Source organism: Dreissena polymorpha, chromosome 11, assembly GCF_020536995.1.
Source record: "Dreissena polymorpha isolate Duluth1 chromosome 11, UMN_Dpol_1.0, whole genome shotgun sequence".
NCBI lineage: Eukaryota > Metazoa > Mollusca > Bivalvia > Myida > Dreissenidae > Dreissena > Dreissena polymorpha.
This window is the reverse complement of record NC_068365.1, coordinates 80,439,311-80,511,399: the sequence shown is the minus strand read 5'-3', so window position 1 is coordinate 80,511,399 and position 72,089 is coordinate 80,439,311. Positions and strand designations below refer to the sequence as shown.

Genomic DNA, 72,089 nt, shown 5'->3' with positions numbered 1-72,089 from the left:
GGGCGTAAATTAAAATATATTTATTGTATGCTTCACTGGCGAAAATCGTGTGGTATTTATTTATGGGATTTGTATTTAATTAGTTGGTTTTTATTAAATATCAAACAGAAGATAATACAACGGACAAATAAATAAGAACATGTAGGTAATCTCGTTAAGCAGTATTTAAGAATGAAAATAAAACGCAACGAAAACAAAATCAACATCATTTTACTATATCAAAATTGTAATTAAACCAATGTAAAGCTCTGAACCTATGTTCTTTGGTCGCGTCATTTCTCTAGTGTTAAGTGCTTGAAACATACCTATTTTACCCATCTCGCAAGCTATGGTAATACAAAACCGCTCGCTGTGACGAATCAATGCATTTATGGGACGCTACATCCCAAGCTACGTATTGTTATATTTTCCACGCTCGATGGCCATTCGAACTTCGAGCGAAATGGTTTCTTATAAAATGCATGTACTTGCAATGGTCTGCAAACGAGTATAATCATCAGTGGGAGAGTATTTAAAGTGCCATTAACACCATCCTAGTTTATACGCATGAATTACAATGAACCAAATATATATATTACAATTTTTTATTCATAAATATTTTAGAAAAAAAATCTACGAAGATCAAATCAAATCAGAACGATGATATAAAGTACCTTAGACACTTTAAATATAATTACAAACCCCAATTTTAGACATGTATATAAAATTAAACAAACGTGTTAACACCATAGAAATATTATTCAACACTATTTATTTATTCGTCAGGGTTTTTTTTTACTTCAGGAATTTTATGATGTCAATTTGTGTAGTATTGATGAATTACTTTAAAAGCATTTATTTGTTACATAGCGTTTTATCACAAAATGTGAGAATGCTTTTTTTTTACAAAAGCTTTTTTTAACAAAGTGTCTAATATATTGTTTACTCAAACCAATTTAAGATTGAGTCAATGACAAATTCGCAACTACCGTAAAATCGATTAACGCTTGACACCAATCAAGCGCGTCTGATCGATTAAAGACGCTATGCGACTTAGAGCGACTAAAAGCAAAACAAACAGAAGGGTTGTTAAAATTGTGACCGGGACTGGGCAATCAATTGGAACCTGCAGAAAATCGCCTCTAAAATATTCGAGACTAACGAAAAAATATACGAGAATATTGCAATACAAAAATCAAAATTCAAATTTCAAAGAACAGAACGGAACAGAATTATGTTGCCTGAAGATAAGCTCAAATATTCACAATTCGCTATTCGCGCGCTCACTCGAGTAGAAATGGAGTAACCAGCTATCGATCAAATTTAGTTAAATGTCATGCCTGTATTTATTATACAACGATAATTTAAATATAAACCTTTTAAAAGCAACCTTTTCACACAGTTCGATATTTATTTATACAACTGTATGTAAAAACTTTTAAAAAGAAACCTTTTCACGCTGTTCGGTATTTATTTTTACATCTACAGGTATATGCTTTACAATGTAAATAAAACAATCTAAGCATACTGTTGGGTGGGTATGGTGCAGTTGTGACATTAAATGACATATTCCTTTAAATGAACTTAAATAACAAAACTTTGACATTTGGCAATGTTGAAAAAAACTTGAGCGTTGCTCGTTTATAACCTCTCGTGCAATCAATAACTTATTGACGAACCATAATCCCTTTAGCGGTTTTCGACGTATCTTCCAAAATATCGAAGCAAATCTTTACACACGCTTCGTTTTATTAACCGTATTCGAATGATGATTAGCCATTAATAAACAAATACCATTGACAAATTGTGAGTCAAGGGTGATTTTTCGCTTATGTAAAAATAAAGCACACATTCGTTTGAGAAGTTCTTATTGAAAATCGTTATTTAATGAACATGTGAACAAGTCCTTTCAATGTAACGACATTATTTATGCGCCAAACTTCTCATGCGACGAAATTGATATTCAAATGTCAAAGCATGGATTTACGTTTTAAAGCCACAAGTAATAGCGGACCCAGTCTTTAACCATCGTCAAATGAATGTCTACTTGTTATGTCTACTTACTATGTTTACTTGTTACGTCTACTTGTTCTGGTTCTCTGCACCTATCTGGAGACGAATATGTGGCTTGATGTAGTCACAAACAGCGCAGTGTCATGATCATGTAATACAATAAGACCAACATACAAACTGTGTTTTATAGCAGCCTGACTGCTTTGTAACCGTTTAAGCGACACTCTTGATTAATATCTGACGTAGAATTCAGGATATTAACGATGTATCACGTCTCGTTTAAGCGAGAATTTTCTTTCGAATTACAACCGACAACCGCTTACGCAAGAACTAATAATGGTTTGACGACGGACAACCTCTGAGAAATTATATAATTTATAAAATTAAAACCACCTCCTCGTTGAAAGGATTGTTAAAAAGAAAATTTACTTCAGTGTGCCCAAATTTGTTTAAGTGTAATCGCGAAACTCTATGAGTATCATATAACAACGAAACTCTATGAGTATCATATAACAACGAAACTCTATGAGTATCATATAACAACGAAACTCTATGAGTATCATATAACAACGAAACTCTATGAGTATCATATAACGACGAAACTCTATGCGTATCATATAACAACGAAACTCTATGAGTATAATATAACAACGAAACTCTATGATTATCATATAACAACGAAACTCTATGAGTATCATATAACAACGAAACTCTATGAGTATCATATAACAACGAAACTCTATGAGTATCATATAACAACGAAACTCAATGAGTATCATTTAACAACGAAACTCTTCGAGTATCATTATAACGAAGTATAATTCGTAAAGGCAATCTCGCAATCGGTAGTTTTTGCGCTTTGGTAATTTGAATATGAAATTCTCATATGTAATATGGAAACGAGGGTTAACTTGACATTTTATAAAATTTTATATAACACCAGAATAAAAATTATTGCGAAATTTTTATTTAGTAAAATCGTCTATCACTAAAAATATGGTTATTTTAATGTTTGTGTGTTCTATTTTATTAATGGTATTACTTACGTAAGTCAACAATACGCTTAAACCGGATCTCTGTACTACATATCGCCATGCTATCGATTACAGTCACGAGTTTTTAAATTGAAAAGATTTAATGTCAGTTATTGACGATGCTGGAACAGCAGCGTCCAAGGTTTGATAACCAGTAAAAAAATCTTCACAATGGCGACCCATGTAAAAGACCGAGCCAGTCCGATTGAGATAACTCGATAATTCAGTTACTTCCCTTGGCATTCGCCACTGCGTAGGAGATTGCTCGTTGATTTTCATTGATAACATTCTCCTAGCAGAGTTGTCGTTCGTGTTGATAAAGGTTAATATTAATAGAACAGCATATCCTGGGGAAACAGATTCAATAAGTGTATCAGAACGTTAATTTCAAATTTGTAATTTTACATCCATTTTATTTTTATGGACCAATGAAACAACTATATATTTTCTCTATTTTGTTTGATATTTGTTCTCGATTTAGTAAATAAATTGCGAATAAAAACATGTAAAATTAACTTTTTACGTGATCACAAAACTAAAGAATGCGAACGATTTCGAACCTGCAAATTGTAAACGCTGCACTGCTATGATATATATAGATAAAACAACATTTTTTTTGCGTAATTGTCCGTCCCGCTAGCGCAGTGGTAAGGGCGTTCGCTTTTTCACCTTTACGACACCGGTTCGATTACCGCTCCCGGCGCAATGTTATATTTTGTAGGTTTTGTGGTCACCATTCCGGACAGGTGTTTTTTTCCGGATAATCTCATCCCCCCCCCCCCCCCGCAGCATTTGACCATATAAAAAATTAAAAAGTATTTCAGTACAGAACACATAGCTGGAAATTGCAGCTATCATTCAAAATTCGTCCCAACTGTCGTCAATCTAATCTTATTAGGTAGGAGTGCTGGACACACTCCGGGTCCCAACATTATGCAGCCTCAGCGCGGAGGTAACTCATTACCTTGGAAAAACACAAATACACACACTGGGTGCAGCCTAGGCGCGTATAGACTTAAACAAGGCAACAAACTCAAGTGCGGGCACAATCATTTAAAATTTACATATTGAATACGATATTCTAACAGAAATTACACAACCACCTAAGTGTACATACCATGTTTGATATTTCGTTCGATTGTTAGATTTCAGCATATACATGTATAAGGTCATTTCGCTATTAGTTAACCTATCCATATGTTCGTGGGCGAACTCGGATAGTCAAGTGCTCATACGATTGAGCTCACATGGTCCGGCTATGTGCTCATACCTACTTTCGAGAATCACCATGAAGGTATTGCCATACTTAATGAACAAGAATGTGACCCGCCTCCCAGTTTCGCTCAATGGGTCAAGTTACCTACGGGTACTACTTCCCCGTACCCCTAAACTTTTTTTCGTACCAAAAATGTTTCGTACGCAAATTTTTTTCGTACCAATTTTTTTTTCGTACCCAAAATTTTCGTACCCAAATTTTTTATCGTACCCAAATGTTCAACATACACAATTGTGGTGATATAGATAAACTTAAATTGATGTTTTATATCCATCCTCTTCAAAAGCATCGTCACACCAGTACTGCCAGTACTTTGATTTTTAAATCTTGGCCCAATCTTAACCCATCGCTAATACGGTCGGATGTGTGCGTTTTGAATTGCGTGATTGAATATCTCACAGTTATTTTTAAATCAAAGTTCCGAATTTTAACCTCTCGCTTATTAATACGTCCAGATTTAAGCGTTTTGATTTGGTCACTGCATTCCTTTATCATCGAGTTTCTATTTAAACTTTCAAATTACATTTTTTAAATAATAGATTATACTTTTTTAACGATGTCATTCGATACAAGTATATTGCCCCTTTCTATAGGTTAAAGCTACTTCAATTTCAAAGTTTGTTTTTACAATTTTATCGATGGCTTAAATTCTCGTAGAATGAAATTTTCTGTATCGTATTACAGGTATTACAATTCGAATTCCGCAACGTATAGTACACATGTACTTATAGTAAAAAAATATATTCAGAAAAACCCTTGTTGTTTTTTGTATTGTTTTTTTTTTTTCTAAGATTTAGTTGAAAAAGCTAAAACGCTATTAATTCGATAGCTTGCTAGTATTAATTTGCAGGGCATATCAGGATAACACGATTAAACATTTGGAAACTGATAACTTGACCACTAGTTGCAAGAATTTACAAGCACAATTAACGTAATTTTGATTTCACATTGCGAAGCAATCAAAACAGATATAGTAGGACATTTAAGTCAATTTTAAGTTGCTTAACTTAAAACATGTTATGATGTTCAAATTAACCTACTATAAAGTACACGATTTATAAGAACACGAATAAACAATATGAAATGAGAAACCTATGATATTTAATAATGCCATCATTAATGTTAAGTTGTGTGTGTGTGAAGAGAAACAACTAAGACTATATACCTACTATTAAGGATCTTCTACATTTTTGCTATTATATATATTTATCCAAAGGGAGGGAGGGGAGGGAGGGAGGAGGGAGGGAGGAGGAGGAGGGAGGGAGTGGAGGGAAATTGCGGCCTCGCTTCTCTTCCAGCTCGCTCTCGCTGATCTCGCTCTCTCTGTCTTCTACTCTTCTATCTCTCGCCGCTCCTAGCTCATCTCTCTCTCTCTCTCTCGCTCTCTATATTATCTCGAGCTTCTCGAGAGATAGACCGAACGTCTTCATGTCCTGAATTATAGGCGGAATTATTATAGACAATTCTTATAAGAACCTGTATTTAGAAGCTAGTATTGTACTTCTATCAACCATAAGACGGAAACAAACAGAATGCATTTTAAACGATATTAAATTAAAACTGATCTAACTATTAAACACATATGGGTGTTTTAAGATTTATTTTCTTTTAGTATGCATCACGTATTTCTTTCGTTTACATATGTACGTATTTAAACTATCACGTTTTGTCACATATGTTTAAATGATGCATACTCTAATAAATTCAATCATTATGGTTAGTACAACTAGATTACTTTTTTACTATACGAAGTATTGCCAAGAAACAGGCTTTTGCTATAGATATGAGAATGCCACTATGGGGAGAGTATTCCAGTGTGTGCTTCATATCAATTTATGAAAACTTTAAATGCTCGAACACATTGTCAAGATTAACTCAAATATTTGCCATTTGCTTTTGGGATTGCGTGCTAAACTCATATAGAAATGAATTTACCAGTCATAGATCAATTTTTTGTAATGGCATGCCATTATTTAATGTTAAAAATATAGGTAAATATGCTGAAATTATAATATGTGCATTCTGTTTGGTGGCCATGGTGAGGTTGTTATCCTTTTTAAAGGGACTTGCCCATATATTTCGTATTTTGAACGAATCTCATTGAATGACCTAAACAAATACAAGTGTTTCATTTGGAATCCGTTTAATGAACTTTACTAACACAACTGTGGCATTTGACACAGTTATAATAACATTGAGCGTTCCTTGTTTATAACCTCCCGTACGGTTATTAGCGCAAAACAAAGCGGTTACAAAACAAAACATGTTAAATACGATAAATGTTTACTCACTTATTCAACAATTAGTACATGGTACAAATGTAGTTGATACGCACTAAAACGTTCACGTATTTGTAGGTATATATATTCAAAAGGCAATATATTAGCTTTTTCTTGCTTGTGCATCAATGAATGTGTAAATAAAATGCATACTACATGACATCAATATCTGTATGTGAAAAGGCGTATACGGTGAACATGAAGTATAATGAGCAGTATAAAAAGCAGTTCAACTTGAAATATAACTAGTGGTATAACGAGTATAATAATAGCTGTATAACAGCCAGTGTAACTTTCAGCATAGCTAGCTGTATAACAAGCTAAATAACAAGGAATATAATTAGCAGTGTAACTAGCTGTATGACTAGTAGTATAACTTGCAGTATTACTAGCAGTATAACTGGCAGCAAAACAAGTAGTTCAACAAGCAGTATAACTAGCCGCATGACGAGCAAAATAACTAGCTGTATAATTAACAGCATGAATAGCTGCATAAGTTTCAATATAACCACCAGCAAAACATGGCGTTCGTATACTAGTAGTTTATTTCGAAAAATATTAATTTTTAATCCCATAAGAATTCATTTAGTACAATCCAATATATTTATAAATACATACTTGCAATAAAACAACAACACATGAATTATTTTCACTAATATAATGCAAATAACGTGTGAATGCGTCTCACGTAAGAAAACAAGCTACGTACCCTAGCGGACAGATTTCTTGTTCCAATACGGTACTACTTATGTCAAGGTATTATTACATGCTACAATTTTCATTAACATACTTAACGTCAACACCGCACTTAATCCGTTTTATGTCATTATGTCAAATAAATCGGAAAGCTTTGGTAATACAAAATCGCTCACTGTGACGGATCATTGACTCTATGGGACGCTACTACCCAACCTACTTAAGAGATCAAATGGACACGCTAGTTATATCTGAGCGTTCAGAAAGTGAATGGACATGCAAGTTCTACCAGAGCGTAGAGAGAGTTAAAGGGACATGCTAGTACGACCGGAGTGTTGAGAGGATGAGAGGGACATGCTTGTACTACTTACGCGTTGAGAGAGTTAAAGGGTTATGCTAGTACTACCCGAGTGTTGAGAGAGTTAAAGGGACATGCTAGTACTACCCGAGTGTTGAGAGAATTAAAGGGACATTCTAGTTCGAGCAGCATTTTTTCTGCCGCAGCAGAAGTTAAATGTTCGACCCAGTTGGTGCGCCAAATGTTTAATCCCATGCAAGCTTGGAAAAGCAGCGGTGATTTGAACCGCATTCTGTAATAACTTGGCTTAATGCATGTGCGTGGAGTGTTTATCAGATAAGCCTGTGCTGTCTGTACAGGCGGATAAATGACGACACTTTCCACTATGATTGAATATTTCGTTTTTAAGAGGTCTACTCCAAAACAAAATCCATGTTGAAAGTGGTGTCCCTTATTATGCTGTGCGAACTGCACAGGCTAATCTGGGACGAAATTATACGCACTTGCATTAAGGCCAGTTTTCTCAGAGCTCTCTCTAATGATCTCAAACTCTTGTTTTGTAGCCGAAATACCATTTATAGTCTAATCAAACAGTAAGGGCGAAAGGATAAAATGGCATTAAAAGTGATCTGTTTTCTTTAACGGTATCGTGTTCCTTCTTGTACTCTCAACTGGAATACTATTGATCTCTAATTATTTATCATCTATGCAATTTTCAATAATTTAAATACTTATTCAAGTTTTCCCAGTCGTGACGGATAAGGACTCGGTCAATAACGACAGAAGTTAAACAGCGTTTACTTTCCAATGTTTATTGTAAATATTTACAAGGTGATGACTATTTCGTCATGGAAGCGTTTTGTTTATCTTCGTTAATGGACTATACACTCCGAGTGAAACGCGATTGCGTTTATTGCAAATCTTCAAAAGATTACTTTAATATGTTATCGAATGTATGTTTGCGAAAATCAACTCAATTGGAAGTGAAGTTATCACGTTTAAATGAATTTTCTATTGATCATTATACATTTAAAAATACAAGTTAATTATAATTCTGTTCATATGAACCGGCAGTCAAAGGTACGTTCAACCATGCATTACAAAGTATATAAAAGAACGCACATGATAATTGTATTGATTGGTACCGTATTTTGTAAAAGGTAAGGGATAATCAATATGTGGCTCGCTCTGTGAAAACCGTGCTTAATACATGTGCGTAGTGTCGTCCAAGATTTTCCCGTGCAGTCCACACGTGCTATGCAGGTACCAAACATTCCGCTTGTATGATGTCCGTGCAGTCCACACGTGCTATGCAGGTACCAAACACTCCGCTTGTATGATGTCCGTGCAGTCCACACGTGCTATGCAGGTACCAAACATTCCGCTTGTATGATGTCCGTGCAGTCCACACGTGCTATGCAGGTACCAAACATTCCACTTGTATGATGTCCGTGCAGTCCACACGTGCTATGCAGGTACCAAACATTCCGCCTGTATGATGTCCGTGCAGTCCACACGTGCTATGCAGGTACCAAACATTCCACTTGTATGATGTCCGTGCAGTCCACACGTGCTATGCAGGTACCAAACATTCCACTTGTATGATGTCCGTGCAGTCCACACGTGCTATGCAGGTACCAAACATTCCGCCTGTATGATGTCCGTGCAGTCCACACGTGCTATGCAGGTACCAAACATTCCACCTGTATGATGTCCGTGCAGTCCACACGTGCTATGCAGGTACCAAACATTCCACTTGTATGATGTCCGTGCAGTCCACACGTGCTATGCAGGTACCAAACATTCCGCCTGTATGATGTCCGTGCAGTCCACACGTGCTATGCAGGTACCAAACATTCCACCTGTATGATGTCCGTGCAGTCCACACGTGCTATGCAGGTACCAAACATTCCGCCTGTATGATGTCCGTGCAGTCCACACGTGCTATGCAGGTACCAAACATTCCGCCTGTATGATGTCCGTGCAGTCCACACGTGCTATGCAGGTACCAAACATTCCGCTTGTATGATGTCCGTGCAGTCCACACGTGCTATGCAGGTACCAAACATTCCGCCTGTATGATGTCCGTGCAGTCCACACGTGCTATGCAGGTACCAAACATTCCGCCTGTATGATGTCCGTGCAGTCCACACGTGCTATGCAGGTACCAAACATTCCGCCTGTATGATGTCCGTGCAGTCCACACGTGCTATGCAGGTACCAAACATTCCGCCTGTATGATGTCCGTGCAGTCCACACGTGCTATGCAGGTACCAAACATTCCACTTGTATGATGTCCGTGCAGTCCACACGTGCTATGCAGGTACCAAACATTCCGCTTGTATGATGTCCGTGCAGTCCACACGTGCTATGCAGGTACCAAACATTCCGCTTGTATGATGTCCGTGCAGTCCACACGTGCTATGCAGGTACCAAACATTCCGCCTGTATGATGTCCGTGCAGTCCACACGTGCTATGCAGGTACCAAACATTCCGCCTGTATGATGTCCGTGCAGTCCACACGTGCTATGCAGGTACCAAACATTCCACTTGTATGATGTCCGTGCAGTCCACACGTGCTATGCAGGTACCAAACATTCCGCTTGTATGATGTCCGTGCAGTCCACACGTGCTATGCAGGTACCAAACATTCCGCCTGTATGATGTCCGTGCAGTCCACACGTGCTATGCAGGTACCATACATTCCACTTGTATGATGTCCGTGCAGTCCACACGTGCTATGCAGGTACCAAACATTCCACTTGTATGATGTCCGTGCAGTCCACACGTGCTATGCAGGTACCAAACATTCCACTTGTATGATGTCCGTGCAGTCCACACGTGCTATGCAGGTACCATACATTCCACTTGTATGATGTCCGTGCAGTCCACACGTGCTATGCAGGTACCAAACATTCCACTTGTATGATGTCCGTGCAGTCCACACGTGCTATGCAGGTACCAAACATTCCACTTGTATGATGTCCGTGCAGTCCACACGTGCTATGCAGGTACCAAACATTCCGCCTGTATGATGTCCGTGCAGTCCACACGTGCTATGCAGGTACCAAACATTCCGCTTGTATGATGTCCGTGCAGTCCACACGTGCTATGCAGGTACCAAACACTCCACTTGTATGATGTCCGTGCAGTCCACACGTGCTATGCAGGTACCAAACATTCCGCCTGTATGATGTCCGTGCAGTCCACACGTGCTATGCAGGTACCAAACATTCCGCTTGTATGATGTCCGTGCAGTCCACACGTGCTATGCAGGTACCAAACATTCCGCCTGTATGATGTCCGTGCAGTCCACACGTGCTATGCAGGTACCAAACACTCCGCTTGTATGATGTCCGTGCAGTCCACACGTGCTATGCAGGTACCAAACACTCCACTTGTATGATGTCCGTGCAGTCCACACGTGCTATGCAGGTACCAAACATTCCGCCTGTATGATGTCCGTGCAGTCCACACGTGCTATGCAGGTACCAAACATTCCGCTTGTATGATGTCCGTGCAGTCCACACGTGCTATGCAGGTACCAAACATTCCGCCTGTATGATGTTTAGTCCACACGTGCTATGCAGGTACCAAACATTCCGCCTGTATGATGTCCGTGCAGTCCACACGTGCTATGCAGGTACCAAACATTCCGCCTGTATGATGTTTAGTCCACACGTGCTATGCAGGTACCAAACATTCCACTTGTATGATGTCCGTGCAGTCCACACGTGCTATGCAGGTACCAAACATTCCACTTGTATGATGTCCGTGCAGTCCACACGTGCTATGCAGGTACCAAACATTCCGCCTGTATGATGTTTAGTCCACACGTGCTATGCAGGTACCAAACATTCCGCCTGTATGATGTCCGTGCAGTCCACACGTGCTATGCAGGTACCAAACATTCCGCCTGTATGATGTTTAGTCCACACGTGCTATGCAGGTACCAAACATTCCACTTGTATGATGTCCGTGCAGTCCACACGTGCTATGCAGGTACCAAACATTCCACTTGTATGATGTCCGTGCAGTCCACACGTGCTATGCAGGTACCAAACATTCCGCCTGTATGATGTCCGTGCAGTCCACACGTGCTATGCAGGTACCAAACATTCCGCCTGTATGATGTCCGTGCAGTCCACACGTGCTATGCAGGTACCAAACATTCCGCCTGTATGATGTCCGTGCAGTCCACACGTGCTATGCAGGTACCAAACATTCCGCTTGTATGATGTCCGTGCAGTCCACACGTGCTATGCAGGTACCAAACATTCCGCTTGTATGATGTCCGTGCAGTCCACACGTGCTATGCAGGTACCAAACATTCCGCCTGTATGATGTCCGTGCAGTCCACACGTGCTATGCAGGTACCAAACATTCCGCCTGTATGATGTCCGTGCAGTCCACACGTGCTATGCAGGTACCATTCCGCCTGTATGATGTCCGTGCAGTCCACACGTGCTATGCAGGTACCAAACATTCCGCCTGTATGATGTCCGTGCAGTCCACACGTGCTATGCAGGTACCATTCCGCCTGTATGATGTCCGTGCAGTCCACACGTGCTATGCAGGTACCAAACATTCCGCCTGTATGATGTCCGTGCAGTCCACACGTGCTATGCAGGTACCAAACATTCCGCCTGTATGATGTCCGTGCAGTCCACACGTGCTATGCAGGTACCAAACATTCCGCCTGTATGATGTCCGTGCAGTCCACACGTGCTATGCAGGTACCATTCCACCTGTATGATATTTTTCACAAAAATGAAGTCTCTTCTCGGCGCAAATCCAGTTTAGGCGGAAAGTGGTGTCCCTGATAAGCCTGTGAAGACTACACAGGCTACTCTGGCACGACACTTTACGCGCGTGGATTAAACCCGTTTACCTAAAACGAGGCTCACAAACCTTAAATATAAATACCTTTGCCGACATATGTAATATAAAACACTTGTGACATACCTTTGCCCAAATATGTAAAATAAAACACTTGTGACATACCTTTGCCGACATATTTAATATAAAACACTTGTGACATAACTTTGTCGAAATATTTTGTATTAAGAGCGAAGGGTGGGGTCTCATCATAAACATAGTGTTGTATATCACACGTACTCTTTACCAGACTACGCGCCGTATGTGGTAGTTTCGTTGTAATAATTCTGCTCAGCTAACCTGACATATTTAACATATTTTGAGATTTTATCACAATCCAAACAGTGAGGTTATGGTGTATGATCTCATAAACAATAATACATGTAATAGAGTTGCAATATACGTATTTAATTATTTATATACTAGTATACCGATGTATTACTGTTGATGATGAACTCTTAATCACCGTCGAAGGACATTGTCAACATTTCATTTAGCCTCATGTTTATTGATTTCGAATACTTAAAGATACATTATTCTATAGATTTAATATGTGTGCTTAAAAGTAAGTATAACGTACGTAGCTCAAATAAACGAGACTTTAAACTACGCAAAAAACTAGATAGAAAGATATATAGATTGATAGATTGTGGAGCACGTTCTTTAGCAATATGATTTCGAGAGTAAGTGGCATCTGTATTTTCTTCAGAATTGTAAGAATGCTTCGTGGCATGCTAAATTTTTTTCTAATAGATTGCACGATATACTATTTTGCTGTTTTAAAATGTGAAATAATTACCACATTAAAAAAGTTTTATCACTTAAATCCCCTACAGGTAAGACAGAGATTTATATAGATGGAAAATACATATTTGTTTCCGAAAACTCAATTGGCATTATACAATTAAGAACGCTAAGGAATCATTTTCCCCCTAGGCAATGGATCAATTTAAAGCGAGACACAACACGTGTCCGCCGATCAGCGGTCTAACTATGCTGTCAACTAGCGAGACACAACACGTGTCCTCCAATCAGCGGTCTAAATATGCTGTCATCTAGCGGGACACAACACGTGTCCGCAAAGAAGCGGTCTAACTATGCTGTCAACTAGCGAGACACAACACGCGTCCGCGAATCAGCGGTCTAACGATGCTGTCGAAAAGCGGGGCACAACACGTGTCCGCCAAGAAGCGGTCTAACTATGCTGTCAACTAGCGAGACACAACACGTGTCCGCCATTCAGCGGTCGAACTATGCTGTGGACAAGGGGGACAAAACACGTGTCCGCCAATCAGCGGTCTAACTTTGCTGTGGACAAGCGAGAAACAACACGGTTCCGCAAATCAGCGCTCTAACGATGCTGTGGGCAAGCGAGACACAACACGTGTCCGCCAATCAGCGGTCTAACTATGCTATCAACTAGCGAGACACAACACGTGTCCGCCAATCAGCGGTCTAACTTTGCTGTCAACTAGCGAGACACAACACGTGTCCGCCAATCAGCGGCTTAACTTTGCTGTGGACAAGCGAGACACAACACGTGTCTGCCAATCAGCGGTCTAACTATGCTGTCAACTAGAGAGACACGATACGTGTCCGCCAATCAGCGATCTAACTATGCTGTCGACAAGCGAGACACAACACGTGTTCGCCAATCAGCGGTCTAACTATGCTGTCAACTAGCGAGACACAACACGTGTCCGCCAATCAGCGGCCTAACTATGCTGTGGACAAGCGAGACACAACACGTGTCCGCCAATCAGCGGTCTAACTATGCTGTCAACCAGCGAGACACAACAAGTGTCCTTCAATCAGCGGTCTAACAATGCATTCGACAAGCGAGCCACAACACGCGTCCGCCAATCAGCGGTCTAACTATGCTGTCAACTACAAAGACACAACACGCGTCCGCCAATCAGCGCTCTAACTATGCTGTCAACTAGCGAGACAAAACACGGGTCCACCAATCAGCGGTCTAGCCATGCTGTCGACAAGCGAGACACAACACTTGTCCGCCAATCAGCGGTCTAACTATGCTGTCGACAAGCGAGACACAACACGTGTCCTCCAATCAGCGGTCTAACTATGCTGTCAACTAGCGAGACACAACACGTGTCCGCCAATCAGCGGTCTAACTATGCTGTTAACAAGTGAGACACAAAACGTGTCCGCAAATCAGCGGTCTAATTATGTTGTAAACCAGCGAGACACAACTCGTGTCCGCCAATCAGCGATCTATGTTGTCAACTAGCGTGACACAAAAAGTGTCCGCCAATCAGCGGTCTAACTATGCTGTCGACAAGCGAGAAACAACACGTGTCTGCCAATCAGCGGTCTAACTACGCTGTCAACAAGCGAGACACAACAAGTGTCCGCCAATCAGCGGTCTAACTATGCTGTCGACAAGCGAGACACAAAACGGGTCCGCAAATCAGCGATCTAAATATGCTGTCAACTAGCGAGACACAATACGTGTCCTCCAATCAGCGGTCTAACTATGCTGTCGACAAGCGAGACACAACACGTGTCCGCCAATCAGCGGCCTAACTATGATGTGGACAAGCGAGACACAACACAAGTCCTCCAATCAGCGGTCTAACTATGCTGTCAACTAGCGAGACACAACACGTGTCCGCCAATCAGCGGTCTAACTATGCTGTTAACAAGTGAGACTAAACACGTGTCCGCAAATCAACGGTCTAATTATGTTGTAAACTAGCGAGACACAACTCGTGTCCGCCAATCAGCGATCTATGTTGTCAACTAGCGTGACACAAAAAGTGTCCGCCAATCAGCGATCTAACTATGCTGTCGACAAGCGAGAAACAACACGTGTCTGGCAATCAGCGGTCTTACAATGCTGTCGACAAGCGAGACACAACACGAGTCCGCCAATCAGCGGTCTAACTATGTTGTCGGCAAGCGAGAAACAACACGGGTCCGCCAATCAGCGGTCTTACTATGCTGTCGACAAGCGAGACACAACACGTGTCCGCCAATCAGCGGTCTAACTATGCTGTCAACTAGCGAGACACAACACGTATCCGCCAATCAGCGGTCCAACTATGCTGTCAACTAGCGAGGCACAACACGGGTCCGCCAATCAGTGGTCTAAATATGCTGTGAACTAGCGAGACACAACACGTGTCCGCCAATCAGCGGTCTAACTATGCTGTCATCTAGCGAGACACAACACGGGTCCGCCAATCAGCGGTCTAACTATGCTGTCGACAAGCGAGAGACAACACGTGTCCGCCAATCAGTGGTCTATGTTGTGGACAAGCGAGACACAACACATGTCCGCCAAGAAGCGCTCTAACTATGCTGTCAACTAGCGAGATACAACACGTTTCCGCCAATCAGCGGTCTAACTATGCTGTCAACTAGTTCGAGACACAACACGTGTCCTCCAATCAGCGGTCTATGTTGTGGACAAGCGAGACACAACACATGTCCGCCAAGAAGTGGTCTAACTATGCTGTCAACTAGCGAGACACAACACGTGTTCGCTAATCAGCGGTCTAACTATGCTGTCGACCAGCGAGACACAACGCGTGTCCGCCAATCAGCGGTCTAACTATGCTGAAAACTAACTCTCCGATATATAACGTTTCCAAACAGAAAAATGTTTAAAACTATAAATTAAAATATCAGTTAATGCCGCTAAGTGAGTCGTGTTGTGTTGTTTTTAGTTGTGAGCGTTAGCTCACGAGTAATGTAGATTGGTAGATTTGCAAGTCAGTCTGCTTTAGCTACGCTAGGAACGATAACTGCAGTTAACTACGCTAGGAACGGTAACCACTGCCTGTTTATACTTCACTGGTACACTGCAGCAGACAGCCTGTATGTAAACAGCAGGTTTAAGAGCTTGTGCGACGATATTGGCCAGTCTAGTGTTTATAACAGCGTGTTCGACGACATTGGCAAGTTTATCATTGAATCTATACATATTGTCTGCTTTCGGGGAAACGGGGCTCAAAGCTGCATTAACAGTCTGTCATGTTGGCAAAATTGTTGCTCAATAATAAAAAGAAAATAGATAAAGTATTAAATACACATAACGCAACATGTACATGATTATATGCTTGTTATTCTTTAGCAAGGCAACCAAAAGTCTAAAGATGGTTGCCAGTGCAGCAACCAATTGTGAAAAAAGAGACATATTGTTGTAATTTTGTCTAAGTTATCTCTATAACATAAATATAAGTTTAAACAGTGCACACACATCTCGACATGTGCTTTAAGACACACTCTATAACTTTGAATTGGTTATGTTCATTTCGACGTGCGATATATAAAGCTATAACATAATTTTGAAAACTGAGTTGTGTCTAAGATTATGCAGTAGCGAACAATGTCAGTGCCTTCAGCGCTTTGATTCTAAATGATATTGAAAAATTATCCAAGGGAAATCATTCTGTTGGATATATTCTGGGCGGGGGGGGGGGGGGGGGGGGGGGCGGGGATATTAACATCAGCATTTCATAAACAACATCGGCAGTCAGGACAATTAATGATTTAAATTTAGGTATTAAGAAATGAATAACATACTATTTTATATTTAGTAATGTTATCACTGGGTTTATGTTATTTATAGGATTAAATAAGGCAAAATGCATTATAAACGGACAAAATCATGTGCTATTTGAAGGGCGATGTCTTCCGATTATTTTGTCCAAAGGAAAATGTTTTTTCATTTCATTAATTCGCAGTACCTGTAATTGTCTCATTTCACTTTTCCCGCTTCTGTATATTAATTTGTTGTAGTTGTTTTTTCAATGACCACCCGCCCGCCGATGGTAAATATAAGAATGCCATTCATCGGGTATTTTTCGCTTTTCGCTCCATGTCTCATACAACAATTTTGCAAATTTTAAAGAAACAATGTACTCAAGTGTTATGGTCATAGACATTGTGTTAAATGTATTAACGTTTTTCTGGTGAGTTTTTGGACAGATTTGTGTTTAATATTCTAACGACCCTGTATAACGGGGTAATTACCACCTTTAATATCAATTGCGTGATATTGATTAAAGGTTCAAACTATCATACAAGATATTTGCCTGGGATACCAACAAAGTAACGTATAGGCAAAACAAATAAGGGTTGTTCGAGTCTATTATTGTTTAATATGCTGTTTGATTTCATTAACACTTGGTTTTATACTGCAATATTACATTATTGAAATTGCTATGTTTTATACTATAATATGAGTCGCGTTCTGAGAAAACTGGGCATAATGCATGTGCGTAAAGTGTCGTTCCAGATTAGCCTATGCAGTCCGCACAGGCTAATCAGGGACGACACTTTCCGCCTAAATTGGATTTTTGCTAAGAAGAGACTTCATTTAAACGAAAAATGTCATAAAAGTGGAAAGTGTCGTTCCTGATTAGCCTGTGCGGACTGCACAGGCTAATCTGGGACGATACTTTACGCACATGCATTATGCCCAGTTTTCTCAGAACGCGACTAATATATGAATGAAGAATGTCGGTCGCACAATTTACAGAATCCGTATCCCAAAACTCACTATGAAATTTTTCTTGTTATAGCGGAAGCCTTTGCCAACAACTGCACGTCTCGATGACGTGGACAGCTTGCCAACTGTTCCCCACAGCTACCATTTGTATAGAATGAAGCTTACGCTTCCACGTGAATGACATCATATAACGTAAGGTGGCTCAGATTTGTATCAGTATAACGCGATAAAAAAAACATGCCGTCGGCGAAAACTTCGTCGGCACTATTATATATATAACAAGAGATTGCCAAGCAATATGGTCCCCTACCGGTGAATCTCCACCATTGTCAGTATTTTGTATATATGTGTTGCCATAGCAACCAGAATTTCTGACGTAGGAACAAAATGAAATGATGTGTATAATCTCCATACTGCCATCTATCCATGTTTCAAGTTTCATGAAAAAATATGAAGAACTTTTAAAGTTATCGCAGGATCTAGAAAAGTGTGACGGACTGACTGACTGACAGACAGACTGACAGACAGACTGACAGACAGAGTGCAAACATTAAGTCCCCTCCGGTTTCACGGGCAGGGGAAAATAATGATATAATAATGTAATTATATAATGCTCGTGTGCGTGCGTTGGAGGTGCGTGTGAGTGTGGGTAGGTGGGTGGGTGGATGGGTGGGTGGGTGGTTGGGTTGGTAGGTGGGTGGATTGGTGGGTGGCTAGGTGGGTGGATGGGTAGGTGGGTAGGTGGGTAGGTGAGTAGGTGGGTGGATGGGTGGATGATAAAGCATATACATAAAATATGATCTCATACATAATATAATTTTTCCTAAAATGAGTTCTCCATAGAAGTTTTCACAACAGGTCAATAGCTTTTTACAAACTCAATTTAACGAAACATAACGTGTTTTTTATGGATTGCCTATATCCCGATTAATTTCGGATATATTTACATAAATCTTTAATGAAGTTGATACACTTAAACTATAGTATTGTTGTATATGTATAAAACTTTTAATTACAGAAGATCTTGTAAAATATATGAAACTTTATTAAAGCGCAAAAAAACACGAAAAATTCTTACTTGAATGATTGTCTTTTTTAGGAGCCAGCCAACCGTAATGAACACATGCAGATGTATTGTCGAGCTTTTTATAGTACTCGAGTGTGAAAGCTTCATTTAAATTGTCAAAATCAATGAAATGTATAACGAAATCATTGAAGTGCGTAATGTTTGTTTACGTTTATTAGTAAAGCTCTATATAACTTAATAGGATCTTTTAAAAATACGTTTTTAATATTTTTTGAATAAAGTTGCATGAAGAGACAGAAAAGTTTGTTTGAAAAGGTTTATTTCCAATGTGCTTAAAATGGATACATACGAGTAAAGATAGACGAAACATTGTAGAACTTGTATATATAACTTACGAACAAAGAAAATCAATACACATAAAATGCAGATGAAACAAGTATCCTATATCATTGGCAACATTCATGTATCTGTTTATATTAGAATATATAATATTAAGAATATTATACTTACAACCGACAAAAATTCACTGTTTTGATAATAACTACACAACGAATAAATATATTATTTAAACTGACACACGTCTAGTTATACGTCTATAATACATCGAATAAATACACGAGAACACAAAACAGGGTAATATTTAAACGTGGACACAGACGGCAAGGCAAACACACATTGAAGGCCGAGTTCCCCGTAATGACGGACGCCACAGTATGCTTCAATGTACCCAATGTACGGAACATACGCTTAAAGTATTTATGTATTATACAAGTAATTGATTAACAGTGCTTTATACCTCTAACAAGGAACCTCACTGTGAAAGTATTCAGAAATAATTTTAGCAGAGTTATCGTATAGCTGTGGCAAAATCCAAATCCCCCCCCCCCCCCCGAAAAAAACCCGTTGCCAGATAATATTGCTACGTCTTTCACAACCTCTATACAACCTTTATTATAATGACTTGTTATTGTATAGCAAATAAGTTTGTTTTAAATATAAATAACATAATGGTTATTACAAGTGTCCTAGGCTACCAAGTAATAAAAACAATCTTCACATAAACACTCTGTATTAGCAACTTTAAAATCTCCGTAAGAGAGTCTGGCGAATATTTATATTTTTATTGAAGCGTATGAATTAAATGAAAGCAGTGAATTAACGCTGAGATTTGTTTGACACCAAAAGATAGTGTACTTAACTGCACAAAACAGTGGAAATGTATATCAAAATTTACCCTGACACCTCGTAAACTCAATATAAAAATAAAGACATAAATCAGTAGGACACAGATGCCCCCCCCCCATTCCAATGTGTTTTCAAACATTGAACTCAATATGTGACCTTGACCTTTGTTTAAGAGAGAAGGTTTTAACATGTGTCAAGTCGCCTCATGGTGGTTTGCATTTGTTACTAAACAAACCATCAATGAATGGCAAAATTATGTCTGAGGCTAGAATTATCAAGTTTTACTTTTGAACTTGTAACGTTGACCTTTCAGGTAGAAAGGCGTGTTATCCGCGAAACGTCTTAATATGATGGTGTAAATTTGTGCCATTTTTAAATAACTCATTTATGCAATTGCAACATTATGACTGAGGCAGGAATTGCGAAGCTGTTTTATTACCGAATTTGACATGGCTTTTAACCGTGACCTTGACTTTTGCGACAGAGAGACGGAAGTTTAATGAGACCACGGCGTCTTGGAATCTTTTTTCGTGTGCCTAGTTATTTTTAAAGTCATAAATATATTTCAAAGTTTTTGATTCGACAGTAATTTTCATGTTTTTACCGCATTTGACCTTTAAGTTTTACATTGATCTTTGAAGTAGGGAAACGGGGGTCGAAAGGAACACCGGACACACGCACAGACCAATAGATGAAAAGTGCAATTGCTATATATATATATGACGCCTTCTTCGAAGGGGACATAAAGACAAAATATATTAAAACAGTGGTTAATTCAATGTTAATCGAAGGTTTTATAGGGGAAAAACTATATAAAAATTAAGACTGGTGAGTATACACACATACATGATAATGTAATGAGTTTCTGTGGAATGCATTTATGATTTTAAATAATTTCCTGGTTATTTTAATTTCATATAAACCTGCTAATCAGCGCCATTCAAACACTTATACGGAAATTTGGGCTTTTAATAAAAGACACATATCTTTGTGACAGCAAACATTACTGAAACAGTATGAAATATCTAGCTGCAATTGTGACCACAAGAACAACAATCAGGTACCAAAGTGACGTTATGAGGTGGCACCCACTGGTGGCTGAAATGAAAACGAAACGAAACAGGTTTTAAAACATATTGATATAATTGTTTAGGAAAGTTAAAACGATCATATTGAAATAAGCTGTATATTTGTGTACGTTAGCGATAAAGACGCGCTCTGAGAAAAGGGACGGAATACATGTGCGTCAAGTGTCGTCCATAATAGCCCGTGCAGTCCACAAAAGGTAATCAGGGACGACTCTTTCCTCATACGCTGGATTTTTGCTACGAAAAGTCTTTCTTTAAACAAAAAATATCATAACATCGGAAAGTGTCGTCCCAGATTAGCCTGTGCAGTCCGCATGCGCTAATCAGGACGACACTTTCCGGCTAAACTGGATGTTTGCTAAGAAGAAACCAGATTTTAACAAAAAATATCATAACATGAAGAAGTATTGTCCCTAATTAGCAAGTGTTGACTTCACAGGTGTATCTGGGACGACACTTTACACACATGCATTTAACCCCGTTTACTTGGAGCGCGATTCTTTTTATTTTGATCTTAACAAATCAATGCGCGAAATACAATACAAGACTGCCGAGCGAGTATTGGAATCGAAATGAAAAACAACAAGCGCCGATTTTCACTTTTAATCAATGGAGTTCGCAAAAAGGGTTTACGAACATTACCCTCACCCCTACCTGGCTCGGAGGGTTCGGAAAGGCTGTTTATGGTTTGATAAATGGCGTCCGTTGTCTTGGAGAGAAACATCAGGTTGTCCTCGGTCAGCATGGTTTCGACATTGTCACACTGACTGTGGTAGCATACCTGCATAGCGCCGCGGTAGTCCGCTGAAATAACGCGACCGACAATAAGGAATACATGTGCGTGAAACAGACCAACTTTCATAGAGACAAAGGCGTAACTATGATATTAAGATACAATATGTTATGCAAAATTAGCTCAAAATGTAGTTCGGGGCAGCACGGAATAAAAAGATATAATAAATGGCATCATCAAATTTGTCGTGCGTTATTCCGTAAAATGAAATTAAACTGGTGCGTTACGTATCAAAAAATATCTGAGAAGAACATATTACTTTTTCAAAGTGCATTTGAGTATGTGATAAACTTGTTCCTACCCGAATCTGTGAGGAAAATAGCCGGAATGTTATCGAGCCAGAGATTCCTATGATCACTGCGCAGGAAGGGTTGGTAGAAGGTCAGATAGGGCTCCATCAGCTGCGTCAGACTAGAAATAGGCAGTGGGAACACTTCGAGTTCAAACCTCGGATGGCTCAGCGCTTGCCATGCCCTGGTAAAGGCTTCACCGAGCGCTCTATCCGCATCTTTTCTGTAGATATTTAGAAGGAAATCGCCACGTCTATTATCGGACTGAACATTGCGGTAGACCGTTTGGAACGTCGATTCGATCTGTAATTATAGTTATCAAATGTTGTCAACTTCAACAACCAAAACTAGGCTTATACCGACACATGTTCTTGTATTTGTTGCAGAACTACAACTTGTGTAGTTGCTAAAGTTATAGTTGCTAGTTGTACAATAGTTGCAGATTTTGTATTTGTGAAAAATCACAAAAAAGTTGTACGGTATGTATGTTAATATCTACGCGACCAATATAATGCTGAGCTTTGAGAACTAGCATTTACTACGTTGACATTATAAGATACAGATATATGTTAAACTATTTGTTAATAACACAACAAAGTAAAGTTTACGTCAATAAAACAAACTTGCTGCCTATCAGTTTGTCCGTCTGGTGAACCATTTGCGACGCGTTCTGGGAAAACGTGGATTAACCCTTTCAGTGCGGGAACCGAATTTTGAAGGCCTTTGCAAACAGTTTGGATCCAGATGAGACGCCACAGAACGTGGCGTCTCATCAGGATCCAAACTGTTTACTATTCTGATAATATTCTTTGAAAAAAATCGAAGAAAATGCTAATTTTAGAAATTCAGCGGACGACATTTAAGCAGACGACAAATTTCCCAGCATGCAAAGGGTTAAAGCATATGCGTAAAGTGATGTCCCAGATTAGCCTGCGCAGTTCATTGCGCAGTCCAGTTGCGCTTTTATTGTATTTATCATTTAAGTGAAGTCTGTTCTAAACGAAAATCCAGTGAAGGGGAAAGTGTCGTCCCTGATTTACCCGTGCGGACTCCACAGGCTTATTTGGGAAGACACTTAAGGCACATGCACTTACGGCCTGCGGTGATGGTATACTCTGTGAGTTGGCGGTCAGGTTGTAGCCCATGATCGTGTCCAAGACGATCATGCCGTACGGTACAAGTTGTCGTGCCGCCGTTCCGTACGTCCGTGCCAGCCACGGGTTCAGCCAACCGCTTATAATCTGCTTGCTTCCGATGAGGCCTGCGTATTTCGGGTACATTTATTTTGTAGAGCAATATTGAAAGGGACTTGCTCATATACGAAAGTTATTTAAAACGAATTTTTTTTAATGTATTGCCGTCACCGAGTTTCGAACCACCGAGTTCCTATTTTTTCAAAGTCTAACATTAGGACATTAAAGGCTCATAAATTCAACAGCGTAATTAAACGTTCTTAAAGTAATACTAATACTTGTCAGCTGAATAATTTAAGGCCTTACACAAGCTTGCTGGAATATGATGTATTTATTATTTTTAAAAATTTGAAATCAATTTTAGGCCCTCAATGCATACCAAATGTGCCACTATAGCGTAAATAGAAAATGTTTTGCAGCTGTTGTGTATCAAATTGGGGTGATATTGTTGCTGATGATGACACTTATGTAAAACACTGATGGAAAGACGATGGTTAGTAAAATAATTATTGATAATGATACACAACATACCAGCTTCTTCATGATCGAAGGCTATAAATAGCACCGTGTTGTTGCGTTTCACGCCTCGTTTATTCTCGTCTGTAAGTTGCTTAGCAACATACAGCATGGCCGCCATGCCCGAGCCATTGTCGTCGACACCTATAAGCAACACAACATTTGCTGTCACCTCGAGGTTCAAGACAAACTGATGTGTATGCTGCATATTGTAATAAACAATTTAAATACAACAAAGGACTTTAAATAACAAAAAAACACAAAGAGAGTCTTTATTTTTAAGCACACTATTTATAATTATGTCAGTTTCACCTATAATTACACAATTTCTGGATGAATCTTTGGTTTCACTAAAGCGAAACGAAATTACGAAGTAAGTCACTGCAATGACGTATGCATAATCACAAACATGTGAGCCTCGCTCTGGGAAACCGGTGCTTAATGCTTTTGCAAATAGTGTCGTCCAGATAAGCATATGCAGTCCGCACACAAGGGACGACGCTTTCTTCCTAAGTTGGATTTTCGCTAAGATGAGACTCCCTTAAAACAAAACAATACATCATAACAGCTGAACGAGTCGTCACTGATTAGCCTGTGCAGATGTTAAAGACTAATCAGGGATGACACTTTACGCACAAACATAAAGCCCCGTGTACCCACAGCGCAGCTCATATAAATGAAAACTGCGTTATCGATACATAACCTTTTGTGTCGGCAACTGTGTCATAATGGGTGCCTACTCCGACCAGTTTGTCATCGACCGTCCCGACTCGAGTCCCGTTAAGGATCCCAATAATGTTGTAGAACTCGTACTGATATAGGTATGATAATAGAAGTAATTTCAACAGAAAGACTTGTGTAAAAAAGCATATGAGCAGCATTCTGTACAAATCTTGGCTTTATGCATGTGTATTAAGTGTTATGCAGGATCGGCTTGTGTATTCCCAAAATCTAATCAGGAACGACACTTTCCGCTTTAATGGATTTTGTTATATGTAAGTCTCTTCGACATAAAAAATCTAGTCGTGGCGAAAAGTGTCGTCCCTGTAAAGCCTGTGCGTGAGCACAAGCTAATCTGGGGCGATATTTGAAGCTCATGAATGAAGCCCAGTTTTCCCAGACCGCGGATCTTTTTGTGCGTAATGATTAGCCGGATGATGGCGGTGGTAGATGCATACGTGAGGCTCTGGTATGCAGTTATTCAAGCCTTAGATCAAGATTTAAGTTAGGGATGTGATGTTCATGGCTGTATTTCTACGTCTCTATGTTCGCAGAATTTGATAGTGGTATTGGATGTATTATAAAGAACTTAGTGGGAGCTGTACATCGATTGTGGCTACGTTGTTACGAATGTGTAATTACTTTGTATCAGTGGCATTTACATAATATGCTCGCTGTGAAAATTTGGTTTGCAACGCATTTTGTCTATTTTCTTAAAAATATACCGTTACGTACTTGATTAACAACAAACTTGTGCTCCTGTGGTTGCAGACCGAACTCCTGGAACTGGCTAACGATGAAGTCTCTTGCTCTCTTCTTGTAGGTGGAGTTTGTCACGTGATGTCGAGTGTCACTGAAATAGCCGCGGAGGGTGGCGTTCAAAGCCTTGGCTGTCTGCACCATGGATACTGCCCGCTGAAATGTGTGTGAGCCACGCTCTATGAAAAGGGGGTTTAATGCATGTGCTTAAAGTATCGTCACAGATTAGCATGTGCAGTCCGCACAGGCAAATCAGGGACAATACTTTTCGCCTAAATTGATTATTTGTCAAGAAGAGTCTGGGTTTAAGTGCGGAAAAAAAGGAAAGTGTCGTCCCTGATCTGGACTTCACAGCTGAAATGTGTGAAATGTGCAACAACTATGTGGTATGTGATGTATGTGCGATACAAGTGGCCACGCTGCATGGCTTGTCAACGAAAAGTAACCACAAAACGCGCACCAGACTTATATTAAAAGACGATAATATATATATTTATACAATCATGTACAAACTCTTAAGCATGTCAGTGCGATTAAGACGAAAAATTAAATCAATTATGATATCAAAAGCGTTTTTCAGTTGTTCGTGTAGCGAACAGCTAATGTTGTTTTCTGAAAATTTCAAGTCAGTTCGGCTTATCTACGGTAAGCCTACTACCCGCCACACCTGCCGTATCCGCGCGAGAAATAGTTGTTTAATTTATGCAAGAGGTTTGGGTTCTCCAACTATATTCATTCTTAATTTGGAAACATTATGTGAATATCGTGTTAAATAGAATATTTTTGAACGGAGCTTATATAGCAAAGAATCAAAAATAAAAGTTTGTATTATGCGTTTCGCGGATGAAATTATTTATAAATGATTAAACTAGTCCACTTTCTGCTGCGTCTTAATGACGTAGTACAGGTCATTTAAAATCCGAGGCTATTGATAGATTCGGGAAAACAACGCAATAGTATAAGGTTACGCTTGTTTATATTCTCAATTTATAAAACGTTGAACATGAGTTCAACAATAACTTCAGGGATACGATAGACAACAACAAAAATGCTTCATAATCGCTTAAACCGAATATAAAAAACAATTAAATACAACAATAATTATCTATTTTCGTAATCTCGTTTATGCTTCTACAGCGGCGTTGGAAAACGTTCTTTTGTTCTCAACAGACAGCGGCGATCTTTTGTACTTACGGCTGTTAACAGCGCAATAGTAGAAGGTTAAATTTGTTTATATTCACAGTTCTCAATTTATAAAACGTTGAACATGAGTTTACCAATTCAGAGCTCCAGATTAGGGCCGTACAGCCGTAAATACGCCTTTTTCATGAAGATTTACGCATTTATTTTGATAAACTGGACGTACAATAACGACTTTTATATCCATTTTACGCATTTACGAAAAAAATCTGGCCGTATCGATACGTCTGCATCAGCGCGGCGTGATTTGTTGGTCTCTAACCTTACGGCGCTTTTCGTTAATTTAAATTACCGAAAAGTTGTAGACTGGGTTCATATCGTATTGTCTATTCTGTCACGTGAATTTCTGTTACTTTTAAATCCGTAAAAAACAATATGTCTGCGCGCAATGCAATGCCGGCTTAACTGAAAGCGGTTCAAAACAACACTTTGTTGTCATATAATGACTACATACGGTGTCGTCTAACCATCCTGACATTAAATCGGTACACCCAGAAAAAGACATTATCGCCCCGATATTCAACGATTTGATTGCATCGGTGGCTTAAAACGTTAGAAAACACGATGGAAAACGGATGAGACAGTGTAATAAGTGTTCATTTACTTAGCTTACTAGTTTGCTTGTGTTTTCTTGTCAAGAAAAATGAAGAAAAAGTATTAGTCATGAGTTTAAATGTGTAGTTGTATTTGCATCATAATTCAGAATGGAAAACCTAATACAATAACTGTTTAAGAAGCTACATATATTTATTATAATTGCTGCAAATGTTTCTGTAAAGTCAGTTATACACCATTCAATATCCAAGAACACGGGTAGTACAGTACTACCTGTATTTTTGGATATGGTAGTACAGGTACCTATTGATTTTAAGCGTTACTCCTTTCTTTCTGTAAGTGGTAGTACCGTTACTAATTTTACAAATCCTGATCTGGAGCTCTGCCAATTACTACATGTATACTATAGACAACCTCAAAATGCTTTACAATCGCTAAAACCGAACATTAAAAAAACAACTAAATATAACAAGAAATATCTTTTAAAAAGGTAGTCGGCGTAAATGCTGACTTTTGAATAAAGTTTCCAATTTACATGTCTAAATAAATAAACTGAAAACAAAAGTTTAACTATTGTAGCTTTTTTTCACTTGCAAGTCGCATATTCACTGCATGAAATGTGTGTTATCATTGTCAAACCACACATTAGTGTAATTAGATAAAATAATACTACGGGAGTGCACATCATATGTGTCCTCACATGCCTTATTATGAGTATTTTTTTCAATATCGTAACATATCGTATGTTAATATTTGATTTAAACGCAGTTTTCTTTCGACATATTACAATTACACTTTCATAGTCGCGTCATGCGAAAACGGGTCTTATGCGTTTCGGCCAGCGTATCTTAAACCAAACATGTGCATTTGCGTAGTCTGGTCAAAGGCGATGCTGTTCGCTATAAAATCACTCAATGTGTTATGGTCTCATTATGTATCTCCTGACCAGACTGGGAGATGCGCAGGCTGAATGGGCTATATATATGATGGGCGCATATGGAATAAACCCCATTTTCGCATGACGAGGTTCATTACAAATCTCATTCCGAATTGTAAATGGCACATTTTAGAACAATGCTTTTTGAAACAGAATTGAATTCAAAATAGCAAACTTGTTAATAAGGGCAGCCTATCAAGGCGTTCAGGAACGATTTCCAGAGGTGCTGACCGAGTACGGCAAACATTGTGGTTGGATAACTAAACGATTTTCCTCTTATCGTGACACAATACAATTTCGGTAATGTTTGTTTTCTCATCTTGAAAGCAAAACTGTGTTTATCGATAGTCAATTATATATTCCCCGGACGATTTAGTGAACGAGTACTGACCCTGAAATTCTGCGAGATGGGTTTTAACGCGTAATTGTAACTGGGCCACAATTTGTGTCGTTTGAACATACAGAGAGTAGTCCGGAATTTCTTACACTGAACAGTGCTACATCCTTTGCGCTGAGCACAGACACGGTGATGTAGCCAACGTTCAGAGGTTTTATCTCGAATCAGCCCATAAAATATTCGAAAATATTCACGCGTGTCTGCTGGCGTTATGTAAAAGTCATTTAAGTCGAAAAGCTAGGTAAAACAGCTATGCCGAAAAAGCGCATTAGTGCTCTATATCTATGTTAAGGTCAGAGTTGTTGACACCGTGTGAACTGCTAGGGTAACAAATAATGCATAAACAACAAAGCACTGGTCAACATTGCTGTCTTTATGACTACCTAATTATGACGACCTAAGTATTGCTCGCAGATTTTTTTTTTCATCAATTATCTTATTGGATATTTTGAATTTGTATATGGTGTCACAAATCAAAAGTTTTGTACAGAGAATTTTCATCATGAAATTATATTCTAAGTGAGATAGGTATTCGATATTTCAACAATATTCATTTAATATGATAGTGATTACAAATTGTCTTTATATTAAGTTCTCATTACCATTTTCATCATACCTTCTATGCTTTCAGAACGTCCAAAAAGGGCCATGTTGTTGTTATTTTGTCTAAGTAATCTCTACAAAATAAATAAGATGATAAAAAGTGCACACACATCTCGACCCGTGCGTTATGACACACTCTTTATAAATTTGAATGGCGTGTGTTCATTTCAAACTTGCGATTAATTTTGAAAAATGATTTGCGTCTTAAATTATGCAATAGCGAACAGCTTCAGTGCCTTCAGCGCTTTGATTGTTAAATTGATCGATTTAACAGCTTCGTAATTGATATTCGTGTATTATTCATAAAGGTCAAACAAAATACTTATTTCATTATATGAACGCCATTACATTCAGATTATAATACAACGTGATGGAAACTTTATAACTGTAAATTAAGTTCTATATTGGCGGCTGTAGATATTATCATTCTTAATTTAACCCGATTAATCTTAACAATTGTGAAAATTTACATACTAAAATATGCACCAGCTATTTTTCTATGTTGTACAATTACTGTATGTTTTATTAATATTTTAAAATGGCCTAAAAGGCATTTAACAATATTAACAACAACAACAATAACACTATATATAAACCAGATGAACGTTCAAACGTTACACAGAGGCGTATTTAGGTGGGGGCTAGGGGACTAAAGCCCCCCAGTTGGCTGGGAAGATACGATTCTTGTTTTTTAAATGAGCCCCTTATAGTTTCAATCCACTTGTGTATTTCCTGTCATATGCCCCTAATTAAGTCATAAACAGCATTCAATTTGTGTGATCAGCCCCCAGGCTTGTGTACAGACGATCTAACCTTCGCCAGCTAAACTGCACGTTTCAAGAACTGTAAGTGATAAGCTACTCTATTTGATTAGCTATAGGTAAATGTTTATAAATGGCTCATTAATTTTTCGGTAAGTTTCTTTGATGAATTTAAAGGGGCCTTTTCACAGATGTTGGCATGTATTGAAGTTTGTCATTAAATGCTTTATATTGATAAATGTTGACATTGGGTCTAAAAATCTCCATTAAAAAACAAGAGTACAATTAAAGACTTAAAAAAAATTAAACCTCAATGGGACTCGAACCACTGACCCCTGGAGCCATGGAGCAAAAGTCTACCGCTCTATCATCATTCGACCATCCGCATTAATAGAACTTGAAATAAAGAGTGTTGCTAAAATGTTATTTTTATAATTTGTAAAAAAGGTTTATCAATGACTTTGCCTTATTTGACAGTTTTTGAACCACAAGACTCAACAAGATAATACATAATATGATTACAACCAAGTTTGATAAATATCTACCCATACAAGAGGGTGACTTAGTAGGATATCCAACATGGTTAATTAGGAGGTCCACCCATCTAACACTGTTAACAATTTCTGGATAAAGATTATGACTCACACCACTTTAGTGGTGTGAGAGACATTTGATTTACCCCTGTGTGTCTGTTTGTCTGTCACACTTGATGTCTGAACTTAAGTTCTTGTTTGTTTTACATGCACTTTTAGCATGCAAAATGCTGATAAGATAGCATGAAATTGCGTCATTTCAAGGTGCCATTAAAAAAAAAAATCAACGACAGGAGGGGACACCCCTCCCGCACCCTCCCCAGTTCACTCCCCCCCCCCCTCTAAACATTTTCTGGATACGCCTCTAAACGTATATTGCTTGAAACATTAATTTCATTAATGTAAGCATACTGAGTATGAAGTACATGACATTCTTGGATAGGAGTGGTAATCATTTTAGCACATATCACAAAATTAAAGAAAAGCATGAGCTTTGCTCGAGAAATAGACATGTAACCATATTTTTATCGAGAAAACTGAGTCCTTTGATAAATTCTTTTCGAAAATCCGTGGTTATTGTTTCAACATTATACTTTCAAAATATACCCGGTCTGACGCTTCTATAACATCCGGCTAACAGCGAAAAAAATTTGAGTGGATTTTATTTTAATGAGCTTGGGACTTAACGTGCGTGGTAACGGAAATTTAAGTGCATTAAGAGTAAACGAATATATTTATGCTTCAATAAAATAGCATGTAGAATATTAAATTTGTTTTTTATGATAGTCATCACATTAAATTTACATGCTTTTGATGTTTGGTAATGACGCTCTGATGTGCATAATAGTTGTTCTCATGTTAACGACTCATCTGAAACGTATGGGGAATGTGCGCATCACACGTTTCAGTCTGGTGAAATATTTTTTCTGTTTATGGTTAAAACTATTCAAGCATTTAAAAAAGCAGAGTATTATAAATTAATGATATTGCATACAATACACAATGAACAGTAGGAGCTTGGGCAAGACATTTGTGTTGACGAGTAGGTCACGCGAGTAGTGTATCGTGTAATTTTTGATCGGGATATAGGCGTGGGATAAAACTGTAAAGGAATTTGAATAACATCCGTTTGTACAGTTGTTTTTACGTTTTAATATATCAAGCTAGTTAAAAGTGAGTTTTTTTGTTTGAACGGTTAAAACGAAAAATAAGGTGTTGTTGATTGTTTCTGTTGGTTAACGACATTAACATATTTAAATCAATGAAATCAATAAGAATTGCGGTGACTTATGTTGCGAATGGTTTTCTTTTCATAAATGTAAATTGAATCCCACCCATATCTGTACGAGCTGTTTAGCCAGATTAAAATATTTATTTATAAATGTTATATATTGGTGATAATTTATCCATAGCTTAAACGCACAAATTCTATCTGTAAAATTCAATAAAAGCATTGGGTTACCGCACTATCATGAATCACCCATACATATTTTAAATATGTATACGCGCGCGTTCTTTACACTAATGTTTGAGTTGTTTGCCATACTATTTGACTGGTCTATATATTATTTACAGTATCGTAAATCAATTTAATTATGATAACTACATTCGTTAAGTATATAGAATATATTTTATTCAATAAACCAAAAATGATGTCATGTTAATGGTCTAAACACATTCAGAATCTATTAATGTGCATATGTCTTATTTAAATGATGTAACCTATTGTGCATGATATGTTAACATACGCCGAACGGTGTTTTTTGTATCGCTATATGCCAAAGCTGTGTAAGGACGATATCCTGACACACTGACCGCGCACTGGCCTTGATAACCTGCGATATGGAATGTATTGCATTTTAAGAGACTGTATGATTAAGTGAGAGGCTGTGAAAGCATGTACGTTTGGTTTGTTGATACCATACTGGACTGGTAGGGTTTCTAGCTGCGGGTACTTAACATTCAAAATCGTTAAGTAATAGCTAAATAGCTCTCAATTACAGCTATTATAAAAATTCAGTAATATTTTCGTTAGTCTAGTAAATATACTTGTAATTTTTCTCCCTTGAGGTGTTTGCTCAATCCCAACACCGAAGAAGCAAAACCTAGCCCCTGTAGTAGCAAAATCTCGCTCCTGTATACAATATAAGTGAAATTATATTTATGTTTGTATTTTTCAAAATATAAAAAGGTCGAACTATATTTCCTGTGAATGCTATTGCATACTCTCAAAAAGCGAACAACTTCAGTGCCTTCAGCGCTTTGATTATAATGCATGCATATGGCATATTTCAGTCGCGCTGTGGGAAAACCGAGCGTAATGCATGTTCGTGAAATGTTGTCTCGAATGGGCCAACACTTTCCATTGAAACGGATTTTTCGTTTAAAAGAAATCCAGGCGGATTGAACATGTGCGCACTGCACGAGCTTATCTGAGACGACTCATTACACACAAGCATTACAACATTGTTCCCAGAACGAGGCTTAATTTAACACGGACTATCATATCAGGAATTTACAAACATACTAGCTCGTATGGGCGAAAACAAATAAACAAAGTTATCATTTACCAACAGCGGACTGCACTGCGGAAAACACTTTTCGCACATGCATAAATCTCGGTTTTCCGGAGCGAATGCTAATTTCGTATTGTAAATCCTTTTAAAATGTGTTTAGAATATTGAAAAGTCCAACCACCGTAAATGCACTTTAAGATAGTAGTCAATGTCTAACGTAACTGTGCTTGTGTTTCATCTACTAATTCATTATAAAATGAACACGATCGGAGACCAACACGCAGACTTGTGCACGACCCCATGTACATAACGAATTAACATGATCGGAGACCAACACGCAGACTTGTGCAAGACCCCATTTACATAATGTCCGCAGTGATCGTTGAGCTTAAGAGAAAAAAAACAATTTTTTTTACTACGAATAAGGTTGATATAAATTCATTTAAGTAAATTAAGTTAACAACATATACCGGTATTCAATTTAAAAAGAAAACAATTCAGAACAACTAATTGTTTACGAACGCGCAACAGCCCTTTGTAGTACGAACGTTTATTCATCCGTTAAACTTTGACCTACGAAAACTAAAATTAATTTACATGTTTAATGATTTTTTTGGTTTGTTTGATCCGTCTAGATGCTATGTACCGCGCGTATAATACAGTTCAACGATAAAAAACATCGAATATTCAGTTTCGTACATTATAATTTGTTCACACGGCTTTACAACTATGGACGTAGTTAGAATTCTGTTTACATAAATAATAAAAAAGTTAGCGTATTGCTATCGCCAAAACCAAAACAGGCTGGTACGGGTCACTCGCGATATTTCCGTTTCAAATGAATGCGGATATACATTCCAATCGCAAAGTCATTATCTAAAGCACGTACACAAGTTTTTTATTTAATAAAATTGGTTAATGTCGTGTAGGGCATTTTATTTATTATAAACCTCACATACAAGTCAAAAGATATGTCTCCATTTCTGCTACATTTCCGTTGTTACGTGAACTCAATGCAAATCGAAATGGATAAATTATAACAAGATTTGATAAAATGCCTAATTCAAGCATATAACGAAGTCCATTAAAATGAAGGAAGACGAATATTGAAAGGAACATGTCGAATATGCAATAAATGTACATGAACTGAAATAAATTCTGTTAAACTCGCGTATACAAATACAAGCACTCTGACTCAACAACAGCAGCGTGAAACCAACGTTTAAATATTCATGCTTACTTTATTGACCGTTATACTGCCATGTTAACTTAATTTTGTCCCAGGGAACATACTGTCGAAACTTTATATAATTTTAAAATGTAGACAAATCATTTTTACTTGTTTCACCCTACCAGGATACATTTCCTTAGTGTTTTGAAAGTCTATACAAAATTATCTGACATCTCAATTTTTGACTCCAGGGGTATTATTTAAGAACAGTTTGAAGGAACTAACGAACTCATTTACTGTCAAGAGAAAGATCAACACTAGCACTGTATGCAAGGAGAAAAGTAACACATTACTAATGCCGTATATACTCAGTCTTAAGTCGAGATTTTAAGAAACACGTTCCCTAAGATTATTTCAATATATTAGTATTAGAAACCGTTGAATCAGTATGAGGCACAAACATTGATATTTTTGACGTATTAGATTTTCTATCATTCTAACGATGGTCTTTAGTAGAAGATTGGTATGTACTGGTAAAAACGAATGTTAATCCGCATCATTATCGTGTTATTATGAAATAGTTATTGCATTTATTGCAACTGCAACAACAGTCAACTCGTCTACGAAATGCGTATGTAGCTGCAGTATTGAAACTGCAACAACAGTCAACTCGTCTACGAAATGCGTATGTAGCTGCAGTATTGCAACTGCAACAACAGTCAACTCGTCTACGAAATGCGTATGTAGCTGCAGTATTGAAAAAAGAGCGCTAATCATACTGAACTTTTTAATGTCAGTGAAGTAAAAAAAATCCTTTCAACAATACATAAGCTACAACCATTCGTATTTCATTTACATGTAAACTGGTTAACATTCCTAGAACATAACTATACCCTCATATTCATAATGTAATATTTCATGACGCAAAGTAATGTGATGGCTTATGGTACAATGCAGACAATACATTTCATAACTAATTGAATTTCACCTTTTAAAACTCTTATATACAAATGTGAACGAGACGCCATATAAAAATGAATATTGAAGTATCTTGAAAACTGATGTAAAAATGTCCCGAATAAGCACACTTTCCCAAATCGTGAAGAATGGATATTGGAGAGTGCATTCATACTTACATTAATACAATCAGTAATATAACCGGGCTTGTCCCAGATGAATACAGTACTTATCGAAGCCCAGTTAAAATGTAGGATATGAAGCTATTTCTTACGTTTAAAACATGAAGGTATCTTCATGTCACACATCTGCTACATTCTCGGATCAAAGATATCTTCATGGCACACATCTGGTACATTCTCGGATCAAAGGTATCTTCATGTCACACATCTGGTACATTCTCGGATCAAAGGTATCTTCATGTCACACATCTGGTACATTCTTCATGTCACACATCTGGTACATTCTTCATGTCACACATCTGGTACATTCTTCATGTCACACATCTGGTACATTCTTCATGTCACACATCTGGTACATTCTTCAAGTCACACATCTGGTACATTTTTCATGTCACACATCTGGTACATTCTTCATGTCAAACATCTGGAACATTCTTCATAACACACATCTGGTACATTCTTCATGTCACACATCTGGTACATTCTTCGTGTCACACATCTGGTACATTCTTCGTGTCACACATCTGGTACATTCTTCGTGTCACACATCTGGTACATTCTTCATGTCACACATCTGGTACATTCTTCATGTCGCACATCTGGTACATTCTTTATGTCACACATCTGGTACATTCTCGGATCAATATGATGATCATTGTTACATATTTCTGACAAATCAATGGCTTATATATAATCTGCCAGTATTTTTGGATCTCGCACCAACAGTTGATTTTCGACCGAGAATGTTTTCTTTCAGTATAATTCTTATCTAAGTAACAAATAATTCGTAGTAGCTCGTTTATTTGCCTAATCTTCACAATACCCCCCCCTGTCCTTTAGACAAAGTATCATGCTTTATACATTTACCAAAAAGTGTATAAAATAATAGACAATGCGACCAAACTATCAACAATCATGTATGCTATAAATGTCGTACATTGAATCTACAAATATAAATGCTGTAATATAACTCACGTATGAATGAAATCCATACCACTATCAACCGAAAAGCTATAAAGGCCAAACAATCCATGCTAACTGTCTCGACCGTAATGCGGCTGTTATGGCTTATATCGTGTACATGCTGCTAGTAGTATCTGAAGACAGATAATCTTTGTTATTTATAGGTCTTTGTTATCTGTAGTAGTATCCAATTCATATATATATAAATACCATTCAGATGTCTCTGATACTCTCGTAGCAGGAGGGTTTTGGTAACTGTGTTTCACTAATACATACAGACAGCTAATATAAACATCAAATATAACATCAGATAGAGCGGTAAAATGGTTATTATTGCAAATAACATTTTCCTGTAAAATTGTGCGCTTTTGAATTACAAAACAAAAGGTAGTCGGCGTAAATGCTGACTTTTGAATAAAGTTTCAAATTAACTTGTCTAAATGAATAAATTGAAAACAAAAGTTTTACTATTGTAGCTTTTTTTCACTTGTAAATCGCATATTCACTGCATGAAATGTGTGTTATCATTGTCAAACCACACATTAGTGTAATTAGATAAAAATTATACTACGGGAGTGCACATCATATGTGTCCTCACATGCCTTATTATGAGTATATTTTTTCACTATCGTAATATATCGTATGTTAATATTTGATTTAAACGCAGTTTTCTTTCGACATATTACAATCACACTTTTATAGTCGCGTCATGCGAAAACGGGTCTTATGCGTTTCGGCCAGCGTATCTTAAACCAAACATGTGCATTTGCGTAGTCTGGTCAAAGGCGATGCTGTTCGCTATAAAATCACTCAATGTGTTATGGTCTCATTATGTATCTCCTGACCAGACTGGGAGATGCGCAGGCTGAATGGGCTATATATATGATGTGCGCATATGGAATAAACCCCATTTTCGCATGACGAGGTTCATTACAAATCTCATTGCGAATTGTAAATGGCACATTTTAGAACAATGCTTTTTGAAACAAAATTGAATTCAAAATAGCAAACTTGTTAATAAGGGCAGCCTATCAAGGCGGTCAGGAACGATTTCCAGACGTGCTGACCGAGTACGGCAAACATTGTGGTTGGATAACTACACGATTTTCCTCTTATCGTGACACAATACAATTTCGGTAATGTTTGTTTTCTCATCTTGAAAGCAAAACTGTGTTTATCGATAGTCAATTATATATTCCCCAGACGATTTAGTGAACGAGTACTGACCCTGAAATTTTGCGAGATGGGTTTTAACGCGTAATTGTAACTGGGCCACAATTTGTGTCGTTTGAACATACAGAGAGTAGTCCGGAATTTCTTACACTGAACAGTGCTACATCCTTTGCGCTGAGCACAGACACGGTGATGTAGCCAACGTTCAGAGGTTTTATCTCGAATCAGCCCATAAAATATTCGAAAATATTCACGCGTGTCTGCTGGCGTTATGTAAAAGTCATTTAAGGCGAAAAGCTAGGTAAAACAGCTATGCCGAAAAAGCGCATTAGTGCTCTATATCTATGTTAAGGTCAGAGTTGTTGACACCGTGTGAACTGCTAGGGTAACAAATAATGCATAAACAACAAAGCACTGGTCAACAGGGCTGTCTTTATGACTACCTAATTATGACGACCTAAGTATTGCTCGCAGATTTTTTTTTTCATCAATTATCTTATTGGATATTTTGAATTTGTATATGGTGTCACAAATCAAAAGTTTTGTACAGAGAATTTTCATCATGAAATTATATTCTAAGTGAGATAGGTATTCGATATTTCAACAATATTCATTTAATATGATAGTGATTACAAATTGTCTTTATATTAAGTTCTCATTACCATTTTCATCATACCTTCTATGCTTTCAGAACGTCCAAAAAGGGCCATGTTGTTGTTATTTTGTCTAAGTTATCTCTGCAAAATAAATAGGATGATAAAAAGTGCACACACATCTCAACTCGTGCGTTATGACACACTCTTTATTAATTTGAATGGCGTGTGTTCATTTCAAACATGCGATTAATTTTGAAAAAACGAGTTGCGTCTTAAATTATGCAATAGCGAACAGCTTCAGTGACTTCAGCGCTTTGATTGTTAAATTGATCGATCTAACAGCTTCGTAATTGATTATCATGTATTATTCATAAAGGTCAAACTAAATACTTATTTCATTACATGAACGCCATTACATTCAGATTGTAATAAAACGTGATGAAAACTTTATAACTGTAAATTAAGTTCTAGATTGGCGGCTGTAGATATTATCATTCTTAATTTAACGCGATTAATCTAAACAATTGTAAAAATTTACATACCAAAATATGCACCAGCTATTTTTCTATGGTATACATTTACTGTATGTTTTATTAATATTTTAAAATGGCCTAAAAGGCATTTAACAATATTAACAACAACAACAATAACACTATATATAAACCTGTTGAACGTTCAAACGTATATTGCTTGAAACATTAAATTCATTAATGTAAGCATACTGAGTATGAAGTATATGACATTCTTGGATAGGAGTGGTAATCATTTTAGCACATATCACAAAATTAAAGTAAAGCATGAGCTTTGCTCGAGAAATAGACATGTAACCATATTTTACTCGAGAAAACTGAGTTCTTTGATAAATTCTTTTCGAAAATCCGTGGTTAGTGTTTCAAAATTATACTTTCAAATTATACCCGGTCTGACGCTTCTATAACATCCGGCTAACAACGAAAAAATTTTGAGTGGATTTTATTTTAATGAGCTTGGGACTTAACGTGCGTGGTAACGGAAATTTAAGTGCATTAAGAGTAAACGAATATATTTATGCTTCAATAAAATAGCATGTAAAATATTAAATTTGTTTTTTATGATAGTCATCACATTAAATTTACATGCTTTTGATGTTTGGTAATGACACTCTGATGTGCATAATAGTTGTTCTCATGTTAACGACTCATCTGAAACGTATGGGGAATGTGCGCATCCACACGTTTTAGTCTGGTGAAATATTTTTTTCTATTTATGGTTAAAACTATTCAAGCATTTAAAAAAGCAGAGTATTATAAATTAATGATATTGCATACAAAACACAATGAACAATAAGAGCTTGGGCAAGACATTTGTGTTGACGAGTAGGTCACGCGAGTAGTGTATCGTGTAATTTTTGATCGGGACATAGGCGTGGGATAAAACTGTTAAGGAATTTGAATAACATCCGTTTGAACAGTTGTTTTTACGTTTTAATATATCAAGCGTGTTAAAAGTGAGTTTGTTTGTTTAAACGGTTAAAACAAAAATATGGTGTTGTTGATTGTTTCTGTTGGTTAACGACATTAACATATTTTAATCAATGAAATCAATAAGAATTGCGGTGACTTATGTTGCGGATGTTGTTCTTTTTTTCATAAATGTAAATTGAATCCCACCCATATCTGTACGAGCTGTTTAGCCAGATTATAATATTTATTTATAAATATTATATATTGGTGATAATTTATCTATAGCTTAAACGCACACATTTTATGTGTAAAATTCAATAAAAACATTGGGTTACCGCACTATCATTAATCACCCATACATATTTTAAATATATATACGCGCGCGTTCTTTACATTAATGTTTGAGTTGTTTTCCATACTATTTGACTGGTCTATATATTATTTACAGTATCATAAATCAATTTAATTATGATAACTACATTCAAATTGTTAAGAAATGACTAAATAGCTCTAAATTACAGCTATTATAAAAATTCAGTAATATTTTCGTGAGTCTAGTAAATATACATGTAATTTTTCTCCCTTGAGGTGTTTGCTAAATCCCAACACCGAAGAAGCAAAACCTAGCCCCTGTAGTAGCAAAATCTTGCTCCTGTATACAATATAAGTGAAATTATATTTATGTTTGTATTTTTCAAAATATAAAAAGGTCGAACTTCATTTCCTGTGAATGCTATTGCATACTCTCAAAAAGCGAACAACTTCAGTGCCTTCAGCGCTTTGATTATAATGCATGCATATGGCATATTTCAGTCGCGCTGTGGGCAAACCGAGCGTAATGCATGTCCGTGAAATGTTGTCTCGAATGGGCCAACACTTTCCATTGAAGCGGATTTTTCGTTTAAAAGAAGTCCAGGCGGATTGAACATGTGCTTATCTGTGAAGACTCATTACACACAAGCATTACGCCATTGTTCCCAGAACGAGGCTTAATTTAACACGGATTATCATATCAGGAATTTACAAACATACTAGCTCGTATGGGCGAAAACAAATAAACAAAGTTATCATTTACCAACAGCGGAGTGCACTGCGGAAAACACTTTTCGCACATGCATAAATCTCGGTTTCCCGGAGCGAATGCTAATTTAGTATTGTAAATCCTTTAAAAAAATGTGTTTAGAATATTGAAAAGGCCAACCACCGTAAATGCACTTTAAGATAGTAGTCAATGTCTAACGTAACTGTGCTTGTGTTTCATCTACTTTAATTGAAGTAAATTATTTTTTAAAGGAAACATTGCTCTCATTGTTCAATGGTTGGACAGAGTAGATTTTAACTGTAAATAGGATTAGTAGCGTTCTTTTGTAGTAGTTGATTAGTTTTCAGTATGTAGAGACTGGGTAGAAAGTTGAACTGTTTTTACTAACATTTTAATACGTTAATTGGCTTGTCAATCATGAGTTTATTCACTCAACCACATCCGTCTGCATGAATGACTATTTCGAATGTCATTCTTTGCATATCATTCATGCTGTCAACCTGTATGTTTATGATATTAAATCATAAATATAATATATTTAGGTAAATATGCATTTTATACATCTTTTATATTCATGTCTGTCGGTTGTATTATTGTAATTATTTTGTTTTAATAGTTGTATTTGTGTATTAATTCTGTTGGTATCTTACCGTCGGAACACATCATTTTATATAAATTTAATAATACTTATTATAAGAGAGTCATTCTTTGCATATCATTGATGCTGTCAACCTGTATGTTTATGATATTAAATCATAAATATAATATATTTAGAAACCCAAACGCGGTGTTCTAAGAAAGAACCCTAAACGCCCATACGGCAACACGTGCACGACCCCATTTACATAATGTCCGGAGTGATCGTTGAGCTTAAGAGAAAAAACAAAACAAATTTTACTACGAATAAGGTTGATATAAATTCATTTAAGTAAATTAAGTTAACAACATATACCGGTATTCAATTTAAAAAGAATACAATATAGAACAACAATTGTTTACGAACGCGCAACAGCCCTTTGTAGTACGTACGTATATTCATCCGTTAAACTTTGACCTACGAAAACTGAAATTAATTAACATGTATATATGATTTTTTTGGTTTGTTTGATCCGACTAGATGCTATGTACCCCGCGTATAATACAGTTCAACGATAAAAAATATCGAATATTCAGTTTCTTACATTATAATTTATCACACGGCTTTACAACTATGGACGTAGTTAGAATACTGTTTATATAAATAATAAAAAAAGTTAGCGTATTGCTGTCGCCAAAACCAAAACAGGCTGGTACGGGTCACTCGCGATATTTCCGTTTCATATGAATGCGGATATACATTCCAATCGCAAAGTCATTATCTAAAGCACGTACACGAGTTTTTTATTTAATAAAATTGGTTAATGTCGTGTAAGGTTTTTTATTTATAATAAATCTCACATACAAGTCAAAAGATATGTCTCCATTTCTGCTACATTTCCGTTGTTACGTGAACTCAATGCAAATCGAAATGGATAAATTATACCAAGATTTGATAAAATGCCTTATTCAAGCATATAACGAAGTCCATTAAAATGAAGGAAGACGAATATTGAAAGGAACATTTCGAATATGCAATAAATGTACATGAACTGAAATAAATACTGTAAAACTCGCGTATACAAATACAAGCACTCCGACTCAATATCAGCAGCGTGAAACCAACGTTAAAATATCCAAGCTTACTTTATCTACCGTTATACTGCCATGTTAACTTAATTTTGTCCCCGGGAACATACTGTCGAAACTTTATATAATTTTAAAATGTAGACAAATCACTTTTACTTGTTTCACCCTACCAGGATACATTTCCTTAGTGTTTCGAAAGTCTATACAAAATTATCTGACATCTTCCATTTTTGACTCCAGGGGTATAATTTAAGAACAGTTTGAAGGAACGAACGAACCCATTTACTGTCAAGAGAAAGATCAACACTAGCACTGTATGCAAGGAGAAAAGTAACACATTACTAATGCCGTAAATACTCAGTCTTAAGTCGAGATTTTGAGAAACACGTTCCCTAAGATTATTTCAATATATTAGAAACCGTTGAATCAGTATGAGGCACAAACATTGATATTTTTGACGTATTAGGTTTTGTACCATTCTAACGATGGACTTTAGTGGAAGATTGGTATGTACTTGTAAAAACGAATGTTATCCGCATCATTATCGTGTTATTATGAAATAGTTATTGCATTTATTGCAACTGCAACAACAGTCAACTCGTCTACGAATGCGTATGTAGCTGCAGTATTGCAACTGCAACAACAGTCAACTCGTCTACGAATGCGTATGTAGCTGCAGTATTGCAACTGCAACAACAGTCAACTCGTCTACGAATGCGTATGTAGCTGCAGTATTGCAACTTCAACAACAGTCAACTCGTCTACGAATGCGTATGTAGCTGCAGTATTGCAACTTCAACAACAGTCAACTCTTCTACGAAATGCGTATGTAGCTGCAGTATTGCAACTCAACAACAGTCAACTCGTCTACGAAATGCGTATGTAGCTGCCAGTATTGCAACTCAACAACAGTCAACTCGTCTACGAATGCGTATGTAGCTGCAGTATTGCAACTTCAACAACAGTCAACTCGTCTACGAAATGCGTATGTAGCTGCAGTATTGCAACTTCAACAACAGTCAACTCGTCTACGAATGCGTATGTAGCTGCAGTATTGCAACTTCAACAACAGTCAACTCGTCTACGAAATGCGTATGTAGCTGCAGTATTGCAACTTCAACAACAGTCAACTCGTCTACGAATGCGTATGTAGCTGCAGTATTGCAACTTCAACAACAGTCAACTCGTCTACGAAATGCGTATGTAGCTGCAGTATTGCAACTTCAACAACAGTCAACTCGTCTACGAATGCGTATGTAGCTGCAGTATTGCAACTTCAACAACAGTCAACTCGTCTACGAAATGCGTATGTAGCTGCAGTATTGCAAACAGAGCACTAATCATACTGAACTTTTTAATGTCAGTGAAGGAAAAAAAATCCTTTCAACAATACATAAGCTACAACCATTACGTATTTCATTTACATGTAAACTGGTTAACATTCCTAGAACATAACTATACCCTCATATTCATAATGTAATATTTCATAACGCAAAGTAATGTGATGTGCAATGCAGATAACACATTTCATAATTAATTGAGTTACACCTTTTAAAACTCTTATTTACAAATGTGAACGATACGCCATATAAAAATCTATTTCGAAGTATCTTGAAAACTGATGTAAAAATGTCCCGAATAAGCACACTTTTCCCAAATCGTGAAGAATGGATATTGGAGAGTGCATTCATACTTACATTAATACAATCAGTAATATATCCGGTCTTGTCCCAGATGAATACAGGACTTATCGAAGCCCAGTTAAAATGTAGGATATGAAGCTATTTCTTACGTTTAAAACATGAAGGTATCTTCATGTCACACATCTGCTACATTCTCGGATCAAAGGTATCTTCATGTCACACATCTGGTACATTCTCGGATCAAAGGTATCTTCATGTCACACATCTGGTACATTCTCGGATCAAGGGTATCTTCATGTCACACATCTGGTACATTCTCGGATCAATATGAAGGTATCTTCATGTCACACATCTGGTACATTCTCGGATCAATATGAAGGTATCTTCATGTCACACATCTGGTACATTCTCGGATTAATATGAAGGTATCTTTATGTCACACATCTGTTACATTCTCGGATCAAAGGTATCTTCATGTCACACATCTGGTACATTCTCGGATCAATATGAAGGTATCTTCATGTCACACATCTGGTACATTCTCGGATCAATATAATGATCATTGTTACATATTTCTGATAAATCAATGGCTAATATATAATCTGTCAGTATGCGTATACAGTACTTGACTCATTTCCCATTTTTGGATCTCGCACCAACAGTTGATTTTCGACCAAGAATGTTTTCTTTAAGTATAATTCTTATCTAAGTAACAAATAGTTCGTAGAAGCTAGTTTATTTGCCAAATCTGCACAATACGCCCCCCCCCCCCCTGTCCTTTAGACAAAGTATCATGCTTTATGCATGTACAAAAAGTGTATAAAATAATAGACAATGCGACCAAACTATCAACAATCTGTATGCGATAAATGTCGTACATTGAATCAACAAATATAAATGCTGTAATATAACTCACGTATGAAGGAAATCCATACCACTATCAACCGAAAAGCTATAAAGGCCAAACAATCCATGCTAACTGTCTCGACCGTAATGCGGCTGTTATGGCTTATATCGTGTACATGCTGCTAGTCAACCTCCGCGCTGCCGCGCAGAGATTTGACTGGAACCAGCATAGCTGTATGCGAGAGCATGGAACGACAACTCTGCGTGGAGATTGACTGCTAGTAGTATCCAATTCATATATATACATGCCCGTAGACTCTTGTAGCAGAAGGGTTTTGGTAACTGTGTTTCACTAATACATACAGACAGCTAATATAAACATCAAATACAACATCAGATAGAGCGGTAAAGTGGTTATTATTGCAAATACAAATTTTCTGTAAAATTGTGCGCTTATGCATTACAAACAATTTCATGGATAGGTAATGGAAAAATGAAGAAGTATCCACAGCGCGCTTATACGCAAAAAACAAAATAAATACATGTGTATCCCCTATCCTCATTCATTTATCGACCCATTCCAATTATAATCCACGGAGATGAAAACAATTTCACAAATGTTTGCAAGACTCAACCAATTTTAATAAAATTATCTTTTTAATATTAGACAGGAACCTTAACGCATTTTTGTTCAACCTTTCAACTTGCTGTTTCCATCTCGTACATATTTAAAGTATATAGAGAGTATAAAGAAAACAAGAGGGCCATGATGGCCCTGAATCGCTCACCTGACTCATTAAGATCAGATGAAAAATATGACCTCTATTGTCTACACAATGTTTTTCTATGATTTGACCTAGTGACCTAGTTCCTGACTCTAGATGACCCAAATACAATCCCAATCCAGATTTCATCAAGATAAACATTCTGACCACAGTTCATAAATATTGGATGAAAACTGTGACCTCTATTGTCAACACAAGGTTTTTTCTATTTATTTGACCTAGATTTTTACCCCAGATGACCCAAATACAATCCCACCCAGATTTCATCAAGAATTCTGACCAAATTTCATAAAGGTTGGATGAAAACTGTGATCTCTAATGTCTACACAAGGTTTTTCTATTATTTGACCTAGTGACCTAGTTTTTGACCCCAGATGACCCAAATAAAATCCCAACCCAGATTTCATCAAGATAAACATTCTGACCAAATTTCATAAAGATTGGATGAAAACTGTGACCTCTATTGTCTACAGAAGGTTGTTCTATTATTTGACCTAGTGACCTTGTTTTTGACCCCAGATGACCCAAATACAATCCCAAACCGGATTTCACCTAGATAATCATCTTGACCAAATTTCATCAAGATTGGATGCAAACTGTGACCTCTACTGTCTACACAAACAAATTGTTTTTGTTTTTTTTTATTCAATATAAAACATATAATGTAAACATGTGCATAAGCAAGAACAAAGTTAATAACATGCAGCAATGATAATGTTAAACATATTATACAATATATGCTAATATTTATAATGTTTTTACCTATATGTAATAATTTAACTATATATGAGTTGCATAAAGTGGGGTAGATAAACAACTTGACTAGGTTATGAAAGTTTAATGTGTTTCCATTTTTGTTCAAAAATGTTAAGTGTATCGTTGTTGAGGGCTATTTCCTTTTCAATTTGGATCTTTAGTTTTAAATAATTTATAAAACAGTTAAAAGTAGGTTTTTGTTTTTTATATTTCATGCTGAATATAAAATATTTCATTAATATAATAATGTGGTTAACAGCGTTATTAATTTCTGGTATTTTACAAGTATTTACACCGAAACTGATATTTGAGACAGACAGTTTTATTATTAATTGTTGTTTCTCTAGAAAAGTTATCAATTGATTCCATAGAGATTGAATATGTTTACACTCCCAGAAAAGGTGTTCTATTGCTTCAATATGTTCACTACACATATCACATAGATTTGTGTTGGATAGTTTGCACTTAAAAAGATATTTATTTGTAGCTATGATTCTCTGGATGTATTTATATTGAAAATTTCTCAGTGTGCTATCAGTAGTTGATTTATATGGCATGACATATATTTGTTTCCAATTAAAATCTTTTTCTCCAAGAAGGTTTTGCCATTTAGTTTGAGCTTTGGGGATTTCGGCAGGGTTTTTAATTTGAAGAGTGTAAAATATTTTGTTCGTTTTGTTTTGTTTTGCAATGATGTTTTCCACGAATGTTTTTTTAGTACATGGTGTGTTATTTGTATTGGTAGCAGCTTTAATATGTATGGGTATACTTTTGATCAATGTGTAGTACATCAGGAAATTACTTGTAGGTATTCCGTATATGTAGCATAAGTTTTCAAAAGAATAGAAGTCGTTGATTCTGTTGTCGTATAATTGATCTACATATTTAATGTTTTGTTCAAACTAATGTCTATAGAACAACGTTTTATTGTTGGTAGTTATATCTTTATTGTTCCATAAAATGACTTTACTGTTTATTTTGGTTTCTAAATTTTGAGTAACTTTACACCATGCTGAAAGAACATTCGATAGAAATATGTTTTTGGTTGAAATTTCATCTAAGATGTTATTGTCGATATTACATTCAAAAAGTAGGGAGTCACCATATGTTTTTAGAATTTTCTGGTAGAATAATTTCCATTTACTCGTATTGGTGTTATCTAAATATCTTTTAACCCAACTGCATTTGATTGCATTCAGGAATGAATCTATGTCCGTTAGTCTGATACCTCCATGCTCTACAGGTTGAATTAATTGAGTTCTCTTAATTTTATCACGTTTACCGTCCCATATGAAATTAAATATTTCTGATTTTATATCTTCAATAATATCATGTGGTGGGTTTGGGAGAACTGTTAGTGTGTAAATTAATTTAGGGAGCGCAAACGTTTTCAACACGGTGTTTTTTCCGATTAGTGTTAGTTTACGATGCTGCCATGATTTTAAACAATTTTTAAATTTTTGTAATTTAGGCAATATGTTTTTTAGAATTGTTTCATTTTCATTGTTTGTAAAGGTTATTCCTAACGTTGTTGCTTCATCTGAAGTCCAGTTGAATTTCCTTTCTTTTTTAAGATGAATATTACTTTGTTTAAATTTACCTACACGTAGCACAGTGCATTTACTTTTGTTTAGTTTAAGACCCGATGCCAATCCAAAAAGGGTTAGCGATTCTATAAGATTATTGAATGAGTCGCTACTGTCATTTAAAAAATAAGTTGCATCGTCAGCAAATAGGGACTGTTTAATTTCTTCGTCAGGTTCTAGCGATATTCCCTTTATATGTTCATTTGATTGGATATAGTGTGATAGATACTCGATGCATATAATAAATAGTGAGGATGGAAGTGGACATCCTTGTCTTACCCCTCGTTCGATGTTAAAACTGTTTGAAAAGAAGCCATTGTTAATAATTATGCTGTTTATATCGGTATAAAATAATTTAACCCATTTTATTAGACTTTCACCGAAATTCATATTTTCTAAGCAAGAGAACATAAAAGAATGGTCTAGTGAGTCGAAAGCCTTTTCGAAGTCTGCAAAGAAAATGAGGCCAGAATTGTTTGGTTGGTTGAAATAATTTATGCATTCTTGTATCAGACGTACATTTTCACCAATGTAACGTCCTTTAATGAAGCCAGATTGAGATCTTGAGATGATTGATGGTAATACTTTTTTAATTCTGTTTGATATACTTTTAGTTGCAATTTTATAATCATTGTTTAGTAAACTAATCGGGCGCCAGTTTGATAAGGATTCTAAGTTTTTTCCAGGTTTTTGAATGAGTGATATTATACCTTGTTTTTGAAGCGTAGTTAAGTTTTTGTTGTTAATGAATAGTTAAGTGAATTAATTAAATGTGTTTTAATATCATTCCAGAATATTTTATAAAATTCGATTGTGATGCCATCAGATCCTGGACTTTTGTTATTTTGCATTTCTTTTAGTGCTAGTCCACATTCATATTCATTAAGTAATCCGTCACACAATAACTTTTCATCTTGATTTAAAGCATGATGTGTATTTTTAAAAGTGTGGTTATTTTCAACATGTTTTCGTTTATAGAGGGTTTCGAAGAATAAACGTTGTTCTTCTAGTATTTGAGTTCTGTTTGTTATATCTTTGCCATTAACTACTAATTTGTGTACAGTTTTTTGTTCACTTTTACGTTTTTCAATGTTTGCGAAGTATTTTGTATTTTTTTCATTGTGTTCAACATGTTGTGCACGTGCTCGTAGTATTATTCCATTGAGTTGTGTATGATAGATTCCTTCTAATACTTGTTTGTTTGATGTGATTTCATTTTCAATGGCGGTGGTATCATTTGTGTTTGTTTCATTCAATTGTTTTTCAAGTGTTTCAATGGTTTTGATGGTTTCAGTTTCAAGTTTGTGTGTTTCTTTTTGTTTAAATGATGTGTATCTTATTGTTGTGTTACGTATATTTCCTTTAATTACTTCCCATAAGGTGTTTGGGTTTGCATCTTTATTATTTTGAACTGTGTTTAATATTTCCTGTTTTATTTGTGTTTGATATTGTGTGTCTAACAAGATGCTGTTATTGATTTTAAAGTATCCTGGGCCTCTTTCAGGTTGTATGTTGTGCAGTTTAAGTTCAACTAGAGAGTGGTCTGTCATAAATCCTGGTTTAATGTTACATGTTTCAATAATGTTGCAAAATGACTCGGATATTAAAAAATAGTCTAATCTACAAAATATTGTTGGTTTTGTGTTTGAGTGCCAGGTGAATTTTCTTTCGTTTGGATTTACTGTACGCCAGATGTCTATCATATTGTAGTTTTCAATTATGTTATTCAAAATGTTTCTATTTTAACAAACAAATTGTTGACGGACGGACGCACGGACACACGCAGACACGCACAACGGACGCCGGACATCACACGATCACATAAGCTCATCGTGTCACTTCATGACAGGTGACCTAAAAATATGTGTCGGAGATAAACATGAACAGTTGTGGTTAAAATCCCATAGAAACAAGGGCTGTTTGTAAAACATGCATGCCCCCCTATATGGGCTATAAGTTGTAGTAGCAGCCATTGTGTGAATACGATTTTTGTCACTGTGAATGGTGGTGGTGGTGGTGGTGGTGGTGGTGGTTGGTGGTGGTGGTGGTGGTGGTGGTGTAGTAATAGAAGTAGTAGTAGTAGTAGTAGTAGTAGTAGTAGTAGTAGTAGTAGTAGTAGTAGTAATAGTAGTTGTAGTAGTAGTAGTAGTAGTAGTAGTAGTAGTAGTAGTAGTAGTAGTAGTAGTAGTAGTAGTAGTTAGTAGTAATAGAAGTAGTAGTAGTAGTAGTAGTAGTAGTAGAAGTAGTAGTAGTAGTAGTAGTAGTAGTAGTATAGTCGTGGTAGTAGTAGTAGTAGTAGTCGTAGTAGTCGTGGTCCCCGTCGTAGTAGTAGTGGCCGTAGTAGTCGAAGGTGGTGGTGGTGGTGGTGGTGGTGGTGGTGGTGGTGGTGGTGTGTGGTGTGGTGGTGGTGGTGGTGGTTGTGGTGGTGGTGGTGGTGGTGTGGTGGTGGTGGTGGTGGTGGTGGTGGTGGTGGTGGTGGTGGTGGTCGTCGTAGTCGTCTCTAGTCGTCGTCGTAGTCGTCGTCGTAGTAGTCGTAGTCGTCGTAGTAGTAGTAGTAGTAGTAGTCGTCGTAGTAGTAGTAGTAGTAGTAGTAGTAGTAGTAGTAGTAGTAGTCGTCGTAGTAGTCGTAGTCGTAGTCGAAGTCGCCGTCGTAGTCGTCGTCGTCGTCGTAGTCTAGTCGTCGTCGTCGTCGTAGTCGCCGTCGTCGTCGTCGTCGTAGTCGTCGTAGTCGTAATCGCCGTAGTCGTCGTCGTCCTCGCCGTCGTCGTCGTCGTCGTCGTAGTCGTAGTCGTCGTCGTAGTCGTCGTCGTCCTAGTAGTGGTCGTAGTAGTAGTCGTCGTGGTCCCCGTAGTAGTAGTAGTGGCAGTAGAAGTAGAAGGTGGTGGTGGTGGTGGTTTGTGGTGGTGGTTGTGGTGGTGGTGGTGGTGGTGGTGGTGTTGTGGTTGGTGGTTGTGGTGTGGTGGTGGTGGTGGTGGTGGTGGTGGTGGTGGTGGTGGTGGTGGTGGTAGTCGTAGTCGTAGTAGTCGTAGTCGTCGTAGTAGTAGTAGTAGTAGTAGTCGTAGTAGTAGTCGTAGTCGTAGTAGTCGTAGTCGTAGTCGTAGTAGTAGTAGTAGTAGTCTAGTAGTAGTAGTAGTAGTAGTAGTCGTCGTCGTCGTAGTAGTCGTAGTCGTCGTGGTGGTGGTGGTGGTGGTGGTGGTGGTGGTGGTGTGTGGTTTGTGGGGTGGTGGTGGTGGTGGTGGTGGTGGTGGTGGTGGTTGTGTGGTGGTGGTGTTGGTTGGTGTGGTGGTGGTGGTGGTGGTGAGTAGTAGTGGTGGTGTATGGTCGTAGTGTAGTTCCTAGTCGTAGTCGTTAGTGTAGTAGTAGTAGTCGTAGTCGTAGTCGTAGTGTGTCGTAGTAGTGTCGGTCGTCGTCTGTCGTAGTCGTAGTCGTCGTAGTGTCGTGTCGGTAGTGCTGTCGTGTTGGTCCGTCTGTCGGTGTGTCGTGTAGTTCGTAGTCGTGCGTATGTCGGTACGTGTCTTTGGTATAAGTGGTAGTCAGTAGTGTGTCGACGTAGTGTAGTGTCGTAGTCGTCGTATTGTCGTTTATCGTGTAGTGTGTCGTAGTAGTCGAGTCGTAGTAGTGGGTACGAGTCTATAAGTGGTCGTGGTGGTTTGTGCCGTTGTGGTGGTGGTGGTGGTTGTGGTGGTGGTTGTGGTGGTGGTGGTGGTGGTGGTGGTGGTTGTGGTGGTGGTTGTGGTGGTGGTGGTGGTGGTGGTGGTGGTGGTGGTGGTGGTGGTGGTGGTGGTGGTAGTAGTAGTAGTACTAGTAGTAGTAGTAGTAGTAGTAGTAGTAGTAGTAGTAGTAGTAGTAGTAGTAGTAGTAGTAGTAGTAGTAGTGGTAGTAGTAGTAGAAGTAGAAGTAGTAGTAGTAGTAGTAGTAGTAGTAGTAGTAGTAGTAGTAGTAGTAGAAGTAGTAGTAGTAGTAGTAGTAGTAGTAGTAGTAGTAGTAGTAGTAGTAGTAGTAGTAGTAGTAGTAGTAGTAGTAGTAGTAGTAGTAGTAGTAATAGTAGCAGTAGCAGTAGCAGAAGCAGTAGCAGCATTACAAGACCAATACTTAAGAATGATCAAATGGGAAAAGGTATCCTAGCACTGGCAGTAAATATGGCGCTCATTTACAGGTCAGATTTGGAATCTCTGCTGTAAAATGAGATTTTGAATGAATTAAAGGGAGGCAAATCTGTAATAAAAAGAATATGCATTAACCGTAGTTGTTTCCCTTGTTTGAACCATGCTAAATCCTTACAAGTTTGGAAAGAATTGGATAAAAAATTTGGACTTTATTGCATAAACACCATTTTCTCAATTCAAGGGGAGGTAATTCTGTACTTCAAGGACCAATAATGCTCATTTTGTGTAGGGTTCGTGTCCTCATTGATATAAAGACACTTTGAAAGTTTTCACAAAATAGGCAAAAACGAATAAACATGCAAATTTCAACGAGCTCCTGCGGCCATGTTTTATAACGAATCAAATTTCTTTGAACAACTTTTTCAGGGGAGCCTTCAAAGGTCATCCCTGTGAAATTTTTTGAAAATCTGATGAGCGGTTTCTGACAAGAAGATTTTTTAAGGTTTTTACCATATATGGTCATGGCGACCATCTTGGTTATGCGATCAAATTTTTTTTAACAATTCTTTTGTCCCATGACCTAGGGATTCTCCACATGAAATTAAGTTGAAATTGGCTCAATGGTTTAGTAGAAGAAGATGTTTACAAATTGTTTACAGACAGACAGACGGACGGACGGACGGACGCCGGACGCTGAGTGATCACAATAGCTCACCTCGAGCTATCGCTCAGGTGAGCTAACAAGTGCTCGCGTCGAAACAATTGCATTAATACATCTACCACTATCACCTAATATATTGCAAAAAGTTTCTTGGACACATTTACAAGCGCACACATATAACCTTTCAATAATATCGAATGTTTGTAACTCTCACGATTCATAACCATATAATAGCGATAATCATGATTTTAGCATCATCTTAATATCTGAAAATAACAATTCACTTTCAGAAAGTATATACATTTAATGAAACATATACAAAAGCTTTCATGTAAAAGTAAAATTGTGAACCATAGTTCGATAAGATAACAATGCATACACAAGTCTGTTGAAGTGTTCATTGAAACTTTTTTCTACTGTTAAACAAAATATTCTAATTAACAAGATATTTCAGTAACTTTTCGTAAAATATTCAAGCCAAATAATTAATATACGGCGGGCGACCAGACCGCTAAGGGCTGCCCCAAGATTCACAATAAATACGTATCCGATGTATATCCAGCTTGAACTTAAGCGGAAAGTAGTAAATAAAACAACTCTCTCTCGCTCATGTATATTTAAAACCTAAAACCAGCGTTTCTATTAATGAATACTTTGTGGTCAACCACAGGTGTATATTTTTATGTTTAATAGCTACTATAACATAAAAACTATCGTCTTCGTGTTTGAGGTCAAAATTTATCTACACAATCAATCACAAATTCCTAATAATTTGTTGGTCCACAAGAGCTCCGACTGGCGACCGTTATACGTCGCAAGTTGATTTGGTTTGGACACGTCACCAGACACGACTCTCTGTGCAAAACTGTTCTCAAGGGCGCGCTAGAGGGAAGTCGACTTCTAGGCCGTCAGAAGAAAAGCTGGGTGGATAATGAAAAATAGTGGACAATCTTTGCCATGAATAAATTACTTTGAACAGCACACAAATGACCTAACCGGAGGAGGCTTTCTGAAACATCGTTCTTCATTCCATCCCCCCCCCCCCCCCCGCACACACACAAACGGCCAACAAACCGGTCAAGGGTTAGCTGCTGCTGCTTCTGCTGATGATGGCGATGAGAAAATGTAAACAGTCTTATAACTTCTTCCAGCCCAAACAGTATTTAGCCGTTCGTTGTGCTTGAAGAACAGACAGGCATTGACTAAATGGGAGAGGGGGTAGTACTAACACCTCGTGGACCGCCTTAATTTAGCACCTTTTATGACAATAAATAAGGGTTAAAAAAATGTATATGTGTGAAATAAAATATCATCTATTTTGTTAACAAAATACATCAACGCTTATTAAAAAAATAACACAGCATTCAAACATTTACGCTTAAGCAATCGGAGGTTATAATTCTATGAAAAGTTTGGGGGAAATGGAATGCTAAATAAGGGAGGGATGCGCTCAACAGCTTCTGTATATAATTTCAAAAAATGGACCATTGCTCTTTAAATCAAAGCGCTGAAGGCACTGAAGGCCTGGGGCTAGGTTTAGTGTGACATAAAATGCATTAACGATGTTTTGTCCGAATTTTCTCTATTTGTCCGAATTTATACAGATTGACCCTAGCGGTTGAGTGCAGAAGCTCAGAGACTGTTAGAAAAGACAATAGTTGTGTATATACTATAATGTACATATACGGTGGAGGACTACACGATACTGGTGGTGGGAACGATAACCTTTTGTTCAACTCTACATATCTGGTTGAGAGAGGTTCGTCTACATTGGCGGTGAAGATATACAACAACAACACCATGGCCGCATAAAACTGGTATTGTTGGCGTCAAATAAATCACTTTCAATAGCCTAAAATAGCTTTCTATTGCATAATTAACAGATCAGACTTCCTTTGTAATGTGTATACAAAAGAAAATCCACTTAAGCCCAAGTCTCACTTTCGCCGGTAGAGCCCCGGTCCATCCCGGTTTGCTAACGCCGGTCGACCGGCGAGGACAGGGATGATTCGTAGAAATTGTTTAATGCAGTCACACTATTACCCGGTGCCGCCCCGGTCAACCCGGACTGGCTACGGTTTATCCAGGTGAAGCCCGGTTGTCGCCGGTAGTGCCCCGATTAAAACCGGAAGCGTCCCGGCATAGCCCCGGTGGTCGCCGGTAGTGCCCCGGTGTAAGCCGGCGTAGCCCCGGTATACCGTAACACCGCCGGCACTCACCGTGTCTATACCGGAATCAGACCCCGGAAGAGCTACGGCAACGCCCCGGTTTTACCCCGGTCGTCGCCGGTAATGCCCCGGCATGTTTTCTTATATACCATAGCTAAACCGGGACTCTAACGGCATTCATCGGGGCGTTTTCGTAGCTCTGCCGGGGTCTGTATGGGCCCCGGTAGAGCAACGGTGCCGTGCCGGTCAATCCCGTTGACTCCCGGTTCATCCCGGAGTTATTAAACATTTAAATACTTTCCCGATGGAGCCCCGGTTTTCCCCGGTTCATCCCGGTCGTCCCCGATGTAGCCCCGGTTCATCCCGGTAGAGCCACGGTTCACCCCGATATATCCCGCTTCACGCAAAGGGGCCCCGCCGGCATCATAGTGAGACTGGGCCTTTACCATCATAAAGAACGGTGTACATATTGTGTACGTTGTCTCAAGTAGAACTTTTCGCGCTCGATTAGCGCGCTCGATCTGCGCAGTGAATTTCTGCGCAGTGAAATATCATATCCGGTAACTTCGTTTATTTCAAAGAATGATCATGAATATTTGTTTGTTTGTTTTTTCATTTTCTTTTTTCTTGAATGTCTCGTTAACGCAAAATAAAATAAAAATATCTTAAAATATGTTTATAAATACCAAATGTAATGTCTTCTACAAATGTATCAGAAAACAAATCTTCTTACTGTCTCCGTAGATACTCATATTTTTCGGCCTAGACCGTCAAGTGAGAAACTTATTCTCGCATGAATATGCAAACAATAAAAACTATGTCGTTGCCAATGCTTAGCAATTTTGCTTCAATAATATTTTTTTACATGTTTTATGACATTGTCATGTTATATAGTGGTGTTCTGTATTTACAAGGCGGTTTATTGAGATCTGCGAAGAACTTCTTTGATTGCGCATGAATTACCGCCCAGTTGTAAATCGGACTTTTGGGAAATCATTCATTCGTATGTTTTGGCAGGCAGCCAATTCTGACTGTCTCAGAAATGTGTATCATTGCTATGGACTTAGGGCTACGCCCCAGGCCTAAAACTATTCCATCGCGATGCATTGATAATATGGACTGTGGCACTTAGAGATAATGGTTATGTACACATTTGAAAAAAAAATACATGCAGCATGCATAATGAGTTGCGCAAGAAATCTCTTGTATTTTAAAGGGATCTTTTCACGTTTTATTAATTGACAAAATTTCAAAATTCGCCAATTTTCGTTGTAGTTGTGATATTTGTGCGGAAACAGTAATACTGACCATTTACTATGCTCTAACATATCCATTATATGCATCTTTTGCTTTGACGATTTAAACCCCTGGTAATTATGGAGCGTTGCAAAGCGAAACGATTTAATATTTTTGAGAGTTTTGTTGATGTCGTTAAATAAATGTGTGCCACTACGAGGATTGCTAATATAAAGTATAAAATACAACAATACTAGAGTGAGCACGGACTGCCGAGTTGTATATGCGATAGACTTTTACTCCAGGGGTAAGTCGTTCGAGCCCAGTTGATAGTTACTTTTTCGTTCTATCAATTTATTTTCGTCTTTTTAATACACTTTTGAAGATCCAGTGTATACATTTTTCACTATAAAGCATTTAATGACAAACTTGAATACATGCCAAACTCTGTGAAAAGACCCCTTTAACATCTTGAAGACACTATATCGCAAAACCATGAAAATATGCACTTATAGATAATTATTCTGTATTAAACATCGCATTTAAAAAGGAAGGATGAGTTGCATGTTAATATCTTTTAATTGTTATTGTAGACATTGGGAATCACTCCTTACAAATAGCCCAATCTTGAAACCTTGACAGTATGCACTGAAGCACATTCAGATAATTATTCTGAACTATAGCATCATTAAAAAGATATTCAGCGTAAATACTGACTTTGAAATATAGATAGAAAATTTAATAAAAAAACAAAGGATTAAGTATTGTTTTGTTATTTTTTTCACTTAGTAGTCGCTTATATATATATATATATATATATATATATATATATATATATATATATATATATATATATATATATATTCACTGCATGATATTTTTGTTATCAAGTGCACGTATATTAAACTACATACTAGTCTTCGTAAAAACAAATTTTACTTTGTGATATCACATCGTATGTGTCCTCACAATACTTGCGCAGTCTGGTCATGGGCAACGTTATCCTTTATAAAAAACACTTGCAAGGTTTCGTGGTATCTCCTGAGAATCCTCCTCAGTATACATATCCTGACAGGACAGCGCGGATGTGCAGGCTGGCTGGAGTTACGCTTTCAGCATATTACATCAAATTCAATTCCGCATGACGCAGGTCTTAAACAATCTCATTGCGTCTTTTAAATGGCATATCAAACACAGTTTTTAGATGTTCGCTTGCGAACAACTAAAGCTAGTACCTCGCGTTTCAAGCCAGTTCTCTCTTAACTACGATAAACCTGAAAACTGCCGCATCTGCCGCATCCACACAAAAAGAGTTGTTTAATTGATGCAAGAGGTTTGAGTTATTTTACTATATTCACTCACAAAAGAAAATGTAATGTGAATATCGTGTTTTAAGGCTCTAAAAAGGTGACGATCCGTAATTATTTACCGATTTTTAATATTTTTTCCATATTTTATTTATAAAGGTTATCAAAAAACTATATGTATATGCTATTGGACATTACGATAAAATTATGAGCAATGCAACTTGATTTGAGCTCAAAATACAGTGTCCTGCAAGTCAATCGTGTTTACAAACTATCAGTTTATTTACATCGCTGTTTACTCGGGAAAGTGAAAGTGACTCAGGTCACCAAACATATATCGTTGATTTTCAACGTTTTCCGGTATCACTCACAAAGTAGGTCTCTTCTTAATGGTTTAAACGTTTGTAGTGATCTTATATGTTACTTTCTGCAGGTAAAAAGTTGTTTAAAATTGAATGTTCTTTCGGCTTTTTTTTAGGATACGTCACCGCTTTGGGACTACACATCACGTTAGTTGCAAAGTTGTAAACATTTCCTCCAATTATGAAAAGGGTATATCTTCCATAATTTTTGACAACGTTGCACTTAAGCTGTGTTATTAGCATTTCTTATGCAAGAGGAACTGAAATCCGGTAAAAATTATACCAATTTATATGCATTATAATTGGATTTGTCACCTTTATAGGGCCTTAAATGGACTATTTTTGAACGGAATGCATATAGAAAACAGTCAATAAACAATGTTTGTATTATACGTGTCGCAGAAGAGAATGATTATGAATGATTAAAATAGTCCACTATCTGCTGCGTCTTAACGACGTAGTACGTTTGCTCAGCAGAGGTCATTCCTAATCTGAAGCTTGTAGTAGCTACGGGAAAATAAAACTACTGCTGAAAAACAAAGAAAGTGGGATGTTCAATACACTCACGCGACTTTTGCGTATCCACGGTCATAATGCATGCTACTACAGCGGCGTTAAATTTCATGTGTCTGGGAAAAGTTCTTTTGTTTTTAATAGATAGCGGCGATCTTTGGTATTCACGGGTGCTAACAACGCAATAGTAGAAGAGTAAGTTTGTTTATATTCGAAGTTCTCAATTCATAAAACGTTGAAATCACCAATAGCTACAGGTATACCGTTACTACTTTAGACTACAACACAAATGCTTGAAATCGCTAAAACCGAATAAAAAAAACTACATATCATAAGAAATATCTGTTAAAAAGGTAGTCGGCGTTAACGCTGACTTTGAAATACAGTTTGAAATTTACGCTTCTAAATAATTAAATTAAACACAAACGTTTAACCATTGTGTTTTTCTCTTGTAAGTCGCATTTTTAACCGCATGAAATGTGTGTAATCATTGTCAAACCACGCATAAGTGTAAGTAGATAAAAATCCACTACGAGAGTTCATATCATATGTGTCCTCACATGCCTTATTATGAGTGTATTTCTTCGTCATGGAAATATATCGTATGTTAATACTTGATTTACACGCCAGTTTTCTTGCGACGCATTTAAATCGCACTTTCATAGCCGCGTCATGTGAAAATGGGTCTAATACGTTTCGGCCAGCGTATCTTAAGCCCAACTTGTTCATTTGTGCAGTCTGGTAAGAGGCGATGCCTTTCGCTATAAAATCACTCAATATGTTTGGTATTGGTATGTATCTCCTGACCAGACTGAGAGAAACGCAGGCTGAGTGGGCTATATATATATGATGGGTGCATATGGAATAAGATCCATTTTCGCATGACGAGGGTCATTAAAAATCTCATTGCTAATTGTAAATGGAACATTTGAGCACAATGCTTTTTGATACAAAATTGAATTCAAAATAGTAAAATGGTAAAAAAGGACAGCCTATCCAAGCGTTCAGGAACGATTTAAAGACGTGATGACAGAGTAATGCAAACATATGTGGTTGGCTAATTAAACGAGTGTCCTCTTTTCGTGACACCATACTATATCGGTAGTGTTGGTTTTTTCATCTTGCAAGCAAAACTGTGTTTATCGATAGTCAATTATATATTTCCCAGACGATTAAGTGATCGAGTACCGGTACTCACCCTGAAATTCTGCGAGATGGATGTTAACGCGTAATTGTAACTGGGTCACAATTTGGGTCGTTTGAACATACAGAGTCCGGAATTCCTTACACTGCTATATTCTTTACGCGTAGTACAGACTCAGTGATGTAGCCACAGTTCAGAGGTTTTTCCCGAATCAGCCTATGAAATATTTGAATATATTCATGCGTGTCTGCTGGCGTAAAAAATATAAAGTAAAAACCTGGGTAAAACAGTTATGCCGAAACAGCGCATTAGTGCTCCATACTCATGTTTAGGTCAGAGTTGTTGACATGGTGTGAACTGTTCGGGAAACAAGTATTGCATAAACAACAAAGTACCGGTCAACTGGGCTTTCTTTATGACTACCTACTTCGTGGGTAAATAGTAATGCTCGCATATTTATTTTATATTTATTTTCGTCGATCATCTTATTGTATATTTTGAAAGTGTATATGGTGTCAAAATAAAAAAAAATGTACGGGGGATTTCCATCATGAAATTGTATTTTTAGTGAGAAAGGTATTCGATGTTCCAAAAATTTTCATTTAATATGATGCTGATTGCAAATTTTCTTTATATTCAGTTCTATCATTTTCATCATACTTTCTATACTTCCAGAACGTCAAAAAATGATCATTATGTTGCTATTTTGAATAAGTTAAATAAATATGATGATAAAAAATGAACACACATCTCGACCCGATGCGTTAAAACACACTCTTTTTAAAATTTGAATGACCTGTGTACATTTCAAATTTGCGATTAATTTTAAAAAATGATTTGCAATAGCGAACAATTTCAGTACCTTCAGCGCTTTGGTTATTAGAAAACTGACAATTGTCGGTATCCTGTTCTGGTTTGCAGGAAAGATTTTCAGACAGACTGACCGCGGACGTCAAACAAGTGTTGCTAGATAATTAAACGATTATCTTTTTATCATGGACACTATACTCTTTCGGTAGTTTGTATAACAATACAAGACAAACGTCATTTACCAATAGAATTTCATTCATTTCTGTCCCTTAATTTCGTGTTATTTGATATCTTGAAAGTAATACTGTGTAATCAACATAAGGCGTTTATTGATTGTGCATTCCGTCGTACCCTAATGAATAACTGCTCTAAAGTAAGCAGTTATTGCGCATGTAATTGTTACAGCTTTGTAATACTTGATTCAATGGAGATGATCGGACTGTTGTTGTTTCCCTTAGGACTGATGCGTATTGTAGACCGATTTCCTCTCCAAACTATGGTGTCACGATGTACTGCACAACCCGATAAACATCGTCAAAGGATAGTGCGTGTCAAAGTCCACCTCAAATAACTGTCTGCATACGGGACAACATGACAGTGGCGTAGCCAGACTAAAATTTTAGCCGAGGCAGTATCTTAGGTCAAATTATCGGAATCGTGGACGCTACATATGGCCGTTTTATATCAATAAAGTTAACAAAAAAACTGCTACAAGTTTATTGTCAATTTTAGATTCTGTTACCATAAACGGTCTTTGAAGTGACAATGATGTAACAACCTTAAATACAGATAAACAGTAATATAATTCATTTGAAGTCAGATAGAAAAAGAAAAAAAAATGAGACGCAGCTCTCTCATACAAGCCATAATATGTATATGGATAAAAGAATGTGCTTTATATATTTATTATTGAAATACTAAAATAATATAGATCTACCTGATAGTGTGAAGAAAACAGATCTACGTCGAATCGAGTCTTGGTCCAATATAGACCCAGACTTAACCGTAGAACACCCGATTCTAGCTCGGTACGTTCCCATGCCCACAAAGATTATAGCATTGAAATGTACAGTGCGACGCTTTGTTTAATATACGAATTTTTTCAAATCATTTGCTGAGCCATTTTGGCATCAATTGAAGTTATTAAATTGAAATAATTATCTGCCTCAACATGAAACAATTGAACTCAATGATAATATTTGATTGTGAATATCAAAGTGCCTTAAATTCATTAAATTGCCTCAATTTCTTATATAGATTTTATTATTTGAAATAAATGTTCCTCTTTTTTTCTTGTAATCTCAACATTGCTCTGCACATTAAGCCGATACAACTGCCTCGGCGTGCCTCAGCGTAGCTACGACGCTGCATGTTTATCGTTAAAAACATTTGAACATTTGCCTTATAATTTGAAACACCATTAATTGTAAATTGTGTTATTACGCGGGATCGTTTCTATTATGTCTTCGTGCTAGAAGATATGTCTGAGAAATTGCTTTAAAGTCCATTAAGGGACATTTCCTCTCCATCATTGGTCTGCACGCGCATGCTTTATATGGACTGATGTGCAGAAGCTGGTGAAAAGTTATTTTCACAAGGCCTCGTACATCCACATCTCTTCATCAAATAATCAATGATCAATGGTACTGTTTTCGTTTTGTGCATGGCTTTCATTTGCATGAAGTGTTGGAGGGTGATCGTCTTCGTCGTCACTGCCATCACTAATTGCATTCACGATTGACCGCACACGACCGTAACAAAATTGAGTCGCGTTCTGAGAAGACTGGGCATAATGTATATGCGTAAAGTGTCGTCCCAGATTAGCCTGTGCAGTCCCCACAGGCTACTCAAGGATAAAACTTTCCGCCAAAATTAGATTTTTGTTAAGAAGAGACTGCATTTAAATGAAAAATATAATAAAAGCGTAAAATATCGTCCCTGATTAGCCTGTTCGGACTGCACAGGCTAATCTGGGACGACACTTTACGCACATGCATTATGCCCAGTTTTCTCAGAACGCAACTCAAATGTCGGCGTAGCTACTGGTATATACGTTGCTCTAATCAGTCGCCTCCAATATCTTGGAACACGGCTTTGTTGTCGCCGGGTTACGACTAAAGTGATAATGAGATTAAACTTTAAAAATCACGCACACATATATCTAGTTGTTTTGTTGTCGTTTAATTTTGTGAAACTTCGAAAATTGCTTATATAAAGTATAAAATACATTGCACGTATGTAATTGGCGGAATGGCCGAGCGGTCTAATTGGTTCTTACTCCAGGATTCCGGGGGTCACTGGTTCCAACCCTGCTGCGTGCAACTTTTTTTTTTCCATTTTTTAATTTTATCCTGGATTTTTTACTGGAGCTTTTTAGATCCAATGTTTACATTTATCAATATAAAGCAATTAATGACAAACTTCAAAACATGCCAAAATCTGTGAAAAGGCCCCTTTAACAAACCTTGTAAAACACGTTCAAAAGCGTTGAAAAAGTAAAAAAAAAGTTATAAAATTTAGAAACAACAAAACATATTACGCAATGACATATGGTTAATAATAGATCAACCACGATCAACCAAAATTTTCTTGTATTCACTAATCCAGTAAAAACAAAACGTGTTTCAAAATACATGTACATATATAGATAGACTTTTATTTTCCTCATTCATGAAGAGCATAACATATAATACAAGCAAGTAAGAACAATCGAGTATATACACAAACAAATATAAATATGAAACACCTCAATACAGGCATTAGATTATTTACAATAATAAGTATAACATAATTAGATTATATATAAATGATAAATAATTGTTAATTCCTGTCATTCCTTAGGAAAATAATCAAATTGAGATAACAATAATTACCTTTTTTCAGTGTAACTTATTCGCCGAGGATATGTCTTAAAGCGAAAACGAAAATAAAGACATAATAGGCGAATATATTTAACATATGTCACAGGTTTTGCCTTCCACGGAAGACTGCTATAAAGTGTAAGGTTCACTAACATAGATTGGATCGACATGCCAACATATGTGAAAAAAAGTGGCTCAGAGCGTCTGACCCTAGTTCAGGATGCTAAAAGCAGCTTTGCACAATTCAAAATGCACAAAATATGAGTCAACAGTTTCAGATATCATTTTCAGCAACGATGCACTTTGTTCTAAGCCATTTAAGTGGATGAAGCGCGAAAATTCCGTTATTCCGATGCATTCAAATAGAATTTTCCATAGATGTTTTCGCTTATCCTCTATCAAGTGACAATAACACAACTTATGAATTACGATATTAACGGTTTTCAAGCAACAATGTCTGCATTCTCGTACATACTGTCTAGACACAAACATATCTATGCTATTCAATATTGTTTAACACACGTTAATTATTTTTCGATTGTCTTTTGCTACTCTCCATAAAGGGGAGTAATTATTGGAGTCTATTACACGCGCAGTTTCTCCCCATTGATCGTTGCCCTTGATGCGACTATGTATTTCGTTCTTTATATTCATTACGACTTTTCGCTCAACTATTTTCTTCAATTTTCGCTTTGTGGGGAAATTTCCATCCTGGACGTATGAGCGTAAGACGTTCATTAAGTCATACTTTTGTAGTATCCTGTATGCATCAGGGATATATCCGATGCATTGGCCTTCTAGTTCAATGTGACGTATAAGTCTGTTATTGAAGATATCTTTCGCTAGGTATTTAGGATTTAATCTGCATATTTGGCCGAGGAATGTTAGTTTTCTGATATCCAGTTCATTCACAATCGGAACGGTATTAACGGTTGACAGGCAATAATCTATTGAGATGTTTCTGTCATACCCTTGCATGTGTTATAGGCAAAAGTTCTGTGCAATTAAAAGTTGTACGAGATCACTTTCGAGTTGTTGTTCCATAGCTCACAGCCATATAGGGCCTTTGGGATAACGGATGAGTTGAATATCGTTAAGAGAGTTGGTGGACTCAGTCTTTCAGGCGCTACCCCTTTTGAGCACAAGCTCATGTATGTTCCTCGCAGTCGCACGCATGCATCATGAATCGCATTATTAGTGGTCAGAAAAGAGTTGCATTCAATACCAAGATGGGTATACTTGTCGCTAGCGGGAAGACGTTCATGCCCTAGATAGAAGGTTGAAGTCTCTTCTGTCTTCTTATTATAGACTAGTACGGAGCACTTCGATGCGTTATAAAGAAACCTCCACCTGTTTGCATATTCATAGCACATCTTAAGCATCCTCTCCAGTCCATTTTTAGAGTATGATACCAGAACCATATCATCGGCCTCGGTAGGCGAAGCCATATTAATGTCATAAATGCACAGGCCATTACCACTTTCTTCAAGTGTCTCTATCAGGCCATTTATGTAAATGAGATACAACAGCGGCGAACTTTTGCCTCCCTGACGGGTTCCTTGCCCGACCGGAAGTGGTTCAGAGATCAATCCTCGATGGCGAACGCGGCTTGTTGAGTTGCGATACATTTCACGGAGTGCGAGAAGTGTGTTAGTATCAATGACTGGATCAGGATCATTAGCACCGGAAATTGATAAAAGTTTATGAAATAGTCCATCGTGCCATACCCTGTCAAAGGCCTGACGAGCGTCTAGGAAGCATAGATATACACTTGAACCCAGCTCCTTGGCATAGTTTAGACATTCGCGGAGACTAAAGCTAGTCATTATGCACCCAAGCCCGTCCTGAAATCCACATTGTAACTTTCTGCGTACATTCTGAACGAAATGATACACACGTGTTAACACACATCTTCCACACAATTTATATCAACATTTCGCAACAAAAATGTATGACGTAATTAAAATGAAGATTTACTGATGAATGTTTTCATGTTGTCCGTCCATACAAGCACGCATACTTTCCATACTGCTTCAATCGTCGGAACCGTAGCTAATTGTGAATATCTTAAACAAGAGACCATATGGCGAGAATTTTCGGATACATATGTTGGGCATTGTTTAATGACATAATGTTGCATTAACGCTCCTTTTAAAAATCAGAATTAAGTATAATTACCTTTTCTGTAAATCGATAAGGAACATATGCGTTGTAGCGTACCATTAAACATGCACATGCTTGGCATGCGAAAAGTGAAATATTATTAATAACATTATACGGTAAGCATAAACTCAAAATCGAACAAGTGCACAAATAAACCCACCATTCAAAAGCACAAGCCCATGGACGTTACGGCCCGTCCAATCTGCTTGCCACCGCCGATGCACAAAGAGCACACAGGACGCCTCAAATGCCAATCCACCACACCAATTTTCAAAAAGTTCACAAAGTGAAACGTACGTGTTGTTAAAAGCAGCTGCGGTATGACTTCACGTACACCCATAACAATAATCGGAAGATATGAATAATTCAGGTTTAACCGTGAGCAGGATTCGAAACCGAACTGCTAATTTGTCCGTTTTCCTTTCAATTTTTTTCACATATTTTGGCTTGTATTGAAGTTTGTTTTAAAATACTTTATATTAATAAATGTAAACATTGGATCTAAACAGCTCCACTAAAAACTCAATAATACAGTTTAAAAAAGAAAAAAAGTCCCTCAACAGGGCTCGAACCACTGACCCATGGAGTCTTGGAGTAAAAATCTACCCGTTTAGGCCACTTGGCCATCCGTGCTCATACAATGAAAACTTTATTTTATACTTTATATAAGCAATCCTGGTAGTTTCACAAAATATAACGACAGCAACAGATTCTGAACTCTCCAAATTATTCAATCGTTTCGCGTTGCAACTCTTTACAATTTTCAGGTTTTTAAATCGTCAAAAAAATGCATAAAATGGCTATTTTAGATCATGGTTACTGTTCAGTATTACTGTTTGCTCACAAATATCATAACTTAAACGACAATTTGCGATTCTGAACCAACCTTACTTTTAAATTTTGTCAATTTACCAAAATGTGAAAAGACCCTTTTAATGGCAGGAGGCGTGTGAGGACTTATGGCTTATGAACGGTGTCTAGTTGCCTTCATCACCTTCTGAAACCTCTAATTTTAGAGAAATCTACAAATTAACTGCTATAACTATATCGTTATCGTTAAGCACTGTTTTAGCAAAGGATGTAAATAATTCATGGTCAAATTCATATTGCAAATTAACGCAATAAACACACACCGAAAGCACCCAGAACGCCCACCGGGCACCAACGAAAAACAAACAAGCAAATTCGTAGAAATGATATTCCCCGCCAATATACTTCTGGAATCAATCGTTTTCTGGACGGATGGACATATATATACTCATACCACGTTGTAATGAAATCCGTCAAAGCACTTCCAAGATATGGCTCCGGACACACACAAAAAGCATTTTTCAAGATACAAAGGGCCATTAGTTTGTTATTATCCGATGGTGTACGATGCCATTTGGCGTGCATCATTCACTTATCCATATACATACTCATACCAAGTTTCAATTAAAACCGCCAAAGCTCTTCCAATATATGGCTCCGGACACACCAAAAAACGTTTTTAAAGATACAAAGGGCCATAACTCCGTTATTAACAGAATGTGTACAATGACATTTGGCGTTCATTATACTCTTCTCCATCTGTAAACCATACCCACAGCCAGGGGTGTGCGCCGGGTGCGTTCGCACCCAATGTTTTTTCACAAGTAAAAAAAATTGTACTTTAAGTTGCACCCAACTTTATTTTACGCGAAAACGTTGTTTTTTTCCGGGAACCCAGTGCATGCAGTGAGTATTCGTATTTAAGCGTTAAAATACTGTTGTATTCAATATGAAACCGACAGGTCACCATATAATTAATTTCTCGATTAAGTCATTTCAAAGATAGCGCGTAATTTTATTAACAATATTTTTAACCGTGTAATTGTTGAAATCAACAGAAGTTTTGACAGCAAAATTTGAGCAGATCTAAGAAGCCGGTCCACGCAAAATGGAATTGGAATCTTTGTTATAAATGGATATTTTTTTTCTGTATAATGCAAAAATATTAACCTGGCAATTTAATCCGAATAAAATCGATACTTATTTATAGATATTAATACTTAATGATTGTTTTGTAACTTTTGTCATCGTTATTAATGTCTGTTATAACTGTAATAGATATCATAACAAAATGTTGAAGCCTACTTATTGTGGTTTGAAATCCCAGTCCAATTACCTTTTTCGGTAATTATCTAAATGGCTTGAAAAACAATTTGAATAACTTGAATAAATAAATAATCTTATAAAAAATATACCTTTTAGATGTTTATTAACGGAATATTATGGCAGCCTTCGAAAATGAGTGAAATCAAATGGCACTCTAAGACTATTGCCGAAGACTAATGGGTCACTAGTTAACCACTTTGCATTATACCAAGATTTATAACAATTATAAACACACTGTGCACAGCATTTTCGACAGACTGCGCTGTCATTTTGTTATATCCCCGTACAACCATTTTCGGATCGCCTAAAGGGGTTTCCAGCAATAAAAATATCAGCAATACTCAAGACAGGATAATATTTTTGTTGAATGACAAGAAAACAAATCAGTGTACAAAGTAATGTAGCTTTTTGTAGTTTACCAACAATTAATGGCATTTGTTCTGCTCCACATAATAACTTCACATTATATATATTATGTCCAACTTGACACTAGGAATGTTATACTCTTAAACAGTTGTTATGGTGAATTTAAAACATTATAACATATAATAAGGTGGATGTTCATCAATTGTGACGGATCTTAAGCATATAATGGGCAAATAAGTACTGCACATCTTTTTTCTTCAACGTCTTGGTATACATTGTTAAGGACTTTGAGACCATAGGGTAGGACCAGTAGTTTGTGGTTATAGGGTCTTAATGAAGCCTTAAGTGTAATAAGTTTCTGAAATTCGTTTAGAAAAAAAGATAACTTATTTGTGAAACATAGTTAAAACAGATTAAAGTAACCAGTAAAACCAATTTGATTTCGTTTGAGTATTGATGCAGATTAGAGAATACCCAGTTTTATTAATCAGTGTTTGTTGTACAATACACTACTAGCACTTTTAGAGCAATGTTAGGCCTTTGGTACTATCCATAGTAGCAGACAAACAATTGTTTTGAAAAAAAGTCAAATATTTCCATTTTATTTTTATCACATGTTATTTTACATCACTTTTATTTACAATGCTAAACTCCCATAGGCCATCGTGACATAGAAATACTGTCAGACCCAGCGGGAATAAATTTACTGTCCAAAATATACTGTATCCCGCTGCCATAGCAATCAAGTGCCACCAGCGGGAAAAAAATTACTGACAAAAAATACTGTATCCCGCTGCCTTAGCAATCACGTGCGGAATGTTCGAAAATTATACTGTCCCATTCACGCATGCGCAGTACGCAGTTTTGCGTGTCCGTTGTATTTGGGTATTTAAAATATCGAATTCAGCTGAAACTGTGCTCTAGAATAGATAAATGCCATTATTTAAGCTTTGACAGGAGTCAAAAAGAAAATCAATTTAGTATAAACGACACGCTTAAATTGTTTATGGTTCATATAAACTGTTCATGTTTGAATAATTTATTCGGTATAATAAAATAAATATTACATGTCTGACAGGGTCACAGTAAATTTGTCAACTTTCGGAAAAATACTGTCAACCTTGGCTTCGCCTCGGTTGACAGTATTTCCTCAAGTTGACAAATTTACTGTCACCCTGTCAGCCATGTAATATTTATATACTATACCCTGTTTCCAATGTAATATAACCATTACATATTTTTTTTTATTACACATGACATATACAAAAAATTTAAGCGTTTTCATTGGCTCAGTTTTCGTTTACTGACCAATCGCATTTTGTTATTTTGCTGAAATGACGTTGCAACGTCAAATGACGTCACGAAATGTAAACAACATTCGGGATTTTATCATTATGTTTGCGTAAATATTTATTTAATTTGCTCATTTAAAAGCATGTGATCAAAAAGATCTGACACTCATTGTCATAGCATACCATATTTTATTAAACTTATCAAACAGGAAATTCGTTAGTAAGCTCCCCTAAGGCTCGATTACTAACAAAATTCCTGAACTCGTTTGATAAAATATGGTATGATATGACAACTCGTGCCAGATCCTATATTTATTTTACTTTCTTTAAATGTATTGTTGCATATCTGAACAAAGTGTGTGCGGGAATACTAGTGTCAGTTAAACACCGTATAAAATTATGTATATCCGTGACTTATAAAAAAGGTGGTTGTAGCGCCTACAAATGTCGCATCGCCGTTAAATGTCGCAGGCTACGAGATTTGTCGCAACGTTGACGATAAATGTCGCAAGGACCGACATATGTCGCAAATTCTACTGACGATAAATGTCGCAACTTTAACGATAAATGTCGCAAAAATTTCAACTGCCGATATATGTCGCAACAGTAACGATAAATGTCGCACACCTTTGTAAGTCATGTTAAAAACGAAAACTTGAAGTAAAATGACTAAAACTTTAAGGTTAGATTTAGATTACCCGACGAGGTTCTTTGAGCCGACTTCCACCAGAATGGTCAGTTTTTAGTTAGTATTGTCCGAAATGGTCAACTGTGGACAGTATTTTCCATAATGGTCAGCTGCGGTGAAGATCGACCGAAGCGGTTATATTTATTCATATTCGACCAAAAAGGTTAAGCTGTAGTTAAAAATGACAAAACCCTTGTTTTAAATTGGTCGGAAATCGGAAAAGCGAGGGGCCCGTAAGTTTTTGCTTTGGGTTTAAAGCGGGTATATACGATTTTGTCAAATATTTATGAATTTATATAAACTGTGTAAAAAAACTTATATATATATTTCAATATAAATTAAAATAAAAGTTAAGAAGAACATGTGTCGAAAAATGCGAAATAAGCCAGATATTTAATTCTGAAATTGAAAACGGCTGTACAGCCGAATTCGCCAGCATGTATACCATACATGTACGATGTGCATCTAAACTTAGTTTAACGGTTTATTTGAATTCCTGCAACGATATCTATTCATACGACACACGAACACTATCTCCGATCCTAATACAAAGACGAATGCTTCGGTTATTGTAGGAAAATATGTACGTCACTATCGGCTCCGGGCGATAATTTGTCTTTGCTGCATTTATGAAATTCGGCTTTAATGTATAATTTTTCTTGCCTATTTTGTGTTATTGTAACATATTTTATCAATATATTACAATTAAACACATATAAAAAAATCGTATATACCCGCTTTAAGGCCGTTTCGACAAGTTTGCTTATATAAGGTCAGTCTGACAGAAACCGTCTGGGTAGAAAAACATGTGAATGCCTCGGTATTTCTGCTGGAGACTGACAGCTTTGCCATCTTTGAATCAGCGATAGAAGGCGAATAATCTTGGATAGAATCATCGATCCAGGATCACACCGGGACCTCTGGCCCCAACCTCTGTGCTCAGCTCTTTGGGTAATTATGGAGCCGGCAAAGGAAAATGCCTTTCTATGAAAACTGCCAGGAATTACAGGTTCTCTTCTTAAACGGGTGGTCGTTCGGGTGCAGCTGCGCAATGCATTAGATACTAAACCCATTATCAAGTTATCGCCGAATACAGCTCACTTTACTCTGTGAACGGCTTCACACCCAACGTCAGTAATCAGGCTCAAATGACAAGGACTCCGTGTCGGTCGTAATTACCAGTTAACTGAACATGCTATCCGATTTTCCTACCTAAATTTGAAGAAAGGCTTGCACTAGAGTCCGTGTCCATTCAATATTCTTGTACGGCGATAAGATAAGTTCAGTAGCTGAAAAAAGTCTCTTATTATAAGCGACACATACATTACTGTTGTCATTGACAAAAAAAAGATACAAACGACAATTCTTCATAGAAATCGGAATATATTTATGTCATTTTTCTTAATTCCATTTATGTTAATTTCACCAGATTATTTTCCAATATTCACAGTTGTGAAACAAATGTGTCGTTTTGGTGTTCCCCTGAACATTTTGGGACCTTGGCAAGGGCGGTTTTAGGAGGGCGGAAGCGGCGTGCGCCCCCCCCCTAAAATCAGCCAATATTTTTTTTAATAAAATGTGCATATTTGGGGCCTTAAAATCGAATGCCAAGGGTTTGTTAACCCCAAAAAATTGCTTGCGGCGCATAGAATAGGATATCATAAGCTACTATCAACCGTTTTAGGGTTGTCAATTTTTCACTTAAGTATCCACCCCCTGTAAAACTTGACCTACGCCCCCCCCCCTATTCGAAAACCCTGGAACCGCTCCTGCTTTGATGTCACAAACATGACATCACGAATTGACAGATGTCAGATGTCAGACACAGTACGAAGGTCTTATTGATTACAATCATTTTTGATAGACGATTCCATTTATTTAAAAAAAAGGCAGCAAAATGAGATCGTCCATCCGGTTGACATTTAGTTTAGACTATTCATGTTTCTACAAGATGCAAACACGATTCGCGATTATAATTTAATTGCATGAAGTCTTCTTATCCAACAGTTGACTTATCTGGAATTTCATTTTGGCACACTTACTAGAGAAAGAACCATGAAGACAGCGATGCTGATTTTGAGGTAATTATTTTTATGTTTGATTTTAGTAGGGCATGAATATACGATTGCTCGTGTGATTAAACCATGGTAACTATAGCATACCTTTATATACCCTGATTTCATAAAAAGCTTTGCAAAGTCATATACATAAAGTAAACGTCATTTGCATGGCATTTGTTGGTGAATTTTGACTTTTTTTAAATGTTGAAGAAGATATTTTAATTTTGAAAGGCGATTACAAAAATAAAAAACAATGACCTTAAAATTATTTGTTGTTGTCCGAGGCGAACACTTTATTTCTTTAAAACGTAGGACACGGGTGCAATATTATTGGTTGTTCATTTTCTTGTATCTTTAAGACGTTGCCAATAGTCTTTAAACGAAATATTCAAATTGGTAATGC

The 72,089-nt window shown here is 37.2% G+C and overlaps 1 protein-coding gene across 2 annotated transcripts; it reads right to left on the bottom strand.

Annotated features, from left to right (window-relative positions):
• Positions 1-19,262: 19,262 nt before the first annotated feature.
• Positions 19,263-44,897, bottom strand: LOC127851364 (uncharacterized protein YfbL-like). 2 transcript variants are annotated; one of them, XM_052385097.1, is made up of 10 exons: positions 44,757-44,858; positions 38,129-38,189; positions 36,292-36,454; positions 25,481-25,660; positions 24,729-24,837; positions 24,041-24,169; positions 23,411-23,577; positions 22,328-22,619; positions 21,888-22,037; positions 19,263-21,243 (listed from the first exon to the last, which is right to left on the bottom strand). In XM_052385097.1, exons 4-10 carry the CDS (start codon positions 25,646-25,648, stop codon positions 21,149-21,151), a joined length of 1,110 nt encoding a protein of 369 aa, XP_052241057.1. In that variant the 5' UTR covers positions 25,649-25,660; positions 36,292-36,454; positions 38,129-38,189; positions 44,757-44,858; the 3' UTR covers positions 19,263-21,148. The 2 variants fall into 2 exon arrangements, with proteins under 2 accessions (XP_052241057.1, XP_052241058.1); XM_052385098.1 differs by lacking the exons at positions 36,292-36,454; positions 38,129-38,189 and having other exon boundaries at positions 44,757-44,897.
• Between the last annotated feature and the right edge of the window lie 27,192 nt (positions 44,898-72,089).

Coding starts and splice junctions, on each gene's coding strand:
- LOC127851364 (XM_052385098.1), bottom strand. CDS start 25,648: ATGGTGCAGACAGCCAAGGCTTTGAACGCCACCCTCCGCGGCTATTTC. Junction 24,170..24,728: donor CACAGTTGCCGACACAAAAG/GTTATGTATCGA, acceptor TGTTGCTTATAG/GTGTCGACGACAATGGCTCG. Junction 22,620..23,410: donor GTATACCATCACCGCAGGCC/GTAAGTGCATGT, acceptor CTATAATTACAG/ATCGAATCGACGTTCCAAAC.